This window comes from Pristis pectinata, chromosome 11, assembly GCF_009764475.1.
Source record: "Pristis pectinata isolate sPriPec2 chromosome 11, sPriPec2.1.pri, whole genome shotgun sequence".
NCBI classification, from domain to species: Eukaryota; Metazoa; Chordata; class Chondrichthyes; order Rhinopristiformes; family Pristidae; genus Pristis; species Pristis pectinata.
In genome coordinates this window covers 6,646,804-6,718,892 of record NC_067415.1, presented here as the reverse complement: position 1 = coordinate 6,718,892, position 72,089 = coordinate 6,646,804, and the positions used below count along the sequence as shown (strand labels likewise).

At 45.3% G+C, this 72,089-nt stretch overlaps 1 protein-coding gene across 5 annotated transcripts; it reads right to left on the bottom strand.

Annotated features, from left to right (window-relative positions):
• Positions 1-23,823: 23,823 nt before the first annotated feature.
• pnpla4 (patatin-like phospholipase domain containing 4) lies at positions 23,824-71,809 on the bottom strand. Of its 5 annotated transcripts, none has more exons than XM_052026845.1 (7): positions 71,660-71,809; positions 56,147-56,325; positions 43,325-43,419; positions 42,051-42,186; positions 37,709-37,774; positions 25,571-25,723; positions 23,824-23,900 (listed from the first exon to the last, which is right to left on the bottom strand). In XM_052026845.1, exons 2-7 carry the CDS (start codon positions 56,318-56,320, stop codon positions 23,859-23,861), a joined length of 666 nt encoding a protein of 221 aa, XP_051882805.1. In that variant the 5' UTR covers positions 56,321-56,325; positions 71,660-71,809; the 3' UTR covers positions 23,824-23,858. The 5 variants fall into 5 exon arrangements, with proteins under 5 accessions (XP_051882805.1, XP_051882804.1, XP_051882806.1 ...); XM_052026844.1 differs by lacking the exon at positions 23,824-23,900 and adding an exon at positions 24,053-24,188; XM_052026846.1 differs by lacking the exons at positions 23,824-23,900; positions 43,325-43,419 and adding an exon at positions 24,053-24,188.
• Between the last annotated feature and the right edge of the window lie 280 nt (positions 71,810-72,089).

The following is a 72,089-nucleotide window of genomic DNA, read 5'->3' as shown; positions in this document are numbered from 1 at the left end:
GTCTTCTATACGTTAGCAATGGAAGAGCTCATCTAGATACTTAAACCTTTTTTTCAACCTTTTTTTCCTCTCTCCCCTTACCTTTGACCCATCCCCCAGTGGATCTGATCTCCCCTCCTCCCCCGCACCTGCCTATCACTATCTCTTACCTGCATCTACTTATCACCACCTCGTGCCCACCCCACCTCCCCTCTTTTGTCTACTTATCACTGCTCTGCTTTTCCCTCCTATATATTGGGCTTTCACCTTTTCCTATCTTCAGTCCTGAAGAAGAGTCCTGACCCGAAACGTTGACCACCTGCTTTTCTCCACGGATGCTGCCTGGCCTGCTGAGTTCCTCCAGCGTCATTGTGTTTCACTTCTTAAATATTGTGACAGCCTCTGCCTCCAGTACTCCCTCAAGCAGTGCGTTCCAGATTCCAACCACCCTCTGGGTGAAAAAGTTCTTCCTCAATCCCCTCTTGACTTCTTACCCCTTACCACAAACCTATGCCCTCTGGTTTTAGATCTCTGTGCTAAGGGAGGATGCTTCCTACCATCTACCTGATCTATACCTCTTAATCTCTTTATTTAAGGACAGGTAAGTGCATTGGAAGGAGTTCAGAGAAGACTTACTTGACCTGTACCAGGAATTGGTAGGTTTTCTTCTGAGGAAATGTTGGTCATTTTAGGTTTGTATCTGCTGGAATTAAGTAGAATAAAAAGAAATTTGTTTGAAGCAAATAAAATTCCGACGGGTCATGAAAGTGTAAATGTGGAAAGGATGTTTCTTCTTGTGTGAAAATCTAGAACTAGGGACCATAATTTCAAAATATGAGGTTGCTCCTTTAAGACAGAGAAGTGATCCTTCAGCAAATTGTGAGTCTTTGGAACTCTCTTTCTCAAAGGGTTCTGGAAGCAGAGCCTTTGGATATTTTTAAGGCAGATAGATTCTTGATAAAACACATGAGCTGAAGACAGGAATGGGGAGTCGAGGTTCCAATCAGAACAGCTAGGACAGCAGAGCAGACTTGAAGGTCAAAATGGCTCACTCCTATTCTTCATTTGTATCTTCATAATCCTTTGGCAATTAATGCATTTAACAGTAATGTTTTACATAGAGCATAGAACAGTACAGCACAGGGACAGGCCCTTCAGCCCACAATGTCTGTGAACACGATGCCGAATTAAACTAAATCTCTTCTGCCTGCACGTGATCCATATCCTTCCAATCCCTGCACATTCATGTGTCTATCTAACAGCCCCTTAAACACCACTACAGTATCAGCTTCCAACTCTCCCCGGCAGCCCGTTCCAGGCAGCTACCGTTCTCTGTATAAAAAACCTGCCTCGCACATCTCCTTTAAACATTCCCCCTCTCACTTTAAATGCATGCCCTTTTAAATATGCACACCATGTTTATTTTGTTCATATTTTTAGCCAACGAACTAATTTGGTTGTCTGAAAGATGAGCTGCATAGTATTTTTCATTTTACTGAGACTGCAATTAAAATATGTTCCAGATCATGTTGCACTTTCATGCAAAGCCCAAGGGGAAGTTGATCACCAATGAGGTATCCAGAGGGCCAGAGGAATCTCAGCTCAATTCTTTCAGAGGACATACAAGTTCTCCGGGTACAGATCAGACCAGAGAGGCACCCAGCCAAGAGTACGAGGACATGGCATTTTTCAGAACCATGAAGCAGCAAAAGAGTTAAAATAACAGGAGTACAATGTCTTCAACAATGCCTGAGGGGCTACATTATCTGCAAAGAGTGGTCGTTGCCAATTATTCTGTGAAAGCTTTCAAATTGTTTGTGTGGAGTTGCTTTGAGTGATATGATTGCTTGTTTGGTACAGCCAAGTGCAATGGGGAGGGCTTTTTACTTGGGCTTGCATTTGTAAGGAAGCATAATTAACATGCATGACTGTCTATGAAGCAGCCTGGTATAGCAAGGCTGGAACAGAAGGACATTTGCCCTATTGTGTCCTTGCCAACTCTTTACAAAGAGCATGTAATTAGTCCAACTAACCATCACCCTTCCTCCTGCCAGTAAATATTTTCTTTTCAACCATGCATCCAATTCCCAATTGAAGGTTACTCTTAAACCTGTCTCGAGTATACGTTCTAGCTGTGCATTACAACCTGATGTATAAAGAACATTTCTCCTCATTGCTAGTGCTGGTTCCCTTCCCAATTATCTTAAATCTGTGTTTGCTGGTTGCAGAACCTTCTGCCAATGAAAATAGCCTCTCCTTACTTGTTCTCTCAAAACGGTTCCAATGTTGTTAAATCTCACCATAACTTTCTCTGTTCTAAGGAGAACTACCACAACTTCTCCTGTGTCTCACACATCCTGAGCTCTCTCGTCATGTAGTGATGGCAGTGAAACTTATGAACATTGTGATGTTTCCATGCTGAAAGAAAGGTGGTGTAATTTCTAAACAACAATTTATAAAACATTTTTACTGCAGCATAAATACTCCAAGGCAATTTTCAGGAGGGCCACCAAACAAACAAAAATGCTTAGTTACTTGAGCAAATAAAAAGGATCCAGTCAGAGAAATTTTAGAGAAGTTCCAAGAAGGAGAAAAGGAGAGGTAGACAGATGGAGACCTGCAGGGGAGGAATTCTTGAGCTTAAGGCCTGGGTAGCTGAAGGAACAGCAAGGGCTATTAAATTGGGGGATGAACAAGAGGCCGGTACTGGAGGAGCAAGTGGACAAGTAAAGTCTATTGTCATGTGCACAAGTACGGTGAGGTACAGGGGCAATGAAAAACTTGCTTGCAGCAGCATCACAGGCACATAGGTACAGACAACGCACAGAATATGTGCACAGTCTTTTAGAGGGGCCTAGGAGTACAAGGTGAAAAACACAATGATGCTGGAGGACCTCAGCAGGCCAGGCAGCATCCGTGGAGAAAAGCAAGCCGTCAATGTCGGGGTCAGGACCTTTCTTCAGGGTGCTTTTCCCCACGGATGCTGCCTGGCCTGCTGAGGTCCTCCAGCATCATCGTGTTTTTCATCTAGATTCCAGCATCAGCAGTCCTGTGTTTCTCTAGGAGTACAAGGACATGGTTCCCTGAAAGTGGTATCACTGGCAGACAGGGTAGTGAGGGCAGCTTTTGGCACGCTGGCCTTCATCAGTCAGGGCATTGAGCATAGAAGTTGGGACGTTATGTTGCAGTTGTACAAGACGTTGGGGAGGCTGCATTTTGAAAATTGTGTTCAGTTTTGGTCACCCTACAATAGGAAGGATGCCATTAAGCTGGAAAGAGCGCAAAGGAGATTTACAAGGATGTTGCCGGAACTCAAGGGACTGAGTTATTGAGCAGGTCGGGACTTTTGTCATTGGAGTGTAAGAGAATGAAGGCTGATCTTATAGAGGTGTATAAAATTATGAGGGGCCTAGATAGAGTGAACGTGCAGTCTTTTTCCCAGGGTTGGGGAATCAAGAACTAGAGGACATAGGTTTAAGGTGAGGGGGGAGAGATTTAATAGGAATCTGAGGGGCAACTTTTTCACCCAGAGAGTGGTGTGTATATGGAATGAACTGCCAGAGGAACATCTAAAAGACACTTGGAGGTAGATGGATAGGAAAGGTTTGGAGGGATATGGGCCAAACACAGGCAAATGGACTAGCTTGGGTGGGAATCTTGGATGGTATGGATAAGTTGGGCCAAAGGGCCTGCTTCCGTGCTGTATGACTCTATGACTCTAATATAAATCATGCATAAATTAAACAAGACAGTGAAGAGAGACTTTAGTGCAAAAAACAAGACACAATTAGAGACAAGTCCGCAGTAGTACAAGAGGTGGTCCGTAGTGTTCTGTTGCTGAGGTAGGGTTAGGGGTGTGCAGGTCAGTTCAAGAACCTGATGGCTGTAGGAAAGTAGCTGTTCCTGAACCTGGTGGTGTGGGACTTCAGGCTTCTGTACGTTGTGTTGGAGAAGGTGGCAGAGATAGGGAGGTGTGAGACCGAGGAGCAATGCAGATGGAATAATTCAGCCAGCACAGATTATGTAGAATAAGCAACAATAGAATTGATCATCCAATCCAACAGTGGTGTTCATGCGACACTCTAGACCTCTCTCACCTTCCTCATCCATCAGCCCAACGCTCTAACCCCTCTCCTTTACGTACTTGCTTACTGCAGCACAGAAGGAGGCCATACAGCCCATCAAGATCATACTGGCTTCCAACAAAGCAATCCCATCAGTCCCATTCCCTGTATACCTGAAACTCATGTGTCCATCAATGCCCCTTTGGTTCTTTTGACGAGTTAGCTACACTAAGAGCAAATTTACAGTAGCCATTTATCCTACCCTTGTAGGCTTATCTAGCTTCCCCTCAACTATTCCCTAGTGACAGGCACGGTAGTGTAGCAGTTAGTGTAACGCTATTACAGTGCCGGCGACCCGGGTTCAATTCTGGCCACTGTCTGCAAGGAATTTGTATGTTCTCCCTGTGTCTGCATGGGTTTCCCCCAGGTGCTCTGGTTTCCTACCACATTACAAAGACGTACGGGTTAGGAAGTTGTGGGCATGCTATGTTGGCGCCGGAAGCATGGCGACACTTGCGGGCTGCCCCCTGAGCACTCTACACAAAAGATGCATTTCACTGTGTGTTTCGATGTACATGTGACTAATAAAGAAATCTTAATTAAGAATTTCCTCTGACCTTTCTATTAGATTCCTCACTATTTTATATTGGCCCCCAATTTTGCTCTTCCTCATAAGTAAAAATTCCATCTCTCTCTCTATTATCTCATTGTTTTACTGTTCTATTACGTTAAGTCCTAACCTTTTATTTTCAAGAGAAGAGAGCTCCAGTCTATTCATCCTCCTGTGGTTCACACTTGGGCTTCCAATGTGCAGGTTAGACCTTGCACTGGTGTTCATCTCAGCTACAGCGAAGTGTATGCAGTCGAGATACAAGAGGTGCTGGAATCTGGAGCAATAAACGGGCTGCTGAGGAACTCAGCGGGTCGGGCAGCACCTGTGGAGGGAAATGGACAGTCGATGTTTCAGGTCAAGATCATTCTTCTGGGCTGTAGACAGTCACCAGACATGACGTGCAATGGGGTAACAACTGATCCCAAGTGTAAAGGAGAGATGGAATGAGAAACTATTAAGTATAATCTCCACTGGATAGAGAGAATGATAATGGAAAATACAAGCCGGACTGGCCATTCAGACCTTCAAGGTTGCTCCGCCATTCAATACAACCCTTTCCCTCACTCTCTCCATACCCACTGATGTCTTTTCTTTCTACAACCTGCCTCAACCACTTTCTCTGGCAGCTCGTTCCATATACTCACCACCCTCTGTGTGAAAAAGTTGCCCCTCAGGTCCCTTTTAAATCTTTCCCCTCTCACCCTAAACCTATGCCCCCTAGTTTTGGACTTCCCTACCCTGGGGAAAAGACTGTTACCATCCACTTTATCAATGCCCCTCATGATTTTATAAACCTCTATAAGATCACCCCTCATTCTCCTACGTACCAAGGAATAAAGACCCAGCCTGGCTAACCTCTCCCTGTAACTCAGGCCCTCTAAGTCCTGGCAATATCCTCGTAAATCTTTTCTGCGCTCTGTCCAGTTTGACCACGTCTTTCCTATAACAGAGCGACCAAAACTGTACACCGTACTCCGAGTAACCTGGAAAAGTCAGAATGAAAGCATCAATAGCAAGAAAGCTTTCCATCAAAGAGAGTTGGCCCATCCTGTCAGTAAAGGCCAAAGTGGGAAAATCACTTACTTTTTCTAAAGGAATAGTGGTAAATTGGTTTATTATTGTCACATGTACCAAGGTACAGTGAAAAAACTTTGTTTTGCATGCCATCCATACAGATAATTTCATCACATCAGTACATTGAGGTAGTACAAGGGAAAAGCAATAACAGAATGCAGAATAGAGTGTTACGGTTACAGAGAAAGTGCAGTGCAGGCAGACAATAAGGTGCAAAGTCATAACGAGGTAAATTATGAGGTCAAGAGTCCATTTTATCGGACTAGGGAACTGTTCGATAGCCTTATAACAGCAGGATAGAAGGTGTCCTTGAGCCTGGTGGTACGTGCCTTCAGCCTTTTGTATCTCCTGCCCAATGGGGGGGGGGGGGGGGAGAAGAGAGGATGTCCGGGGTGGGAGGGGTGTTCGATTATGTTGGCTGCTTTACTTAGGCAACGACAAGTGTAGACAGAGTATACACATAGTGGTACAGTGACCCAGGTTCAATCTTGACCTCTACTACTGTTTGGAGTTTATATACTCTCGCTGTAACCACATGGATTACTTCCAGGTGCTCCAGTTTGCTTCCACATCCCAAAGATGTCGGTTAATTGACCACTGTAAATTGTCCCTAATGTGTCACTGAGTGGTACAATCTGGGGAAAGTTGATGGAAATATAGGCAGAATAGTTTACAGTGAAAATAAGTGGGGAATGGGATTGCTCAGTGAACCAGCATGGACCAGATGGGCCAAATGCCCACATTTCATAAAGAAACGTGGAACACCCTGAACACCGTGAACCCAATGTGGACCTATGAGGAAAGGTTAAGCAAGTTAGGGCTTTTCTCTTTGGATCAACGCAGGATGAGAGGCAACTTGATAGAGGTGTATATGATTATGAGGGGCGTAGACAGAGCGGACAGCCAGCACCTTTTCCCGAGGGCGGCAATAGCCAATACCAGAGGACATCCGTTTAAGGTCAGAGGAGGAAAGTTTAGGGGGAGCTGATAGGATTTTCACAAATAGAGTGGTGGGTGCCTGGAACACACTGCCAGGGGTAATGGTAGAGGCTGATACAATGGGGACATTTAAGAGACTCTTGGATGGGCACATGGATGTAAGAAAAATGGAAGGTTCTGGGCTGTGTAGGAGGAAAGGGTTAGATTGATATGGAGTAGGTTTATATAGATCGGCACAACATCGTGGGCCGAAGGGCAGGTACTATGCTGTACTGTTCTGTGTTCTAACCCTCTCTGTAAACATGGGTAGTACACGAAACATGATTTGGTGCTCAAATGGAACGGTTAGAACATCAAAACTTAGTTTAGTAGGCTTAGCACTACAAGCTGTGAGCGTGTGATCCATAAAAGTTAGGTGCAGGGATAGTCCGAACAACCCTGGACTCACATCCAATTAGAGAGGGTTCACCTCCATTCTATATTCCACTTCACAACCATCGATCCGTAATCCTTAACAACCTTTCCCCAATAAGAGCCCATCAGTCTCAATATTGAAAGCTCCAATTGATCCATAAGATATAGGAGCAGAATTAGGCCATTCAGCCCATCGAGTCTGCCCCGCCATTCAATCATGGCTGATTTTTTTACTTCAACCCCATTCTCCCCATAACCCCCTTACCAATCAAGAACCTCTGCTTTAAACACACCCAATGACTTGGCTTCCACAGCCCTCCTGTTGCAACGGATTCCACAGATTCGCCGCCCTCTGGTTGAAGAAATTCCTCCTCATCTCAGTTCTAAAGGGACATCTCTTTATCCTGAGGTTGTGCCTCGGATCCTAGACTCGCCCGCTGATGGAAACATCCTCTCCATGTCCACTCTATCCAGGCCTTTCAGTATCTGTCTCCTTTCCCCAGAGTTCATCTCCTTTCTATGGGGACGGGATTTTCCAAATTTCTCCCACCTTCTGTGTGACAAAGTGTTTCTGAATTTCACTCCACTCCATGAAATTTCTATTTCTACCAGAGGCACAGTTTCTACATCTTACTGCCTTTAACATAATACAAAGGTATGAGTACCAGGGTGGTTTTTGCAAGATGTCAGATTATTGTCGGCTTTTACAATAAGGTGCCTCAACAAAGCTGTTTCTGCAGATGTTACCCTTCAGTGCAGGACTTTATCACTGTCACCCTATAGAAAATTCCTCCATTGTGAAAGGGTGCCGGTGTGTTTATGCATGGACAAAGACCCACAGACCTTATCCATTTTGCACTTGGCAATTGTCAATTGGCTTATTATAGAGATACAGTGAAAAGCTTTTGTCTGCATGCCATCCAGACAGATCAGTCCATTCATAAGTACATAGAGGTAGTAAAAAGGGAAACAGAATGCAGAATATAGTTACAGAGAAAGTGCAGTGCAGGCAGACAATAAGGTGCAAGGGCCATGATAAGGTAGATTGGGAGATCAAAAAGTTCATCTTCTAGCGTATGAGTTCAAGTGTCTGATAACAGTGGGATAGAAGCTGTCCTTGAGTCTGGTGGTACGTGTTCTCAAGCATTTGTATCTTCTGCCTAACGAGAGTGAGAAGAAGAGAGAATGACCGGGGTGAGTGGGGTCTTTGATTACATTGGCTGCTTTCCTGAGGCAGTGGGGAGTGTGGACGGAGTCAATGGAGGGGAGGCTGGTTTGCGTGATGGACTGGGCTGTGTCCACAACTCTCTGCAATTTCTTGCTGCCTCGGGCAGAGCACTGGCCATACCAAGATGTGATGCATCCGGATAGGATGCCTTCTACGGTGCCCCTGTAAGTTGGTGATCCCACCAATCCCCTCTCCCAGTCTCTCTCGGGAACACAGGACATTGGACTTGACCCAACACCCAGTACATCCACCTTTCCCAGCGCCGAGAGAACTGACTCTCCACACCCGGGAGGGGCAATAGGCTCCAAGGGAGCAAGTAGGGCTCAGATGGCTGACCACCAAATCTTCATCCACCCTTCCAGTACACTTCACTGCCTTTAACAACAACGTTTCCTTCAGTGGTAATGTCAGCAGTGGGGAAGTGCGCTGATGATTGCACAATGTTCAGCACCATGCGCGACTCCTCAGATAAGGAAGCAGTCCACATCCAAATGCAGCAAGACCTGGACAACATCTTGGCCTGGGCTGGACACTGTCCACACAAGTGCCAGGCAATGACGATATCTAACAATGGAAAATCCAGCTCTCACTCCTGACATTCAATGGCACTTAATTCCCCACCATCAATATCCTGAGGGTTACCATTGACCAGAAACTGGACTGGAGTAGCCATATACACAACGTGGCTACAAGAACAGGTCAGAGGCTAGGAATCTGCACCAGGTAACTCACCCCTTAACTCCCCAAAGCCTGTCCACCAGCTACAAGGCTCAAGTCAAGGGTGTAATGGAACACTCTCCACTTGTCCGGATGAATGCAGCTTCAACAACACTCAAGGAGTTTAACACCATACAGGACATAGCAGCCCGCTTGATAGGCAGCCCATCCATATCCATTCACTCACTCCACCACCGGCGCATAAAAGTCAAAGTCAAAGTCAAAGTCAAGTTTATTGTCAGATGCACAAGTCCATGTGTGCACAGGTGCAATGAAAAACTTACTTGCAGCAGCATCACAGGCACATAGCATCAGATAAGCAGCGTTCACAAGAAAAAAAACAAATTAAACATGTTATACACAATTTTTGCAAAAAAAGAACACAATTAGAACAAGAGAATAGTCCACAGTAGTGCAAAGTGATCAAAGTGGTCACAGTGTTGCATAGTAACAGCAGTTTGTACCATCTACAGGATGCATTGCAGCAACTCACCAAGACTCCTCAGACAGCACCTTCCAAACCCACCACCTCTACCAGCTAGAAGGACAAGGTCAACAAAAGCACGGGGAACACCACCCCCTGGAAGTTGCCTCCAAGCCACACACCATCCTGACTTGGAAATATATCGCCGTTCCTTCACCGTCACTGGGTCAAAATACCGGAACTCCCTCCCTAACAGCACTGGGGGTACACCCGCACCTCTAGGACTGCAGTGGTTCAAGAAGGCAGCTCCCCACCACCTTCTCACGGGGAACTAGGGATGGGCAATTAAATGCTGGCTCAGCCTGTGAAGCCCACATCTCATGAATGTATAAAAAAATTGTTTAAGTCTCTCATTTAAAAACAGATCAAACAAATGTAAATACTTAAAACATAAGAATTAAAAATGAATACATTTAATTAAAACCCCCGAAAATCTGAATAAATAATTCAAGACATTGAAGTGAAATAACTCAGCATGTGCCAATTACCAGTCGAAACAAACACGTGTGCTTTGCAAACTCCAGCCTCCGAAAGGTGAGGACTCAGGACTGGATCCTTTCCTCAGGACTCCGCCGCTGCACATAACAATGGTGGAACAACAGGTCAGATACGCTCACCGCCCAGAAGCTCAAATACAGGGTAAGAGTATGATGAGGTATCAGCGTTTGATTGGCACCGTCCTCCAAATCAGTGCAGTGCCTTCGTCGGAAAATAGAATGAAGCATATTGAGCTTTGAACTGAATAATCCCTCTCAAGTCTTTCCTGCAATGATCTCGTGAGGCGACTCAACTCAGCCCATCACAGCACAAGCTGTTGGCTGCTAGTGGTGAGTTCTTCATCCAAACTTCCTCTGCTGCTCATTCCCCACACAATTTTATTAACAATTTTTTGTAACTGTGATTTAGGCAGAGAATTATGCTTTCAAACCATTCTGTTTACATCTTGCCAATTAGTTTTGCAGTCAACTTCAATGGACAGACACTTGAATAGGCAAGGCATAGAAGGAAGCGAATCCAATGTGGGCAAATGGGATTCGTGCAGATAGGCATAAAGGTCAGCATGGCTGTGTTGGACCAAAGGGCCTGTTTCTGTTCTGTACAACTCTATGACTCTGCATTTCACTCCTATGGTTGAAGCCATCGTCCTTTATAATTCTATCAGTTCATCTTCCAGCTTCATCATCGCCAGTGAGAGGACACTCTGATACCCAGAGAAAATAGATGCTATCGAGGCTATTGTATCCTTACAACACCTCAAGTAGATCGCAATCTATATTCAAGCCTGGTCCATGAAACCTGGTGAAGTATCACTGGACAGTTGGCACATACTCCAGATTACATCAGTACATAGAACATAGAACAGTACAGCACAAGAACAAGATGTCTATCCCAACCATGATGCCAATTCAAACTAATCCCATCTGCCTGCATATGATCCATATCCCTCCATTCGCTGCCTGTTCATGTGCCTGTCTAAATGCCTCTTAAATGTTGCTATCATACCTGCTTCTGCCATTTCTCTTAGCAGCCTGTTCCAGGCACCGACTAATCTATGTAAAAAATTTGCCTCGTAAATCTCCCTTCATCCCTCAAGGTTGCCACGCAGGTTGATAGGGTTGTTAAGAAGGCATATGGTGCGTTGGCCTTCATTAGTCAGGGTATTGAGTTCAAGAGCCACGAGGTGATGTTGCAGCTCTATAGAACTCTGGTTAGACCACACTTGGAGTATTGTGTTCAGTTCTGGTCGCCTCATTATAGGAGGGACGTGGAAGCTGTCGAGAGGGTGCAGAGGAGATCTACCAGGATGCTGCCTGGATTGGAGAGCATGTCTTATGAGGATAGTTTGAGTGAGCTAGGGCTTTTCTCTTTGGAGAGAAGGAGGATGAGAGGTGACTTGATAGAGGTGCACAAGATGATAAGAGGCATAGATTGAGTGGACAGTCAGAGACATTTTCCCCAGGGCGACAATGGCTAACACAAGAGGGCATAATTCTAAGGTGATTGGAGGAAGATATAAGGGGGATGTCAGGGGTAAGTTTTTAACACAGAGAGTGGTGAGTGCGTGGAACGCACTGCTGGCTGAGGTTGTGGGGGCAGATACATTAGGGACATTTAAGAGACTCTTAGACACATGAATGATAGAGAAATAGGGGGCTCTGTGGGAGGGAAAGGTTAGATAGAGCAGGATAAAATTGTGGGCCGAAGGGCCTGTACTGTGCTGTAATGTTCTATGTTCTGTTCTAAACTTTCTCCCTCTCACCTTAAAGCTATGCTCTCCGGTATTTGGCATTTCCATCCTGGGAAAAAGACCCTATCTATGCCTCACATAAACTTCGATCAGGTTGTCCCTCAGCCTCCGATCCTCCAGAGAAAACAACCCTTACATCTCCTTACAGATAATACTCTCTAATCCAGGAAACAGCCTTGTGAATTTTTTTCTGCACCCTTTCCAAAGCCTCCACATCCCTCCTATAATGGGGAGACCAGAACTGCACACAAGTGCCTGGATCAGAAGACAGCAAGGAGCAGGCAAACAATCACTCGTCTCAAGCCTGGTCTCCAAACAACTTGTTAGCCTTAAACTTTTATGAAGTAGGTAGTAATAAAACAATAGAAAGATTAAACTTTAATCATAATTACTTTTAGCAATTTGACTTTTAAAGCAATTGCAGAGCAGGGCTTATTCAAATATAAAGGGAAGCTGTTAAGATGCATTAAGACAGCAAGAGCCATTATTCAAAGGGCAACTGCACAAGACTGGCCTTGGGGATTGTGGAAAAAATGTTCTTAACATAGCCACAACCTAAAGGTCGCATTTTTTGAAGGACTGTTTATTAGGCAGAGAGCTATATATAAATAGGCTCTCTGTTGGAGATTGTAATATGTCAAGCACCCCATCAAAACATAGGAAAGTCGACTGGCACTCCTTTGTAGAAATGAGGGAGTGTTGCACTGTTAGACTCACTGACGTTTGGATGAAGTGGTAAGCAGAGACTTGACTCTCTCGGAGAAGTGCAGAAGAGCCCATTGCAGCTTCCAAGAAAGAGCAGGAGACTTATCACTGATGTCTCTGCCTTTATTGCATTCAATTCTGGTTGTCCCCTTATAGAAAGGATATGGAGAAGGTTCAGAAAAGGTTTACCAGGATGCTGCCTGGATGAGAGGGCATGTGCTATAAGGAGAGGTTGGACAGACTTGGGCTGTTTTCTCTGGAGCAGCGGAGGCTGAGGGGAGACCTGATAGGAGTTTGTAACATTATGAGAGGCATAGATAGCCGGTATCTTTTATCCAGGGTCGAAATGTCTAATACTAGAGGGTGTGCATTTAAGGTGAGGGGGGAAAGTTCAAAGGAGATGTGCGGGGCAAGCTTTTTACACAGGGAGTGGTGGGTGCCTGGAATGTCCTGCCAGGGGTGATGGTGGAGACGGATACGTTAAAGGTGCTTAAGAGGCTCTTGGATGGGCACATGAATGTGCAGAAAATGGAGGGATATGGACATTATGTAGTCAGAAGGGATTTGGTGTCATTAGTTTAATTAGTTCGGCACAACGTTGTGGGCCGAAGGGCCTGTCGCTGTGTGTACTGTTCCATGTTCTATATTTACAGTCAGCTCCCAAAAACAGATGAACTGGGCCCTGCCACACATACGTGGGATCTTGCTGAACACGTATCGGCTCCTGCCTTTTCTACATGGTAACAGTAAGCACACATCAACAGACTTGCTAAAGTCATCGAAGGTGGTAATTAAATGCAGGCCCCTTTCTGTTTTTTTTTGCCTGTTAACTAGCAAACTGTTAAGGTTTCTTTGGTGCTAACAATAAGCATCAAACTTAGAGAAGATTTATACAAGGCAGGTAAAGAAATGCTCGCAGAGCCGCTGCCTCACAGTGTTAGAGACCCAGGTTCAGTCCTGACCTTGGGTGCTGCCTGTGTGGAGTTTGCACGTTCTCCCTGTGACCCCGTGGGTTTGATCTGTGTGCTCTGGTTTCCTCCCACATTCCAGAAACGTGCAGGTTGGTAGGTTAATTGGCTGCTGTAAAATGCCTGTAGTGTGTAGGTGAGTTGTAGAATCTGGGGGGAGTTAGAACATAGAACAGTAACAGCACAGTACAGGCCCTTCGGCCCACAATGTTGTGCCAACCTATATAAACCTACTCCACGATCAATCTAACCCTTCCCTTCCACACAGCTCATAACCCTCCATTTTTCTTACATCCGTGTGCCTATCCAAGAGTCTTTTAAATGTTCCTATTGTATCAAAGGATTTGATGGGAATGTGGGATTAGTGTCACTGGGTGGTTGATGGCCGGTGCGGAGTTGGTGAGCTGAAGAATCTTCTTCCGTGCTGTACAGGTCGTCCCATGGTTATGAATGCCCGACTTATGGACAACCCTGCATACGATCAAGCTCCCACAATCTTATTAAATTCAAAAGTCTGGCGTGCATACATACATTCATTTCTCTGAATGGCGGAACTAGTTTCCTCTCTCCACTTTTAGTAATCAGTCTTACGTGCTTTTGAGCAACAGACAAAAAGCTGGAGGAACTCAGCGGGTCAGGCAGCATCCATGGAGGGAAATGGACAGTCAATGTTTTGGGGTCAAGACCCTTCAACCGGAGACATCGACCGTCCATTTCCCTCCCACAGATGCTGCCTGACCCGCTGAGTTCTTCCAGCCTTTTGCGCATTGATCCAGAGTTCAGCATCTACAGTCTCTTGTGTCTCCTTATGTATTTTTGATGCCATTCATTACAGCACTATGGAGGTGTTATTACCATATCGAGTGATTTTTGCGTCTTTTCCGACTACCAGACAAAATTGACTTATGGACGTCCATAAGTTCGTTACCTAAGGATGACCTGTACCTCTCTTTGACCCTCCATGAAATGCTTTTCCCTATAGCTGATGGTACAAGCTCTCAAAGACACAGATTTAAGGTTTTGGGCAAGAGGTACAGGGGAGAGAGTTGTTCACATTGAGTGGTAATGACCTGGAACTGGCTGCCTGGAAGGGTGGTGAAAGCTGAGACAATCAACGATTTGAGAAGTAAATTGGATTGGCACAAAAGGGAAATTAAACTACAGGGTTATAAGGATAGAGCAGTGGAACAGGACTGAGGGGACTGTTCTCCAGGGAACTAGCACAGACTTAGTGGGCCAATTGTCCTCCTGGTGACTGCTGTATTGACTCTCATTAGAGAGGTATTCCTTTACCAAGAGGATGACGGTGCTGGATCAGGTTTGTGGGAAATGGGCTTGAGTCTGGGTTACACTGGGTAATGGTTCAGTGTGGTCTATTGGTGGATGGTGCCATCAGTATCTATCACGGTCATTAGTTGGTCCCCACCATCCGGGCCATGCCATCTTCTCGCAGCTACCGTCGGGCGGGAGGTACAGAAGCCTGAAGTCCCACACCACCAGGTTCAGGAACAGCTACTTCCCTTCAACCATTCGGTTCTTGAACCAATCCACACAACCCTAATTACTGTACTACCTCACTTTGATCACTTTGCACTGCAATGGACTTATTCCACCTGGGTAGTCTACATTGATTCTCCAATTTCAGGTAACCTGCTGCCCCTCTGTCCCTTTTCTCTCTCCTCCTGATCTCCCCAGTTCCTCCCACACCCACCCCAGCCCCCATCACCCTGTTTCTTTCCCCTCCTCCACCCACTCTATCTGCCCCCTCACCCACACACCCCTCCCATTGGGTCCCCTCCCCTCCACTGTTCCCATCTGCCCTCCCCACCTCCCTTAATGGTTCCATGCTCCACCTTCCTCTCCTATCAGATCCCACCATCTGCAGCCCTGTGTCACCTCCCCCTCTCACCTCCCCGCCTCTGTCACTATTCCTGCTCCCCCCTCCTCCCTCTGCCCATCGCCCCTCCTCACCTGGACCCACCTATCACCTGCCAGCTTTTGCCCCTCCCTTTCCCCTCACCTCTTTATACTGGTTATCTCCCCTCTGATCTTTCAGTCCAGCCAAAGGGTCTCAACCCCAAATGTCAGCTGTCCATTTCCTTCCACAGATGCTGCCTGACCCGCTGAGTTCCTCCAGCATTTCGGTTATTGCTTCAGATTCCAGCATCTGCAGTCTCTGGCGTCGCTGAAGGGATAATATATTTACAATCCTCATATTTTCTTACAACATAGGAGGCCATTCAGCCCATCGTCTGAGCCGATTCTTAAAGCAATCCCATTAATCCCTCTCTCTCCCACATGCCCATCAACTACACATTGATCCTCCCGCCAGCACCTACACCAGGGTCAATTCACAGAGGAAACCAGAGCACCCAGAGGTAACCACGCAGTCACAGTGGTCAAATCACGTAGATGCCACGGCCAAGAAAGCTCACCATAGAAATGGGGAGCTATGTGGGAGGGAAGGGTTAGACAGATCTTAGAGCAGGATAAGATATCGGTACAACATTGTGGACCGAAGGGCCTGTACTGTGCTGTAGTGTTCTATGCATGGTAGCGTAGCGGTTAGCGTAACGCTTTACAGCGCCAGTGACCTGGGTTCAATTCCTGCTGCTGTCTGTAAGGAGTTTGTACGTTCTCCCCGTGTCTGCATGGGTTTCCTCCAGGTGCTCCGGTTTCCTCCCACATTCCAAAGACATATGGGTTAGGAAGTTGTGGGCATGCTATGTTGGCACCGGAAGCGTGGCGACACTTGCGGGCTGCCTCCAAAGACACTCTACGCAAAAGATGTAATTCACTGTGTGGTTCGATGTACATGTGACTAATAAAGATATATTATCTTATGTTCATTGAATGGTTATAACAAATTTGACCATTCAGCCATCATGCATGTCTGGCTCTTTACCACAGCAATCACTATTTCCACATCCTTGCTCCTTCACCCCAGTCTTGAATTTCTTTTCCTCACCGTATATTTATCTAATTCCTTCTTGAGGCTTCAAGGGAACCTGCCTCCACCTCATCTGCATTACAGATTTCAGCTGCAATCATTTAACTGTATTTACATTTTATTATCTTTCATAAAATTCAATGTGTAATAAAAAGCATTTCTTGGATACTTCAGATGTGTCAGCTCGCATTGCTCACTATCGTCAGAAAGTCCCAAGTTCACATCCAACTCCAGGAGTAGTACAGGGAGTGGTGCCATCTTTTTGGTGATATCTTTCTGCCCATTTAATGGAAGCAAAAGATCCCATGGTACCACCAGAAGCTTTCTTGGTGCCCTGGTCAATATTTCTATCTCTACTGGAACAGGTCAATCCAATCCTCCGGGTGCTCCGGTTTCCTCCCACATCCCAAAATTGTGCGGGTTGGCAGGTTAATTGGCCACTGTAAATTGCCCCTGGTGTGCAGGTGAGTGGGAGACTCTGGGGGGAGTTGTAAAGAAAGTGGGAGGATTTTTAAGAAAACAGTATTAAGGTAGAATAAGTATAAATGGGTGCTTCAATGGTCAGTGTTGTCAGTGGGTGAAAGAGCCCGTTTTTGTGCTATATCTCTCTATGGCTCAAACCTCAGGTTTAAGGCACTTGTTGACACCATGTAAGCATCTTTCTTTGATCTAATACCTTTTTGAACTTCTCTTGTCAGCCACAGTTGGACCACTTTTCCTGTTGACCTTAAGGTGATATATATTGTAATATCATAAACCTTGAGACAGTAGCCATTGCTTGTTGATTATCTTGCCTTTTAGTGTCGTTTCCCAATCCACTATTGCCAATTTAGACCTCATCTTTGTAGTTTATCTAGAGTTAAGAACAAGTGTATCAAAAACACCATGAAAATAAACATACAGCAAATATTACACTGATTCAAACGCTTTCAGAATAAATTTGAAGGTAACATTTCCTAAAGTATTTTGCTTGATTTGATTTGTTATCTATGCAGAATACACAATAGAAAAATTCAATTTATTCAATCATAATGAAATATCCCAACATTTGAAACAATAGATATTATTTCATTTTGAAATGACTTCAATTACATGCTCATTCTGAGACACAATGTCTTCATCAATGTTTCGGGCTGTGGTCAATAAAGGCACGAGCAGATTCAAAGAGAGCTTGCTGTATGGAATTAAGTGGATTGTGCGAGGACAACAGCTGGTGGTGGTGGTGGAGGTGGGGAGTGCTGGTGGTTTGGTCAAAGAGATAAGTCTGAGGAGGGGCGATTCCAGAGCCTCGGCTCTTAGCAACTGAGGGCACAGAGAATGGAGCAGTTAATTTCAGAGGAAACAAAGGGCTGCAGATGCTGGAATGAATCTAGACGAAAAAGACGATGTTGCTGGAGGAACTCAGCAGGCCAGGCAGCATCCGTGGAGAAAAGCAGGTGGTCAACGTTTCAGGTCAGGACCCTTCTTCAGGACTGAAGATAGGAAAAGGGGGAAGCCCAATATATAGGAGGGAAAAGCAGAGCAGTGATAGGTGGACAAAAGAGGGGAGGCGGGGTGGACACAGGGTGGTGATAGGTAGATGCAGGTAAGAGATCGTGATAGGCAGGTGTGGGGGAGGAGGGGAGAGCAGATCCACTGGGGGATGGGGCAAAGGTAAGGAGGAAAAAAGGGGGGTAGAAAAATGAGATATAGGCTTGGAAAAGGGAAGAAAAGAAGGGGGTGTGGGGGGGGCGGGGAGTTGTGGGGATTACTTCCAGTGGGAGAATTCAATGTTCAGGCCACTTCTCCCACACGAAGTAATCCCCACAACCCCTCACTCCCACACCCCACCCCACCCCCAGCATGCCTCTTCTTTTCTGCAGTCTCCATGTCTCCAAAGTGCAAGGTAAGTTGAGAGATCAAGAATACATCTTTTAGCGTATAAGAGGTTCGTTCCAGAGTCTGGTAACACCAGGATAGAAACTGTCCTTGAGCCTGGTAGTACGTGTTCTCAAGCTTTTGTATCTCGCCCCCCCCCCTGCCCGATGGGATGGGAGGGAGAAGTGAGAATGATTGGGGTGGGAAGGTTCCTTGATTATGTTGGCTGCTTTCCTGAGGCAGCGGGAAGTGTAGACAGAGTCAGTGGAGGGGAGGCTGGTTTGCATGATGGACTGGGCTGCGTCCACAACGCTCTGCAATTTCTTGCGGTCTTGGGCAGAGCAGTTGCTGTACCAAGCCGTGATGTATCCGGATAGGATGCTTTCTATGGTGCAGTGATAAAGTTGGTGAAGGCCAGCGAGGGCATTGGGAGCTTCTAATGACGTTTAAACTTATGGAGAACAAAATGCGGAAGCCACGCAGGTTGAACTTCCATAATCAAGTCTAATTATAATCTGTTCTGACCAAAAAGTCCAGCCACAAGAGACTGCAGATACTGGAATCTGGAACAACAAACAATCTGCTGGAAGAACTCAGCAGGTCGAGCAGCATCTGGCGTGGGGGTGGGCGGAGTGGAGTTGTCGACGTATCGGGTTGGAACCCTGAGGACTGAGAGTGGAGAGGGGAGATGGCCAGTAGAAAGAGCAGAGGGAGAGTGGTGGGACAGGGGTCGGGGGGTGATTGGTGGACCGAGGAGGGGTGAAGGATGATGGGCAGATGAAGCCAGGTAGGGGAGGGGGGGTGGAGTTCGGAGACAGAGGCAGGTGGATGGTCTGAATGTTGAATTTTCAAATTCCAGGTAACCCTAACCTCCTGTGTTCACTCACCCCCTCCTTCCTTCCGATCCACTCCAGTCCTCCCACTTTTACCCCCTTTCCAATACCCCACCTCCCTCCAGCCCCCCCAAGGTTCATTTTCATCCACTCCTGGCTCCATCCACCTACTACCCACACATTTTACCCACCGGATCCCCCTTCCCCACCTGGCTCCATCCAAGGGCATGAGAACACACAAAATAGAAGCAGAAATAGGCCATTCAGCCCCTCAGTCAGATGCGCTCCACCAGTCATTAAGACCATGGATGAACTTTTACCTCGGCACCACTTTCCTGCACAAACCCTGTATCCCTTCACCCCTCGACCCCAAAAAATAAATTGATCGTGTCTTGTCATTACTCAGTGACTGAGCCTTGAGAGCCCTCTTTGGTAGTGAAATTCAAAGATTCACCACCCTTTAACCATAGAACCACAGACCTGTACGGCACAATACACGCCCTTCGGCCCACAATGTTGTGCCGACCTTTAAACCTCACCTAAGACTACCTATCCCCTTCCTCCCACGTATCCCTCTATTTTAAATTCCTCCATATGCTTATCCAGTAATCTCTTGAATTTGACCAATGTACCTGCCTCCACCGCCGCCCCAGACAGCACATTCCATGCCCCAACCACTCTCTGGATGAAAAACCTCCCTCTGATATCTCCCTTGAACTTCCCAACCATTACTTTAAAGCTATGCCCTCTTGTACTGAGCATTGGTGCCCTGGGAAAGAGGCACTGGCTGTCCACTCTATCTATTCCTCTTAATATTTTGTACACCTCTATCATGTCTCATCTCATCCTCCTTCTCTCCAATGAGTAAAGCCCTAGCTCCCTTAGTCTTTCCTCATAATGCATACTCTATGGGTGAAGAAATTTCTTCTCATCTTTGCATTTCACGGCTGACCCTTTATTTTGAGGCTATTGCACCTGGTTCAATACACCTGACTGAGAAACTTGAACTCAGCATCTACACTTGCAAGCCCTTAAGGATTTTGCGAATTTCAAAGAGACCATCTCTCATTCTCTGGAGAGGAGTCAAGTCGAGTTTATTGTCACGTGCCCAAGTACGGTGAGGTACAGGTACAGTGAAAATCTGGAGCAACAATCTGCTCGAGGAACTCAGCAGGTCGAGCAGCATCTGTGGGAAGAAAGGACCAGTTGATGTTTCGGGTCGAAACCCTGCATCAGAACAGTGAAAATGTTGCTTGCAGCAGCATCACAGGCATGTAGGTACAGACAACACACAGAACATAAATTTTACATAAATTACACAAGATAGTGAAGAGGGAGAAAAAAAATGTGCAAAAACAAGACATTAGTGCAAAAAACAAGACACAATCAGAGACAAATCAAAGGCAGTGCAAGAGGTGGTCCGTAGTGTTCCGTTGCTGAGGTAGGGTTGGGGTTGTGCAGGTCGGAACGAGAACCTGTTGGTTGTAGGAGAGTAGCTGTTCCTGAAGCTGGTGGTGTGGGACTTCAGGATTCCTGTACCCCCTGCCTGACGGTAGAAAGACATCGTGGGCTGACCCAGATGGTGGGGACCCTTGGTGGCAGATGCCAGCTTCCTGAGGCAGTGCCTCCTGTAGATGCTGTCAGTAGTAGGGGGGCCATTCTGCTTCGTCTCTCCACGTGAGACAAACTGGCTATCAGTCCCCTAGACCTTTGCTGCACTCACTGTATTGCAAGGAGACTAGACCTGTGCACAATGTTCCAGATATGGTCTCACCAAGATCATAAACAGAACAGCAGAGGAACAGTCCACGATGTATGTGCTGACCACAATGCCATATTAAACTAAAGCTACCTGCCTGCATGTGATCCATTTCTTTCCATTCCCTGCATGTTCATGTGTCTGTCTAAATGCCTCTTAAATGCCACATATTTGGACAAAGATAGCTATTTTCTTGCTCTATAATCTGCTTGAAATAAAGGCCAAATTCTTTAAATGTCAGTTTACATGTTTACTGTTAGGCTTAATCATGTGGTTTCCCCATGTACCACAACCAACTCATGCCTTATGGCTTTATTTAGATTTAAGACCTGGTTTCAGGTTGAACTCTATGTCCTTCAATCTTTTTATAAAATTCTATCATATTTGGAACACTCTTTGCTAAAGCCCCTTAACCACCAGATTATTAATGAACGCTTTCTCATTGCACAATACTAGATCTAAAGTTACACGTTCCCTCACTGCTTCCTCAAGATATTGATCCAGATAACCATCTCTTATGCTCACTGTGAATTTAACCTCTGCACTATTGCTGCTCATTTAGTTTGCTCGGTCTTTATAGAACTTGGAGTTCCCCAATCAATGTATTACCCTTATTTCCTGTGTCCTACATTACCATTACTGTTTGTGGGGTCTACAAACAACTGACAAGGTGCAGAAAAGGGGCAAAAAAAGGGCAGAAGGACCCAGGTAGTGGGAGGGCAAGGCCTGCAGAATCATAGATGACCCCTCTCATCCCTCCCACGATCTATTTGTCCCACTGCCGTCTGGCAAGCGGTACCGGAGCATCCGGGCCAGAACTACTAGACTGTACAACAGTTTTCTCCCCCAGGCTGTCAGAATACCCTGGAGGCAGTCTCAGACAAATACCGCGTCAAAAGTCCTGGTTTGCACAACAGCGTATAAGAACTTTGGCTGCTGCTGAACATGTTATACACTTAGTGCAATACACTGAGTTTTGTATTTTCTTTGTCCAATTCGGCTTTGCACTAACCCTGCACTAATTTTGTATTCTGTATATACCATTTTTGGCACTATTTGTGCTTGTACAATTTTTCTGTCTGTGTTTATTGTATGTTCTCTGTCCTATGTATGTCCTCTGTTGTGTGAGTCTGGGGGAAAATGACATTTCGTTCCTCCATGAGTTTTACAGCATACGGGTGAATGACAATAAAGTAACTTGAACTTGAAGGTGGAGACAGAAGCGTGAATTTCTCCACAGATGCTGCCTGGATGCTGAGTTCCTCTGGCACCTCTTCGCTTTTTTTCATCTAGATTTCAGCATCTGCAGCCTTTTGTTTCTCCTCGTACAGAAAACCCATCATCTCAGGAACCAGACTGATTTGTTGTACTCGCTCTATGGCAAGTATATCCTTTTTAAGACCAAAACTGTACACAATAAACCAGGTGTGGTCTAACCAAGGCCTAATATAGGACATCTTTGCTCCTGTTCTCAAATCCCCTCATAATAAAGGCTGACATACCATTTGTCTTCCTCATTGCTTGCCACACCTGTATGTTACTTGTGTAGAAAGACACCTGGGTTCCTTTGAACATCAATACTTCCCAGGAGACACAAGAGACTGCCGATACTGGAATCTGGAGCAAAAAAGATGCTGGAGGAACTCCTTGGGTCAGGAAGCATCTGTGGAGGGAAATGGACAGTCAGCGTTTCAGGTCAAGACCCTTCATCTGGACTTCATTATTTCACAAACTGTTACCATTTAAAAAACACTCTGCTTTTCTGTTCTGTGCCATCAGAGAGGATATCCTCACAATTTTATGCAAAAAAAAAAGCCGTCCAATCAGGTCGCTTGCTGCTGTGCCTGAACCCAATCTCTAGCACTACCCTCCAATGAATCACCCTACAGACGGGTGTGGAGAGACGACCTGTGAAGGGTGGTGTTTGGTGTGGGCCAGAGTGAGTGGTTGAGCCACTCAGAGTCACAGAGGAATACAGCATGGAAACAGGCCCTTCGGCCCAACTCGTCCATGCCTAACCGACAGGCAAGAAGAGGGGTCCCTTTCAGAACTGGGTCACACCATGTTGAAGGAAACCACTGCAGAATCGAGGAGCAGTAATTTAATTGCTGCAAAACAAAAAGAAGTGTTACTGAGAAAAAGACACATGGGTACCTACCACTCAGTAGTGAAATGTGGAGTTCAGAGTTGTACCCAAGCCAGCACGGTGAATAAGCCATTGCTGGGAACTGGCAGATCCCGCCCCTTATGTAGACAGACTGCCCGGATCCTACAGTCTCTCTCATCACCTCTTATTTGCCGTGATGGAAGCTGCTGCCTCTCTCACGCTTCGGTTGTTTGCAGTTGTCCCCAGCCCAATGACCATTTTACCAATGATGAAAGGAACCTGAGGGGCAACTTCTTCACACAGAGGGTGGTGCATATATGGAACGAGCTGCCAGACAAAGTGGTTGAGGCAGGTACAATAACAACATGTAAATGACGTTTGGGCAGGTACATGGATAGGAAGGGTTAGAGGAATATGGGCCAAATGCAGGCAAAGGGACGAGCTTAGATGGGCGTCTTGGTTAGCATGGATCAGATGGGCCTCTTTCCATGCTGTATCAGTCTATGACTCTAAATCTTTAGTGAAGATAGAAGTTTGCTCAAAAGACCCTTGCTTATATTAACAGGCCACGGTAGTGTAGCGGTTAGCGTAACGCTTTACAGCGCCAGTGACCCGGGTTCAATTCCGGCTATTGTCTCTAAGGAGTTTGTACATTCTCCCTGTGACTGTGTGGGTTTCCTCCGGGTGCTCCAGTTTCCTCCCACATTCCAAAGACGTACGGGTTAGGAAGTTGTGGGCATGCTATGTTGGCGCTGGAAGCGTGGCGACACTTGTGGGCTGCCCCCAGAACACTCTACGCAAAAAGATGCATTTTACTGTGTGTTTCGAAGTACATGTGACTAATAAAGATATCTTATCTTATAAAAAATAGGTAGTACCTCAACAAACCCTCAAAATCCCACTTAGTAAAATCAAGAGCTCAAAATGAGTTGGTGGAGGAACTCAGTGGGTCAGGCAGCATCTGTGGAGGGAAGTAGACAGTCAATCTTTCAGGTTGAGAACCTTCGTGTCTCCATAATAAAATCAACAGGTTGATCTTTAGTCTTAAATCTGTTTTTCTCAATTTGTGTCAAAGCGTACGCACACCAACAAAAAGAGGCCAGTAAGATTAAATAAGTTATTGGAAGTAGTTTTTATTCCGTAGAAAAGTCACAGCATCATCAAACCCTTTGTGATAGAGAGACTCCATCTTCTCTCGGCTGGGTGGGAACAATGCATGATTGACCCTGACGAAATTTGCGACCGACAACTGCAGATGAGATGGGGTGGGTGGGTGGGAGGGAGGAGCAGTGGCAGGAAAGAAAAGGGCAGAGGAGTTATTAAGAGAATACATATTGTTAGAATGCACTGTTTGGTTTAGTTCAGTTTCTATCAATACTTCTTCCTATCCTTGTACAAATCAAATTATTTACACGGAGCAAAGATTGGTGAACACCCACAAAAAGGGCAGTTTAAACATTAGGAGGGAAGGACAAACTTATTTCTCACAAATTATCCCATGCCTACATTACAAATAGATCCAGAAGTTTTATCTCAGCAGGCAGCTTACCATATTGGGTCCGCCTTGATTCCTAGATGGTCCAGTGTCAACAGCAGGATCCAATGGATGAGAAAGGCAAAACCAACAGATCCCACATTGTAACTGTTGCCATGAGCTGTTTGGAACTTGGGTCCTGGGCTCACGAGCTGTCTTTACCTCTACATGCATTAGAGGGAACAGCAGGGGAGCAGATCCTTCGGCCCACCAAGTCCATACTAACCATCAAGCACCTATTTTTACACTACTCCTACCCTAAAGACTTTTCATTCTCCCCACATTCTCATCAACTCCCCACCCCGGATTCCATGCTCACTTATATACGAGGGGCAATTTACAGTGAGGGATTATGCTACCAATCTGCATGACTTTGGGATAGTGTATTTATTTATTTAAATTAATTTTTCATAGATAACACAGGGGAACACGAAACCACAAGTTCTCTTTGACACCAACATGAAGCATGGAGGGTGAAAAGTGCAATTGGCCCATTCCGAGCCAGAGAGTTTCTGAAAAAAATAACTCAATTCAATTTTAAAATCAGGTGTGATTGGTATGTGTTGGGCACCAAATGTTGGTCTCCAAATCAGGTCTTGTCATAGTTGTTTACCTGCTACAAATATTGGCACAATAAGGTCCAATTTACATCCCTAATCTCCAAAACAAATTTCAATCAGTGAAGAGAATTGTATTTAAACTGCCCTGGTTCCTGTGCCCACAATGAGTGGGATGGTTAGTTAAGGAAATGTTGAAGCTGAAAGCTGGGGTGGTTTCAGCTTTCTGTGGTAGTCTGGCAAATAAATTGGGTTATTAATTCCAGTCCTGATTCTGGGGTAAAGCAAACATCATCCGCAGCACAGTCTCACAGCTCTTCAGTCAGATGTTAAATCAGAGGCCAGCTCAGAATCTAGACTACTGTAACTGCTTCATCTATGCAATTGTGCTGGTGGAAATGACCTTATTAAAAAATAACCACATTGTGTAGATACATGCATTTGAACTGCAGCAAATACTTAAGTCAGCATTTTTGAGATAAGGAAACTTTTCTTCCCCTGAAGTATCTGCGCAGCAAATACACTTTGAAAAGTACTCACAATGAAATCTTGCTTTGCAATTGTAATGTATAAATTTTTTTGGTCTTCATCTTGAGGGCAGATGTCCAATTTCCCACTGAATGGTGACACAGTTAAAGTCCTTCCACTGGGTAAGATCGGAAGCCTGTTTGTCAATCCCCCGTCAATCCAAGACTAAAATAAACATTTAAGGAGGAGTCAAGATTAATCAAAAAAGCAAAAAGCTGCAAATGCCAGAGACACAAAATGTCAGGCAGCATTTGTGGAGAAATGGACAATGACCTTTCATCAGGATGAGACTATTTAGATGGTTAAACAAAAGCAGAGCTAAAATGACATATACATACAGAACATAAACAGTATAGCATTGAACAGGCCATTCGGCCCATGATGTTGTGCCAAGCTTGATGCCAATTTATACTAAATGACCTCTTCATTTGTATCATCCATATCCATTCATATAAACTATTACAGTATCTCTGTTTAGAATATCCAGTCAAGCCAATGGAGACAGCTCATTTTATTTACAATACTAGCAACTAAAGCCAGAGAGTTTAATATATAGATGACTGACTAGTATTTCACAACTTTAAAAGTAGTTTACACCCAATGAACCTCTATTTTAAATACACTGCAAGAGGTTATTTGGCCCACTGAGTCCCTGTCAGCTTTCAGTATCAAGATGATCACTTGAATCTCTTCAGCATAGAGGGCTATGGATCAAGTGCTGGCCGAGAGGGTTAATATGGAAGGGTGCCCACTGGTCGGCATGGACAAGTTGGGCTGAATGGCCTGTTTCATGCTCTACGATTCAATGATTAAGAGAAATTCCATTCCCCTCTAATTTCATAGAACATAGAACAGTACAGGCCCTTCGGCCCACAATGCTGTGCTGACCAATGTAAACCTACTCCACGATCAATCTAACCCTTCCCTCCTACATAAGAGTCTTTTAAATGTCCCTATTGTATCCATCTCCACCATCACTCCCGGCAGTGCGTTCCAGGCACCCACCACTCTCTGTGTAAAAAACCTACCTCTGACATCTCCCCTAAACTTTCCTCCACTCACCTTAAACAGATGTCCTCTGGTATTGGCCACTGCCACCCTGGGGAAAAGGTGCTGGCTGTCCACTCTATCTATGCCTCTCATAATCTTATACACCTCCATCAAGTCCCCTCTCATCCTCCATTGCTCCAAAGAGAAAAGCCCCAGCTTGCTCAACCTTTCTCACAAGACATGTTCTCTAATCCAGGCAGCATCCTGGTAAATCTCCTCTGCACCCTCTCTAAAGCTTCCACATCCTTCCTATAATGAGGTGACAGAACTGAACACAATACTCCAAGTGTGGTTTAACCGGAGTTTTATAGAGCTGCAACTTTACCTCGCGGCTCTTGAACTCAATCCCCCGGCTAATGAAGGCCAGCACACCATAGGCCTTCTTAACCACACTATCAACTTGCACGGCACTTTCCCTGTAATTTGTTCTACCTCTCATGCCCATTAACATTCTCCACTTCCTCCCACCCATTCTCCTACTACCCATCTACATGTGGGGCAATTTACATCTGCCGATTAACCTAACAACCAGAACGTCTCTGGGATGTGGGAGGAAACCGGAGCACCCGGGAAACCCACGCAATCACAGGGAGAGGGTACAAACTCCACACGAACAACGCCAGGGGGAGGATCAAACTTGGGTCGCTGGGGCAGCAGAGACAGCTGCTCTTTCTGCAGTGCCACTGCAATGCCCAAATACCTTTGAACTACATTACAGGAGCCTGAGGGCACATACCTCCAGACTTAAGGACAGCTTCTACCCCACTGTGATAAGACTATTGAACGGTTCCCTTATACAATGAGATGAACTATGACCTCACGATCTACCTTGTTGTGACCTTGCACCTTATTGCACTGCACTTTCTCTGTAGCTGTGACACTTTACTCTGTACTGTTACTGTTTTTACCTGTACTACATCAATGCACTCTGTACTAACCCAGTGTAACTGCACCGTGTAATGAATTGATCTGTACGATCGGCATGCAAGACAAGTTTTTCACTGTACCTCGGTACAAGTGACAATAATAAACCAATACCAATACATTACTTGGAAATGAGTTCATTGGATGCAGTAAAGGAGCAAACCCAGCAAATAACTCGTACACTGATAAAATAATCACATTATGTTTTTTGTGATGGTGGTTGAGAGCTAAATAATTAGCCATGACACCACCAATTTAGTTCCAGCTACTGACACAGGTATATCTCCTTCAACCATCCACATTGTGGTCACAGGACATTAACTTCTGTGGTCGTTTTGAAATTAGTTATGGAATTGTACAGCAAAGAGACAGGCCCTTTGGCCTCCAACTTCTACGCCGATCATCATGACTATCTATACTAGTCCCACTTGCCTGCATCAATTCCATATGCCTCTCTGCCCTGCTCATTCAAGTACCTGTCCAGATGCTCCTTAATCCCAGATGGCTCTGCATCTCTGCTGAGTCCTGGTGAAGGGTCTTGACCTGAAACGTTGACTGTCCATTTCCCTCCAACAGATGCTGCCCAACCCGCTGAGTTCCTCCAGCACCTCGTGTGTTGCTCCAGATTTCCAGCATCTGCAGTCTCTCGTGTCTCCATTGTGCTGCTCCACTGTGAAGTATCTTCAAGGTATGCCTACCCTGAAGAGGTTTTCCTCCTCTCTTCGAGGAGAGTTCTGTGAGACCCTCTCTAACTGCTCCCGTGATCTCTGCTGAGTCCTGATGAAGGGTTTTGACCCGAAACATCAACTGTCCATTTCCCTCCATCAATGCTGCCTGACCCGCTGAGTCCCTCCAGCGTTTTGTGTGTTGCTCCAGATGCCTCTTAAGTGCCGTTACTGTTCCTACCTCCACCATCTCCTCTGGCAGCTTATTCCAGATACCAACTACTCTTTGCGTAAAAAAATTATCCCTCGGATCCCCTTTAAACTTCCTCCCTCTCACCTTAAGCCTATGTCCTCTTGTTTAGACAACCCCATCATGGGAAACAGACTTTCTTTTTATTTATCTTTCTCATAATTTAAATGTCTCTATAATGCCATCTATCAGCCTCCTTTCCGCCAGAGAAATCAGACCCAGCCTATCCCATGTCTCATAACTCAAGCCCTCCAATCCAGGCATTATCACAGAACATGGAACAGTACAGCACACCAAAAGGCCCTTCAGCCCACCATGGCTGTGCCAAACACAATGCCAACTTAAACTAATCCCTTCTGCCTGCAGGTGACCCAGATCCCTCCATTCCCTGCATGTTCATCTAAAAGCCTCTTAAATGCCATTATCGTATCTGCTTCCACCACCACCCCTGGCAGCCCATTCCTGGCACCCACCACTCCCTGCATAAAAAAACCATCCTTGTGATTCTTTCCTGCACCCTCAGTATTGTGCTACGAGGGAAATTGTGCTATGGGAGAGCGGGTGGGGCCTCTGTTTATTGTTTCACCTGATAGTGCTGCACCTCATTGGCACTGTGCTGAAGTGTTGGCCTGGATTCTGTGCTCTAGTCTCTGGAGTCAGACTGGGCACTTACAAGCTTACGGCTTTGAGGTATTGGAATTGGTTCATTATTGTCACTTGTACCAAGGTACAGTGAAAAACTTGTCTTGCATACCGATCGTACAGGTCAATTCATTACACAGTGCAGTTACATTGAGTCAGTACAGAGTGCATTGAGGTAGTACAGGTAAAAACAGTAACAGTAACAGAGTAAAGTGTCACAGCTACGGAGGAAGTGCAGTGCAATAAGGTGCAAGGTCACCACACAGTAGATTGTGAGGTCAAGAGTCCATCTCATCGTATGAGGTGCAAGTGATACCAAGTGAGCCACCTGTTAGGTGGCAATTAGAATGACAGGCCTGGCAAGAGGCATGGAAAGCGGGTGGAACAATGCATTGGGGCATTGCCCTTTTACCTTTGGAGACCACCTCAAGCTTGGGGGATGAACTCCTTCATCAACACAGGATACAGGTGAGAGGAGGTGAGTTCAAAGGGGATGTGCGGGGGAAAGTTTTTTTTAAACACAGAGAGTGGTGGGTGCCTGGAATGAGCTGCCAGGGATGGGGGTGGAGGCAATTACCATGTTCATGTGTCTATCTAAAAGCCTCTTAAATGCCACGATCATATCTTCTTCCACCACCACCCCTGGCAGTCCGTTCCAAGCACCCACCACTCCCTGCGTAAAAAAAAACATATTTGTGAGTCTTTTCTGCACCCTCAGCATGAACATACATCATGGGCCGAAGGGCCTGTACTGTGCTGTAATGTTCTAAGTGTTTAAAAGGCTCTTAGATAGGCACATGAATGTGCAGAAAATGGAGGGATATGGACCTTGTGCAGGCAGAAGGGAATAGTTTAGTTAGGCATTTAATTACCAGTTTAATTAGGTCAGCACAACATCGTGGGCCGAAGTGCCTGTTCCTGTGCTGTACAGTTCTATGTTCTATGTTCTGCAAGTGCTGGAAGCCAGACGAAAGATTGTCAACTTGGAAAGATAACTTTTTTTGCTTGCCATAGCAACTACCTGACTTGCCGTGCAATTCCGGGATTTTCCACACTTACTGTTGATGAACATCTCTTCCTTGCTAGCAGCAAGACACAAATGGGCACGTTGCCACACACCAGCCTCCCCTCACCCAGTGAGTCTCGGGTATTAGCAACCTGAGAGGGAGAGCTTCCAGATTTTGTTCTCTTGATTTACCCACCAGAGGATTTTTTTTCCAATTCCTTCTGTAAACATGTTAAACATGTTTCAATCTTCTGTACAGAAAGGAAAGGAATAACAGAACAGTATGTGCACAGTGTCCATGACAATCTAACCTGAGTCTTGATATCATTCTCGTGAATCTGACAGGCACTCTTCCTAAGCCAAATGCAGTATCTAGTTTGTGATGCACAGTGCCAAACTCAATGTTTTCTTCCCTAATTTTCAAAATATGGAGTTCTACCAGTGTACCACTACAAAGCAGAGTTCCATCATGGTTTCAATGCAAAGTTCCATCAGTTACCTCTGCAAGAGAGGTTCAACACTGAGATACAAGAGACTGCAGGAATCTGCAGCAACACACAAATCGCTGGAGAAACACAGCGGGTTAGGCAACATCTATGGAGAGAAATGGACAGTTGACTTTTCAGGTCGAGACCCTTCATGTGGACTGAAAGATAGAGGGGAGATAGCCAATATAAAGAGCTGGAAGGAAGGGGTAGAGCAAGAGCTGGCAGGCGATAGGTGGATCCAGGTGAGGGGGTTATCAGTCCTGATGAAGGGTCTCAACCCGAAACATCGGCTGTTTACTTCCTTCCATAGGTGCTGCCTGACCTGCTGAGTTCCTCCAGCATTGTGTGTATGTTGACAGGCAGATGAGGGAGGGGGGAGAGTGGGACTGATGTCAGGAGCTGGGAGGTGATAGGCGGAAGTGACAAAAGGGATGAAGATGATGGAATCTGACAGGAGAGGACAGTGGAACATGGAATAAAGGGACGGAGGCGGGGAGGGGAACCAGTGGGAGGAGTGTGTGGGTGACGGGCAGATGGTGAGGATGTGGGAGCGGTAAGTCCAACATTGTCTCAACTAGAGCTCTAGCTATGCAACTATACAGCATAGTGTTCCGAGATAAGGTAACTCCCTTATCTCACAGGATAAGGTAACTCACGAGATAAGGTATCTCCCCAGTCTGTCGTCAAAATGGTGCACTGCAATACTTTGTGCCCCTCTGTGAGGGGAGATGAGGGAATGGTATAATGGACAGGATTGTGCTGAAAACGAGCTGGGAGTTGTTTGGAGGACCGGCGATTAGGTAGACTGCATACATCAGTGAATTCTGGATATGTGCACCTGGGCACTGCAGTACAGATGCATGAAATGCACTGCTTGTAGATCACATTGGAAGCCCTGAAAGGCAGTACAGACATGCATGTCCTTCTCTTCTTTTCAAGAGACAGGAACTGCTGCTTGAGGCAATCTGAACAGAAGTCAGTGCCATAAGAAAATATTATTGGAGAATAGAATAGATAAATGTTAACACCTCACTATTTACATACAGTATTGCATAATGCTTCATGTAGGATATTTTGACTACCACGCTTTCTGGGTTTTAGTCATATTACCTTACTGTTATCTACTTTTACAATCTTCCACCACATACACATTTTGAAAAATAGCTTACTTTCCGATAAAGAACCATTAAATCTGATATGTGCAAACAAGCATTGAGCTTCTGATGTAGACAACAACCGTTATTTTGGTTTCAGATCTAAAGATGGTAATTAATCTAAAACCCAGCATGTTGCAAAACAGCAAGGTTCATCACTGGAGGAGAGTTATCAGCTTGGTGTTTTAAGCCTCCCTGCAGTGGTATTGGTATTGGTTTATTATTGTCATTTGTACCGAGGCACAGTGAAAAACTGGTCTTGCATACCGATCGTACAGGTCAATTCATTACACAGTGCAGTTATGTCTGACTACACATTGTTTTTGGAAAGTTTCCATCAACGGTTCACCATGCCTCTAATCTTTCTCAGTCACCAATGCCACAAAGCTTCAGTTTCCTAACACTGGTAGATTAAGTCTCTATCTCATGCCATTGAAGTTAAATCATTCTTCAGTGGATGGCACATTCACCTCAAGGATTCAAAGCCATCTGAAGAGACTCCAACATAAAAATCTAGGCAGACCACCACCCCCCCCCCCCCCCCCCCCCCCCCCCCCCACCAGTACAAATATTCAACAACAGTTTTGGATAACATAGTTCCAGGTTGCCCAGTTCTGATGGAAGGATGTCAACCTGTAACATCGACAGACTCTAAGGACTTTATTCCTTAGAGCATAGGAGACTGAGAGGTGATCTTACAGAGGTATTTAACATCATGAGGGGCACAGATAGGGTGAGTGCACTCAATCTTTTTCTCTGGGGTTGGGGAATCAAGAACTAAAGGGCGTGGGTTTAAGGTGAGAGGGTGGAGATTTAATAGGAACTTGATGGGCAACTTTTTGTGCACAAAGTATGGTCTATGTGGTATGAGCTGTCAGAGGAAGTGGCTGAGGCAGGTACAATAACAACTTTTAAAAGACAGTTGGACAGATACATGGATTGGAAAGGTTTAGAGGGATATGGGCCAAACGCTGGCAAATGGGACTAGCTTAGATGGGGCATCTTGGTCAGCTTGGACCAGTTGGGCCAAAGGGCCTGTTTCCGTGCTGTATAACTCCATGCTGCTCAACCTGCTGAGTTCCTCCAGCAGATTGTTTGTTGAACCTGTAACATTATCTCTATTTTACTCTCTCCATAGATAAGATATCTTTATTAGTCACATGTACATCGAAACACACAGTGAAATGCATCTTTTGTGTAGTGTTCTGGGGGCAGCCCGCAAGTGTCGCCACGCTTCCGGCGCCAACATAGCACGCCCACAGCTTCCTAACCCGTACGCCTTTGGAATGTAGGAGGAAACCAGAGCACCCGGAGGAAACCCACGCAGACACGAAGAGAACGTACAAACTCCTTACAGACAGCGGCCGGAATTGAACCCGGATGCTGACTGACCTGCTGGATGCATTTCACTGTGTGTTTCGATGTACATGTGACTAATAAAGAAATCTTATCTTATATTTCCAGCATTCTCTTCTATTTCAGATTTCCAGCAACTTTTGTGTTCTACATCGCACATCCCAGTGTTTTCTTTTTCCTCTCTTTTTGTTCTCATTCACCTTACCTCTTCCAGACAGGTAACTCTGATGAACACACCTTCACTACCCTCTCTCAGCCAGCACCACCACCACCACTTGCGCCGTTCAGTTTCTCCTGATGTTGCCTTCATACCCTCCACTCCTGTGCTTTTTGCATCGTGTCCTGAGCTCTGACAAAAGATCTCCAACCTGAAACATTGATGTCGCTCCCTTTCCACAAGTGAACCTCAACATTTACTGAGGAAAGGACGCGAGAGTGGGGAATTGTACTTTGATTGGAGCAGTTAACTTCTTCTGTTGTGACTCTGCCGAGAAGGGGCACAGTTACACCTATTTGTACAGGTAGTGGATCTCAACCTGCAAGCTCTGTAGAGTTGTGACTCCTTTTGCATCCTTGAATGGTGTTGCCCCACTATTGATGGGTGTGCCTTCAACCATCTAGACCCAGACTCTGGAATGTCTTCACCAGTTTCCTCCCTCCTCCTTTTTAAGATTCTGGTTAAAACTGAACTTATTCAGCTGCTGTCCTAACATTTCATACAGGGCCCAATATCAAATTTTCTCTGCCATCTCTCCTCTGAAACACCTTGGGCTATTTGATTATGTTAATGGCACAATTTAAATGCAGGTTGTTGTTGCTTTACAGAAAGCCTGGAATAGTTTACTCAATTTCTAATTTTTCACATGGCATTCAGCCCATCAAATCCATGCCAGCTCTGAAAGCAAACTCACCAATCCTATTAGAGTCATACAGCATGGAAACAGGCCCTTCAGCCCAACTGGTCCATGCCCACCAAGACGTCCATCTAAGCTAGTCCCATTTGTCCATGTTTTGCCCATGTCACTCTAAACCTTTCCTATCCATGTACCTGTCCAAGTGCCTTTTAAAAGTTTTTATTGTACCTGCCTCAACCACTTCCTCTGGCAGCTCGTTCCATATACGGACAACCCTCTGGGAGAAAAAGTTGCCCCTCAGGATTCCTATTAAATCTCTCCCCTCTCACCTTAAACCTATGCCCTCTAGTTCTTGATTCCCCAACACTGGGAAAAAGACTGTGCGCATTCACCCTATCTATGCCCCTCATGATTTTATACCCATCCATAAGAACAGCCCTCTACGCTCCAATGAAAGAAGTCCCAACCTGCTCAACCTCTCTCCATAATTCAGTCCCTCGAGTCCCAGCACCATCCTCGTAAATCTCCTCTGCACTCTTTCCATCTTAATGGCATCTTTCCTATGGTAGTGTGACCAAAACTGAACACAATATTCCAAATGTGGCCTCACCAACATCTTGTACAACTGCAATGTAAAGTTTTAGCTGCTCAACCTCTCTCCATAACTCAGTCCCTTGAATCCTGGCATCCTCGTAAATCTTGTCTGCGCTTTTTATGGCTTAATGGCATCGTTCCTATAGCAGGGCAACCAAAACTGAACATAATACTCCAAGTGTGGCCTCACCAACGTCTTGTACAATTCCCTCACTTATTTCCCTGTAACCTGTTCCCTCTTTCCTTCAGTATTAACAAGTGTTGCATGATATTGAATGCAAAGGTGGCCTTCTCCACCATGACACGTTCAATGTGTTGCACATACATACCTACCACCCCAGCTGATGCCGGAGAACCCTATTGTGTCTCCATCTGCTCAATCCCCGTCAGAGACAAAAAACACCTGGTGCTGGCAGAGCACTCTTGATGCAGGTCCCATCATAAAAAGCACATTTATAGAACAGAATAATGAATAATGCTCCTTATTTGCATTGTGACCTGCACAATATACTATGACATATTATCCTTTTCACTTGGAAAAAGTTATAACTTTCCAATTGTATTTTTGGTTTGAAGCACTCCCTTCACAGTGCACAGTGCACAAAGCACAGTGTTCCCTTGAGAAGGAGAGTAGCACTGTTCATAGCAGTGGTCTACTAGTTGAGTCTAGCAATGAAATACTGAACTGGGGAGGCAACAAATCCACTCAGTCAGTATGAGTTACAAGCTAGAGGAAATGAGTTGGATTGGTAAGTATGGACAGAGTCCTTCCTTAGCTAGTGCTGGATCTGGGAGTAAATCAGTGGCAGAACTGTTGAGAAACTCCAGTAGGTCCCTGCCCCACTGTTGTTCTCAATCCAAAGTACAGCCTTCATCGGCTGAGGTAATGAGTACAAGAGTTGGGAAATCATGTCAGTTATACAATACGATGGTTATACTGCACTTTGAGTATTGTGTGCAGTTCAGGTCGCCCAGCTTTAGGAAGAATGTGATTAAGAAAGAGACAGTGCAGAAAAGATTCAGTAGCATGATGCCTGGACTGGTGGGTTTGAGCTATGAGGAGGGCAAGCACGGCAGTGTAGCAGTTAGCGTAACGCTATTACAGCGCCAGAGACCCAGGTTCAATTCTGGCCGCTGCCTGTAAGGAGTTTGTACGTTCTCCCCGTGTCTGCATGGGTTTCCTCCGGGTGCTCCGGTTTCCTCCCACATTCCAAAAGACGTATGGGTTAGCAAGTTGTGGGCGTGCTATGTTGGCGCCAGAAGCGTGGCGACACTTGTGGGTTGCCCCCAGAACGCTCTACGTGAAAGATGCATTTCACTGTGTGTTTTGATGTACAGGTGACTAATAAAGATATCTTAAGGAGAGACAGGATAAGCTGGAACTGTTTTCCCTGGAGTGAAGCTGAGGGGTGACCTTATATATAAAATCATAAGGGAGATAGATCGGGTAGATGGTCACAGTTGTTTTCCCAGTGTAGGAGAGTCTAAAAATAGAGAGTATAGGTTTAAGGTGAGAGGGGAAAGAATGAATGGGGATGTCAGGGGCAAGTTTTTCCACACAAGAGGGTGGTGGGTATATGGTACAAGCTGCCAGAGGAAGTGGTACAGGTGGGTACAATTACACTGCTTAAAAGACATTTGGACAGATGGAAAAGGTTGAGGCAGGCACAATAACAACATTTAAAAGACACTTGGACAGGTACATGGATAGGAAAGTTTTAGTGGGATATGGGCCTGATGCAGACAAACAGGGCTAACTTAGATTGGAATCTTGGTCGGCATGGACGAGTTGGTCTGAAGGGCTTGTTTCTGTTTCTATAATGCAGCGAGTAAAAGAACACAAGAAAATAGGAGCAGGAGTAGGCTACCACACTCGGCATGGACGAGTTGGTCTGAAGGGCTTGTTTCTGTTTCTATAATGCAGCGAGTAAAAGAACACAAGAAAATAGGAGCAGGAGTAGGCTACCACACTCTTCAAGCCAGTCCCACCGTTCAATATGATCTTTGATCACCTGCCCCAAGCATCAACTCCTATTCTGTGCCAGTTCCCCATCAATTCCCTGATCTTCCAAATATTTACCTCCTTCCTTCCCCACTTTCCTTAACTGGCCAGCATTCAGGAGGTAAATGCCAGCAAAGCCGGCCACAGTGATTTCTGCCTGTATTCCATTCCATCCACCAAAAGGAAACCACACATTTTAAGCTCTGGCAACCTCTCACCATGACTCCTGCTTCGACTGTTCTTCAGAACTGTTGCACTCCTGCCCTCAAGTGTCCATCTCCGGAGCTGCTGTCAGATTTGAAGGTTACATGTAACTTGCTTATTTACAGCTTCTGGTATAAGGAGCTCAGCATTTCAAATCATTAACAATTCCAACCTTCGTATCTCACATTTCTAGCATTAAGTTTTTTTTTTCCTCCTTTCTTTTCTGTGGGTAATTTCACATATTTAATCACCTTCTACTTACACCCCCTCCACTTTCATCACTCACTGTTGCTTTTACCACTTTCTTTCACAAATCTCCATCACCCATTTTGTATTTCACCTCTCCTTCACTGATTCACGGACCTTACTCCATGTTGTCTCCACTGTGCTCCTCCTTTCCTCTGCGTCCTAAAACTTCCATTTCCAATTTTTCCCAGTTCTGCTGCACCCCAGACATTCTCTCTTCTCCCCCGTCCCATCTGGCAGAAGATACAAAAGCCTGAAAGCACGTAACACCAGGCTCAAGGACAGCTTCTATCCCGCTGTTATAAGGTTATTGAACCATCCCTAGTATGATAAGATGGACTCCTGACCTCACAATCTACCTCAGAATCAGAATTATTATCACTGACATATGTCGTGAAATTTGTTGTTTTGCATAACCTCGATGTGACCTTGCACCTTGTTGCCTGCCTGCTCTTTCTCTCTAACTGTAACACCTTATTCTGCGTTCTGTGATTGCTTTCCCCATGTACTACCTCAATGTACTGATGTGATGAAATGATCAGTATGGATGGCACGCAAAATAATTTTGTCACTGTACTTCAGTACATGTGACAATAATAAACCAATTTACCAAAAGGTCACTGACCTGCAACATTAATTCTTGTTTCTTTCCCCACAGATGCTTCTTGACTTACTGGTTATTTCCAGCATTTATTTAATTTCATTTCATACTCACTTCTCCCTTGTACTCCACGGCCTTGAACCCAGCATAGAGTGGCACAAAGCTGCTGGCAAGTAGAACCTGGTAAGAAATAGTGAGCGTCAATGCTAAGTCTGCAAAGATTCAGGTCTTTTGCTTACTTTTGATGGCCTAATGGTATTAATATATGGTAATGCACCATTCTAAGAAGCTTAATCCACCCAGGTTTGTCTTGAAAGATTTGTGGGATCTTGCTGGGGGCAAATTGCCATTTTCTATATGATAATAATGACCACACAAAAAGCTTACATAGAACATAGAACAGTACAGAGCAAGGTCAACCTTCCTCTTACTTTTGTTCCCCTGCACTTTCCCCCACTCCAGATTTGTTTTTGCAGTTCACTTAGTGTTTCTGCCCGTTCTTATCAGCCCTTAGAACATAGAACAGTACAGCACAATACAGGCCCTTCAGCCAATAATGCTGTGACCACCCTTAAACCTCGCCTAAGACTATCTAACCCCTTCCTCCCACATATCCCTCTATCTTAAATTCCTCCATATGCTTATCTAGTAATCTCTTGAATTTGACCAATGTACCTGCCTCCACCACCACCCCAGGCAGCGCATTCCATGCCCCAACCACTCTCTGGGTAAAAAACCTTCCTCTGATACCTCCCTTGAACTTCCCACCCATTACCTTAAAGCCACGCCATCTTGCACTGAGCATTGGTGCCCTGGGAAAGAGGCGCTGGCTGCCCACTCTATCTATTCCTCTCAATATTTTGTACACCTCTATCATGCCTTTTAAAAATCATGTACATTTTTCAAATACAAAAGTAAGTGGGCCAGAGGTACCATGGACCTGCTGCCTCACAATAGCACAGCTAGTAGAGCCACTGCCTACAGCCCCAGAGACCCAAGTTCAATCCTGACCTTGGGTGCTGCCTGTGTGGAGTTTGCACACTCTCTCTGTGACCACGTGGGTTTCCTCCAGGTGCTCCAGTTTCCTCCCACACACCAAAGACATGAGGGTTGGTAGGTTAGTTGCCTGTTGTAAATTGCCCCTGGTGTGTACTGGATGTCAGTGGCAAAATCTGAGGTGAAATTGAGGAGAATGTGGGAAGAATAAAGAATGCGATTAATGTGGGATTAGTGTAAATGAGTGGTTGATGGTTGGTACGGATTTGATGGATCGAAGGGCCTGTTTCCATGTTGGAGCTCCCGATGCTTCTAAGTTGGTTGCAAAGTGGCCTGGGACATAACAGAATCAAGACAGCAACTGTGTAAGTGCACAAATTTGTTTTAGTGTCTTCATGGTGTCTTCCCTGCCAGCTATGGCTTTTCCCTCTCTCTCACCCCTTTATTTACCCCACTCACCAATATTTATAGATGCATCATTGAAAACATCCTATCCAGATGCACGACAACTTGGTATGGTGACTGCTCTGCCCAAGACCGCAAGAAATTGCAGAGAGTTGTGGACACAGCTCAGTCCATCACGAAAACCAGCCTCCCCTCCATTGACTGTCTACACTTCATGCTGCCTCGGGAAAGCAGCCAAAGTAATCAAGGACCCCTCCCACCCCAGTCATTCTCTCTTCTCCCTCCTCCCATCAGGCAGAAGATACAAAAGCTTGAAAACACGCACCAACAGGCTCAAGGACAGCTTCCACCCCGCTATCATGGGACTCTTGAATGGACCTCTTGTACATTAATAATGAACTCTTGACCTCACAATCTACCTCGTCATGGCCCTTACACCTTATTGTCTGCCTGCACTGCATCTTCTCTGTAACTGTAACACTATATTCTGCCTTCTGTTATTGCTATTCCCTTGTATTACCTCAATGTACCTATGCTCTGTATGGACAGCATACAATACTAAGTTTTTCACTGTATCTTGGTACCTGTGACAATAATAAACCAATTCCAATTCCCCCAACCCATCCCAGTCATTGGTCTTACGGGTTCAAACACTTCCCCCTTTACCACACCAAGCAACCGCAGACAACAGAGGACACACATTGCAGAACTGCTGTTCTAAATACAACGCCTCGCCTGCATCTCAAGACCCTGGGGTCTAGTCCTAAGAGGATATAATGCCCCTCTGTATTGAAGGAAAAGGATTGTGCTGGGCCATCATGATAAAATTGTTTGACATTCTTGTAACCACAACCCAGCATGAAATGACCAGCCTCAGTGCAACAGGGAGGATTGAAAAAAAATCGGTAGTTAACATAGGGGAATATTTTTATGGTTTAATAATTACAAATAATTCTTGAAATTATTTATAAACTCTTGAATAACTATGTTTTTCAAAGCTTGGTTAGTCCAAGGGGGGGATAAAGGCAATTCTTCATACATTAGACAAGATCTAATCTGCAATGTCCCAGGTGGATCTAAATTAAAACTGTTTGGAGAACAAAATATGACATTTATAAGAATTTGTTAATACTAAGGGAAGGTCAATGGCAATAATTCACAGTGGTGAGCAATAAAGCAGGAGATATAATGGGCAATAAGCAATGTTATGACCAGAATCAGCTTTATGATAAAAATTTCCTCTGTTCTGAGCATCAATATCATGACCCCCATATACATTTCTCTTCTTTCTCATTAACAACTCTGCCCACAACCTCTCTGAGGGTTTCTGAATATCCTGGACACCCCTGTGACCCTGTCAAGTAATCTCCACCTACAAGCACAGAACAATCAATTTCACCGGAACCATAATTGCCAAGGGCTAAAAGAGTTTTAATCAATGCAAACATTTATCCACCTATCCAGTTCAGGCAATTAGAATATGTTTCATTTACCCTCATGAGCGATACTCAGCTGCAGCTTGTAATGGGACCGCTGTGGAGCAGGACAGCAGCTTGTAATGAGACCATTGTGGACCAGGGCCACAGCCTGTAATGGCATGGCTATGGAGCAGGGCTGCAGCTTGTAACAAGACCACTGAGAAGCAGGGCTGCAGCTTGTAATAACACCACTGTGGATTTGCAACTTGGCTTGTAAAGAGATCACTGTAGATTAAGGCCACAACTTGTAATGAAGCCACTGTGGATTTGTGACTCAGCTTGTAACGAGACCACTGTACAATTTCTAATGAGACAACTGTGCATTTGGGACACAGTTTGTAATGAGAACACTGTAGATCAGGGCAGTTTGTAATGAGATCACCATGAATTTGTGACTCAGCTTGTAATGAGACCACTGTGGATCAGGGCAGCTTGTAATGAGACCACTGTGGATCAGAGCAGTTTGTAATGAGACCACTTTAGATCATAGCTGTTTGTAATGAGACCACTGTGGATCAGGACAGTTTGTAATGAGGTTACTGTGGATTTGCGACTCAGCTTGTAATGAGAACTGTGGATCAGGGCAATTTGTAATGAGACCACCGTGGATTTGTGACTCAGTTTGTAATGAGCCTAATCCATAGGGACCATTCCAGAATCTGCAGAATTCTGAAAGATGATAAACCAGAGCTCTCACTATCGTCACCTATTTCACTGATGTGGACAGTTTGGTCTTTGGGATCTGTCGGCTTTTGTTCTCACCTACTATTCTAGTGCTTTCCTTTTAACAAAAGCTTATTTCTATGATTTCTTTATTCGCACGAGACCCTCTGATTATTCTGATGGATTTTTATGTCTTCTTCCTTGAAGACAGATAAAATAATTATTTAATTCCTCTGCTACTTCCTTACGCCCCATTGTAAATCCTCCCATCACTATCTGTGAGTCCCACCTCTGCCCTCACTAGTCACTCTGTTTTTGTAGACTTAGAGAAGCTCTTACAGTACATTTTAATGTTTATCATCACTTTACCCTCATATTCCATTTTCCCATTGTCAATTTTTTTTTGGTCCTCCTTTTCTAAGTTCTAAAATGACACCCAATCCTTACACACTGTTATTTCTGGTCATTTTATAATCCTCTTCCTTGTATTTAATTCCATCTTTGATTTCTCCTGTCAGCTGCAGATGGAGTGCTTTACCTCTGAGCTTCTTGTGTCTCAAAGGAATACATTTTTTTCTGCAAATTATGCATTATTGCTTTAAATACTAGCCGCTGAACAGTATGATGTATTGATATTGGTTTATTATTGTCACTTGTACTGTGGTATAAAGAAAAATGTTGGACAGGGAGTGTGCAGGCAGAAGGGATTAGTTTAATTTGGCATGGTGCTCGGTACAGACATTGTGGGCCGAAGGGCCTGTTCCTGTGCTGTACTGTTCTATGTTCTGTGTTTTACATCCACTTGCTGGAGCAGATGCATCAAGACCTGGGATGAGATTTTGAAAGGCCCAACTTAAATGCGAATATCTATTTTCTTTATCATTGATCAAATATCCATTCACGCACTGAGTTACCGTCATGAGATCATCCCTGGTAGGAAACGAGGAGATCATACAATTTTTCAGCGTCTTGGCATTTGTGACTGAGACATGGAGCCGGCCGTGAGCCTTCTTGTGTGCATCAGCTGTAAGTATCGAGTTCATGCCCTCCCTTGGAAGGAAAAATAGCAAATTACAATATCCGACTTTCACATTCTTGGTCTAACTGAACTCCACCATTTTATAAACAATACTTATTCACAAGATTTCATCAGCCAACGAGTTGCAGGTTGGGCAGGGCATATGGCTCATGGGAGACAATCCGTCATACAATAAACATTGCCAATTTACTCAGAAATCAGTCTACTTAGAGTGGTGGGGACAGAAACTACAGCAAATTCTCCTAATGACAACAGGACAATTTTGTTTGAAAATGCAGTTTGTGGAGGATAGTTCAATGTCAGTTAATGCGCATGAAAAACAGGATGATGCTGGAGGAACTCAGCAGGCCAAGCAACATCCGTGGAGAAAAGCAGGCAGTCAACGTTTCGGGACCAGTCCTGAAGAAGGGTCCTGACCCGAAACGTTGACCGCCTGCTTTTCTCCACGGATGCTGCCTGGCCTGCTGAGTTCCACTAGCATCATCGTGTTTTTCATCTAGATTCCAGCATCTGCAGTCCTTTGTTTCTCTAAATTAATGTGCATAAAGTCAATCTCAGTCACTTAAAATGGGCAGGCACGGTAGCATAGCAGTTAGCGTAACGCTTTACAGCGCCAGTGACCCGGGTTCAATTCCGGCCACTGTCTGTAAGGAGTTTGTACGTTCTCCCCGTGCCTGCGTGGGTTTCCTCCGGGTGCTCCGATCTCCTCCCACATTCCAAATACATACGGGTTAGGAAGTTGTGGGCATGCTACGTTGGCGCCGGAAGCGTGGCGACACTTGCAGGCTGCCCCCAGAATATTCCACGCAAAAAAGATGCATTTCACTGTGTGTTTCGATGTACATGTGACTAATAAAGAAATATTAAATCTTACTGTAGTTGCAAAGCTTGATTGACAGGGGAGATATCCAATCATCTTCATTCTGACTATAAATGGCCTTTTATAAAACTACATGACTCACACACAGGTTTTGCATATTCAAACCAATTTAAATTTGCATCTGCCTTAACCATCCTCACTTTCTGAGTTAACCACGTATTCCTGCCATTACAGTTCAACCCCGTGAGTGCATCATACAAGGAGGCATGGGAACAGGACATTCAGCCCAATAACTCCAATGGATTGAATGGCACTCTCCTGTTCCTTACCTAAGTAGCTTCATGAAGTCATAGCCAGGGGTTATTGCTCCAAACATCTGACTCCTGACATCAGTGGCAAACTCGTAGGTAAATTCTTTACATTGCTGTGAGTGGGAAAAGAAAGAACAATAAAAACAGCTTCATTCCAGTCATTGAGGGAGTTATTGTACCTGCCTCAACCACTTCCTCTGGCAGCTCGTTCCATATATGCACCAACCTCTGGGTGAAGAAGTTGCCTCTTGGGTGCCTTTTAAATCTCCCTCTCACCTTAAACCTATATGGATAGATACAGCACGGAAATAGGACCTTCAGACCATTGAGTCTGTGCCACCCGTCAACTAATCCGACATTTAACCCATTTTTTTTTACTCTCCCACATTCCCGCCAACTCCCTCCAGATTCTGCTCTTACCAACAGACTAGGGGCAATTAGTGGCCAATTAACTACCAACCTGAACATCTTTGGGATGTGGGAGGAAACTGGAGCACCCAGAGGGAGAACCCATGAGGTTACAAGGTGAACATGCAAACTCCACACAGTCAGCGCCCAAGGTTAGGATTGAACCTGGGTCTCCAGCACTGAGAGGCAGTGGGTCTACTAGCTGTGCCACTGTCCCCCCCATTATGTTCATTTTCGAGCCTTGTGTCTATGCCTTCCTAGATGACCTAATTCTTATCTCTGAAATGTCAGTCAACTCCGCCTCTGCCTCAGCTCTCCTGCTGCTGAAATCCTCACCTAGGCCTCTGTTATCTCCACTACTCCATAGCTGAGACTGCCTACTTAGCCCGAGCCTGATGCTATATATGTCAGGTCAGGGCAGGCATGGTAGTGTAGAAGGGCAGGCACGGTAGTGTAGCGGTTAGTGTAATGTTATTACAGCACCAGCGACCCGGGTTCAATTCCGACGCTGTCTGTAAGGAGTTTGTACATTCTCCCCGTGTCTGCGTGGGTTTCCTCCGGGTGCTCCGGTTTCCTCCCACATTCCAAAGACGTACGGGTTAGGAAGTTGTGGGCATGCTATGTTGGCGCCAGAAGCATGGCAACACTTGCGGGCTGCTTCCCAGAACACTCTAGGCAAAAAGATGCATTTCACTGTGTGTTTCGATGTACATGTGACTAATAAAGAAATCTTATCTTATCTCAAGTGCATGTTCTGAAAAAGCAGTCACCTTTGGGTTGGGTTGGGTTGTGCCATGCCTGCTTGGCTCAGCCCTTTCTCCAGGCTGGAATGATTTGCTTAGGACTATCCTGTGCCCATTGCTCTTGATCAAATTTGTTGCTTCATCCTCAAAAGGATTATCATGATGTTTGAGATCATTATAGTGATGGTCAGGTCTGATCATAAAATATAAATACTTGGGCATCATCTTCCACAGTTGGATTGGGTTTTAACTTTATACCCAAGCTGATGACTATTCCAAAGCACTCCTGGTCAGCCTCCCCAATTCATTCCTCTGTGGGAGAGGTGATCAACGTCTGCTGGTCACCTCCTAACTCACACCAAGGCCTCTTCACCCATTACAGCTACTAACTTACACCAACACCCAGCCTGACAAAGTTTAAAATTCTCAGGCCTATTTTCACAGCCTAGCCTCTCCGTCTTTCCATCATTCTCTCTGACCTGAAAAACTCCCAAGAGATTTGTGCTCCTCTCGTTCTGGGCTCTCAATCACCCCGCTTTTAAAATCTTGAAGACAGGCTGAAGCCCTAACCTACAGAATCCTCACTATCAACCTCTCTGTCCTTCTCTCTCCTCCTCTCTCTCTTCCTTCAAAGCATCGCTAAAAAAATAGCATAGACCAAGCTTTTGGTCACCTACCCTAATACCACTTTACATGGAAAGGTGTCCGTCGTCTTACAATGCTCCCGTGAAACTCTAAGGGGTATGGGGACGCGTGAACTATGTTCAAGTTCAAGTTTAGGGCAGCACGGTAGTGTAGTGGTTAGCAAGACGCTATTACAGCACCAGCGATCGGGGTTCGATTCCCGTCGCTGTCTGTAAGGAGTTTGTATGTTCTCCTTGTGCCTGTGTGGGTTTCCTCCGGGTGCTCCGGTTTCCTCCCACATTACAAAGACGTAAGGGTACGTTAATTTGGGTTTGAAATGGGCGGCGCGGACTTGTTGGGCCAGAAGGCCTGTTACCACACTGCAAATAAAAATTTCAAAAAAAATTTATTGTAATAGGCATGCATAAACAGGGTATAAATGCCATGAAAATGAGCATTTTGCAGGAAAGTTCATTACATGTATGACAAACACAAGTTAAAATAAACTTAAATAAACATAATGACATTAGTGCAAGTTGAGAGGGAGAAAAAGAAATACAGTCCGAGGCAGTGTTAGCGTCTTTCAGGTCGCTTCAAGAACCTGAGGGCGGTGGGGAAGAAGCTGTTGTTGAACCTTGAGGTGTGGGTCTTCGGGGTCCTGTACCTCCTACCTGATGGCAGCAAGGGGAAGAGGTATGGCGATATGAGTTGTTGCTGACACAACATGGAACGCACCTGTGTCAGCTCTTGGAGAGAGATATCCAAATAGTTCCTTTGCACCTTTTACGATTCTGAACACGTTAAATATCTCCTTCACCTTCTTTGCTCCAAGTTGGATAAGTTGCTCTACATAAGTGATATTGTTAATCCCAGTTCTAGCAAAGAGCGAGCCAAGAATCACTGTCATGCTAGGGATAAGATATTGGAAATATGCCAGCAAAGTGCCTTTGGTGCTAAATCCCTGCATCTGTAACCACCTCCAGGAGAAGAAACAAGATTACACGGTGCATGTGCATGATACAGTGGCCTCTCGACACCATGAATCATTCAACATGCACTTATGTTGAGTAAGGCATCAGATACTTGGAGTGACACAAATAAAAGAAAGGCATGAATTCAGTACTTAGAGCTGATGTACATGACGGTTGTGGCAGAGCCTCAAAACAAGGTAATAGCTGATGGGGCTAAGATGCAGACCATCGCTCATTCATTCCATAAGTTGACCCCTTCGTTATAAGAAATAGGAGCAGGGGTCTAGACCCTGATCACTCCCTAAGTCCCATGGTAATAAGAAATAGGAGGCCATTCAGCCCCTCAAAGATCATGGCTGATCATTCACCATGACACCACTTTCCCGTAGTCACCCTATATCCTTTGATTCCCTTAATAATTCACACTTGTCCTCTGTGAGTATAGGACTCCAATGATGCTTCCATGGCCCGTCCACAAGACAGAGTTGGTCTGTGAGCGGTAACGAGGTTACAGACTGTGAATCACAAGACCCCAAACCCCATCCTACTCTTAAGCCTTCTGACAGCTCCTGCTGTCTGAAGCCTTTTCCACCTTTTCCCAAAGTCTCAGATGATCAGAGACCTTTAGAAACAGTCAAAAACATTTGAATTATTAAAGAAATTAAAGTATATGAATAAAATTTAAAATAATTGATGGTAAGCATAGACATGATGGGCCGAAGGGTCTGTATCTGTGACATATGACTATGAATTATGTAGAGTGACTAAAAATATTAATATTGATTGAAATAATTTATAAGAAAAGCCATTTATCTTAACTCACCTTTTCATTGAAGGTCATGGCCCCATCATGTTGTGAAGCTGGGGCTGGATGCGAAGTGCATCCAGCCCCTTGGCGTAGTCATTATGGAATTCCCCTGGACTCCGGGCAAGTACAGCAGGGAGCAGGAAGTCAAATGTGAGTGTATCTGACCTCCAGCACATTCCATCCTTCCGTGTTCCAATGGATGGACACAGAATTCAGAATGCGTTGTTACACGTACTCCAATAGCCAGTGATTCTTTATGGAACCACTGACTTTACAGAGACAGCAGACTGACAACAGTCAACAATCCCTAATATGTAAACAAAAAATGCTGGAAACACTCAGCAGGTTAGGCAGCATCTGTGGGGAGAAAAACAGAGTTAATGTTTCAGATCCAGGAAGCAGGAAAGCGAAAAAAATGTTAGTTTAACGTGGCAGCTAGTGGTGGGGGAAGAATGGATAAGGACAAAGGGAATATCTCTGATAGTGAGGAGCCAGGTTTGGCAATTGGTTTATTATTGTCACATGTACGGAGATGTAGTGGAAAGCTTTTGTTTGTCTGCCAGCCAGATTATTCCATGCATAAGTGCATCAAGGTAGTAAAAAGAAAAACAGAATGCAGCATATAGTGTTACAGAAAAGTGTCGTGCAGGTAGGCAAAGTGGTTTGCTCTGGTGATAAGTTGTTAATGAAGCCATATAGTTGATAGATTGACGAGGGGGATTAGCAAAATAAAGAAAAGAACGTGTAAAAGCTGTGAAATGCAGAGCTGCTGAAATGTGAAGTAAGACAGGCCATGCAAATGGAGAGGGAAGGACTGACTTAATGTTACAGATGGATTGAACTACAGGAGAACCAGCCAGTTTTGTTACGGAGAAAGTGAGTTACCTGCAGTTGTTGAATTCGATATCGAGTCCCAAAGAATGCAATGTGCGCAGATGCGGAATGAGACACTGTTCCTCAAGCTCACTCTGGGCTTCATAGGAACAGCGAGGGAAACCAGAGACAGTAGTCAGAATGGATGTGGAATGCAGGATTAAAGTGACAGGTAACTGGAAGCTCAGGTCCATGCCTGCGGACTGAAGGGAGGTGCTGCACCATTCTACACTTGCTTTCTCCAATGCAAAAGACAGCCAACAATCCCCATAGCGTCTAGTATTACTCAGACTTGGAAGAATAGAATTAAGGGCTGATAAGAACAGGCAGAAACACTAAGTGAACTGCAAAAACAAATCTGGAGTGGGGGAAAGTGCAGGGGAACAAAAGTAAGAGGAAGGTTGACCTTGCTTTGAACAGGGCACAGGCTCAGGAAGTGTGCTTGGCAAACAAGGGGGTCACCACTGCAGACAAGACAAAACCACAGCAAAAGATAAAGCCTTCAGAAGCCCTGGTTTAGAAGGTGCTTTGCCTCAAGTCACCAGCATTTGCACAGTAAGTTACACACAGATAAACAGTCCAAGGCAAGCGGCAACAATGTAATTAGGACTTCATTGAAAGAGGGGACATTAATGCAGCTGATTAAAAACTTGGACAAAGAGATGGGCTGCAAGGAGTATTTTATAAAGGAACAGGTAACGGAAAGGCTTAAAAAGGCTGTCAGCATACAAAACCTGAAGGCAGAGTTGGTGACCCAGCAGGGCACGGAAACTGTGCAGACACAGCAGGCCACAAGTGAAGGCTTAAGATAATGAGCAACGAGGGCACGTAGGGATTTGAAAACAAGAATGAGAGTTTTAAATTTTGAGCTGTTGCGTAACTGGAAGGTATTGTAGTTCAGTGAGCACTGACAATTCGCTTCAATTTGAATACCGCCACAACAGGCCAACAGCAGATGCAATTTCTCTAGCTCTTCACTCTGCTCTGAACCATCTGGACAACAGGAACACATACATCAGGCTGCTGTTCATCGACTACAGCTCAGCGTTCAACACAATCATCCCATCCAAACTCATCATCAAGCTTCAAGACCTGTATCTCCCCCTGCAACTGGATACTCAACTTCCTCAACTGCAGACCTCAATCAGTGAGGATTGATAACAACATCTCCTCACTGGCCATCAGTATAGGTGCACCTCAAGGCTGAGTGCTTAGGCCCCTGCTCTACTCTATACACACGTGACTGTGCAGCTAAGCACATCTTTAATGCCAGATAAAAATTCGCTGATGACACCATTGTTGTTGGACAAATCACAGGCAGTGATGAGTCAGCGTACAGGAGCAAGGGAGGACACCTGTGAGACAACTGTTGAGTGGGCCGCAACAACAACCTCTCGCTCAACGTCAGTAAAACCAAAGAGCTGATTGTTGACTTCAGGAAGGGGAAGGAGGGCGAACACGCGCCAGTATACATTGGGGGATCGGCAGTGGAGAGAGACAGGAGCTTTAAATTCCTGGGCATTAACATATCAGATGACCTGTCCTGGGCCCAGCACACAGATGCAATCACAAGGAAGGTGTACCAGCATCTTTACTTTCTTAGGAGGTTAAGGAGATTTGGCTTGTCACCGAAAACTCTAACAAATTTCTACAGATGTACTGTCAAAAGTATCCTGACTGGTTGCATCATGGTCTGGTACGGCAATTCAAATGCACAGGAATGCAAGAAGCTGCAGAGAGTAGTGGACTCAGCCCAATACATCATGGACACATCCCTCCCCACCATTGGTAGTATCTACAGAATAAGATATCTTTATTAGTCACATGTACATCGAAACACACAGTGAAATGCATCTTTTGCGTAGAGTGTTCTGGGGTCAGACAACATAGCATGCCCACAACTTCCAAACACGTATGTCTTTGGAATGTGGGAGGAAACCTGAGCACCCGGAGGAAACCCACGCAGACACAGGGAGAACGTACAAACTCCTTACAGACAGCTGCCGGAATTGAACCTGCGTGGCTGGCGCTGCAATAGCATTACGCTAACCGCTACACTACCGTGACTGCCAGTGCTGCCTCAAGAAGGAAACATCCATCATCAAAGATCCCCACCATCTGGGCCATGCCATCTTCTCACAGCTACCAATGGGCAGGAGGTACAGAAGCCTGAAGTCCCACACCACCAGGTTCAAGAACAGCTACTTCCCTTCAACCATTTGGTTCTTGAACCAACCTGCACAACCCTAATCACTACAGTGTAGCTACACTATGACCACTTTGATCACTTTGCACTACAATGGACTTTGTGTTTTTCTTTGTTCTAATTGTGTTCTTTCTTGTAAAAGTTGTGTATAATTTATGTTTAGTTTATGCTTTTCTTGTAAATGCTGCTTATCTGATGCTATGTGCCTGTGATATTGCTGCAAGTAAGCTTATCATTGCACCTGTGCACACATGGACTTATGCAGATGACAATAAACTCAACTTTGACTTTGAATAGAAGAATGGCATTTGGACTTTTAGGAAACAAGTAATGAGTTTTGATTGACAAATCACCTGAGGTAGAGATGGTGGAAGACGAATAAATGCACATCGACGAGGCTTTCAGCATCAGATTGGATTCTTTTCCTAGGAGTGAACATCACCAGCAGCCTGTCTTGGTCAAATCACGTAGATGCCACAGCCAAGAAAGCCAACAGCGCCTCTACTTCCTCAGGAGGCTAAAGAAATTCAGTTTGTCCCCTTTGACACTCACCAACTTTTATCGATGTACCATAAAAAGCATCCTATCTGGATGCATCATGGCTTGGTACAGCAACTGCTCTGCCCAGGACCGCAAGAAACTGCAGAGAATTGTGGACACAGCTCAGCACATCACAGACACCAGCCTCCCCACCTTGGACTCTGTCTTTACCTCTCACTGCCTTGGTGAAGCAGCCAGCATAATCAAAGACCCCACCCACCCGGGTCATTCTCTCTTCTCCCCTCTTCCATCAGATAGAAGATACAGGAGCTTGAGGGCACGTACCACCAGACTTAAGGACAGCTTCTACCCCACTGTGATAAGACTATTGAATGGTTCCCTTATATGATGAGATGGACTCTGACCGCACGATCTACCTTGTTGTGACCTTGCACCTTATTGCACTGCACTTTCTCTGTAGCTGTGACACTTTGTACTGTCATTGTTTTTACCTGTAGTACCTCAATGCACTCTGTACTAACTCAATGTAACTGACCTGTACGATCGGTATGCAAGACAAGTATTTCACTGTACCTCAGTACAAGTGACAATAATAAACCAATACCAATACAGGCTATCCCCAGGGTACGAATGCCCAACTTACAGAGACTTCCAAATACAAACAAGCTCTCATGATATTATTAAATTCAAAAGTCCGACATACATACATATGTTCGTTCCTACGAACAGCAGAACTAGTTTCCTCTCTCTGTTCACGTTTAGTGATTGTTCCTTGTTATCAGTCTTATGTGTTTCTGATGCATTCATTACAATATTGTGATGACCAAATCAAGTGATTTTTGTGTTTTTTCCAACTTACGGACAAAATCAAATTATGGACATCTGCAAAAAGGGAATTGGCGACAGCCTATATATCCTTCCAGCATGTAAGACAACTATTTGGCCCATTGTCCATGCTGGCTCTCAGAGAAACTCCATTAGTTCCATTCCTCTAATCATTTCCTTGAAACCCATTCTTTCTCACATGTCCATCAACTCCCCTACCCCTTTCTGATTCGCCTCCCACCCACCTACAGACTAGGGGCAATTTACAACGGCCAATTAACCTGCCGACCAGCACAGCATTGGGATGTGGGAGAACAGCCAGGGGAAACCCATGCAGTCACAGGGATGTTGTGCAAGCTCCACACAGAGAGCATCTGATGTCAGGATCTGGGTCCCCGGAACTGATGAACTCAATCTCTCAATCTCCACTGCTCTTTCTTTGTAACTGAAAGCCTTTATCCACCTCCACTGCACTTTCTTTGTAACTGTAATGGTAACGCTGTATTAGAACATAGACCATAGAACAGTACAGCACAATACAGGCCCTTTGACTCACAATGTTGTGCCGACCTTTAAACCTCACCTAAAACTATCTCACCCCTTCCTCCCACATATCCCTCTATTTTAAGTTCCTCCATATGCTTACCTAGTAATCTCTTGAATTTAACGAACATACCTGCCTCCACCACCACCCCAGGCAGCGTATTGCATGCCCCAACCACCCTCTGGGTAAAAAACCTTCCTCTGATATCTCCCTTGAACTTCTCACCCATTACTTTAAAGCCATGCCCTCTTGTATTGAGCATTGGTGCCCTGGGAAAGAGGCGCTGGCTGTCCACTCTATCTATTCCTCTCAATTCTGCATTCTGTTATGGCTTTTCCCTTTGTACTACCTCAATGTACTTCTATTTGGAGTGATCTGTATGAATGGCATACAAAGCAAAGTCTTTCACTGTACTTTGGCACATGTGACAATCATAAACTAATTACAATTGAACTGTGAGGCAGCCACACTAACTGGTGCACCAATGTTCCATCCATTACATAGCATTTACAGTTCAAAGTGGTTCAGGAAGATCAAACAGTGAATTAAAGTGACTTTAGTGAATATATAGAGTGGTACAGCAAGAAATCTAGTCCCATTTGCCCACATTTGGCGCATATCTCTCTAAACCTTTCCTATCCATGGATCTGTCCAACTACCTTTAAAATATTGGAAATGTACCTGCCTCGACCACTTCCTCTGGCAGCTTATTCCATATACTCTGGCTGAAAAAGTTGCCATTCAGGTTCCTATTAAAGCTCTCCCCTCTCACATTCAATCGATGCCCTCTAGTTCTTGATTCCCCAACCCTGGGAAAAAGACCGTGCGCATTCACCCTATCTATGCCCCTCACGATTTTATACATTCTATAAGATGACCACTCATTCTCCTATGCTCCAATAAAACAAGTCCCAACCTGCTCAACCTCTCTCCATAACTCAGTCCCTCGAGTCCCAGCAACATCCTCGTAAATCTCCTCTGCACTCTTTCCAGCTTCATGGCAGTACCTACTTAAATCTAGAATTTGTACTGGAAACAGTATTTTTTCAAGCAGATGGTTATTAGTATATATAAATGTTCACCACAAGTCACCACTGAAGCCAGACACAGCATGCAAGAGGGAATCAGATTAACAACTAAAGAAGGAAAATGTTAAAGAGCAAATGAGTGAGATTAAATAGCAACAAATGTGTCGCTAACACAGTGAGTGTCATTCCAAAATTCTGATTCACACGTATATAAGCTTGAGACTTTTCATACTTGTTTATAGGACGCAAGTGTTGCGGGAAAAATCAGCATTTATTGCCTATCATTAACTGCACTTGAACTGAACCCAAAGCCAGGCCACTTCAGGTCCCAGTTGACCTAGAGTCAAGTACTGGTCCTGAAGGACATCAGAGGGTTTTTACAACAAATGAGTGATGTCATGATCACCTTTACCTATACTAGTTTCAAATTCCAGGTTTATTCAATCAATAAAATGGAAACTGAAGATTTAGGATCTGAATTTGTGCCATAATATCTTGGAGGCATACGGCATGGAAAATGGCCCACAGGTCCATTCCAAGTACCAAACACCTACACCCAATGATTGGTATTTGTTTATTATTGTCACTTGTACCGAGGTACAGTGAAAAACTCGTTTTGCATAACGTTTGTACAGATCAATTCATTACACAGTGCATTAAGGTAGTACAGGGAATGCAGAGTAAAGTGTCACAGCTTCAGGGAAGTACAGTGCAGGTAGACAATAAGGTGCAAGGTCATAACAAGATAGATTGTGAGGTCAAGAATCCATCTCCTTGCATAAGGGAACCGTTCAATAGTCATCACAGTGGGATAGAAGCTGTCCTTGAGCCCTCAGGCTCCTGTACCTTTTGTCTGATGGGGGAGGAGAGAAGACAGAATGTCCCGGGTGGGTGGGGTCTTTGATTACGCTGGCTGCTTCACCAAGGCAGCAAGAGGTATAGACAGAGTCCATGGAAGGGAGGCTGGTTCCCGTGCTGTGTCCACAACTCTCTGCAGTTTCTTGGGGTCACAGGCAGAGCAGTTGCTGTACCAAGCCATGATGCATCCAGATAGGAAGCTTTCTATGGTGCATCCATAAAAGTTGGTGAGTGTCAAAGGGGACATTCCAAATGTCTTTAAGCTCCTGAGGAAGTAGAGGCGCTGGTGAGCTTTCTTGGCCATGGCGCCTACGTGGTTGGACCAGGACAGGCTATTGGTGACTTGAAGCTCTCAATCCTCTCGAACCTCAGCACCATTGATGTAGACAGGTGCATGTACACCGCCCCCTTTCCTGAAGTCAATGACCAGCTCTTTTGTTTTGCTGACATTGAGGGAAAGGTTGTTGTCATGACACTATGTCACTAAACTCTCTATCTCCTTCCTGTACTCTTACTCATCGTTATTTGAGATACGGCCTACTACGGTGGTAGCATCTGCAAACTTGTAGATGGAGTTAGAGCAGAATCTTGCCATGCAGTCATGAGTATATAGGGAGTAGAGGGCTGAGGATGCAGCCTTGTGGGGCACCAGTGTTGAGAATAATTGTGCTGGAGGTGTTGCTGCCTATCCTCACTGATTGCGGTCTGTTGGTCAGAAAGTCAAGGATCCAGTTACAGAGGGAGGTGTTGAGTCCCAGGTCTCGGAGCTTGGTGATGAGTTTGCTTGGAATTATAGTATTGGAGGCAGAGCTGCAGTCAATAAACAACAGTCTAACGTAGTGTAATCCAACACTAATCCCATTTTATTCTCCCTATGTTCCCAAACACCGTGGGCCACTGGGTCTGTTCCTGTGCTGTACTGTTTGATAGCAACAAACAATCTGCTGGAGGAACTCAGCTGGTCGAGCAGCATCTGTGGGGGGAAAGGAATTGTCGATGCTTCGGATCAAAACCCTGCATCAGGACCGAGAGCGGAGAGGGGAGGTGGCCGGTAGAAAGAGGAGAAGGGAAGTGGTGAGACAGGAGTTGGAGGTGATTGGTGGATTGAGGAAGGGTGTAAGATTACAGGCAGATGGTGCACGGTAGGGGAGGGGAGCAGGGGTGGAGTTGGGAGACATTGGCAGGTGAATGATAGATGGAGGCAGACAAAGAGAGAGAAATATAGAGAAGCAGATGGAGCAAGATGTGAAGACTGGAGACAACTGCTGGAGGGAGATAAGCAGGAACACAAAGGGCCATCAGTGCCATACTGATAAGTAAGGAGGTGAGAATGGGAACCATCAGGGGAGAGGTGTATGGCAGATGTAACCGGACCAGATAGGGGAGTGGGGTGGGGTGGGGTGGGGGAATGTTATGAGTGAGAAGACAGATTCGGAGGATCTCAAAAGTAAATGACTCTGAGCACAGTCTGGCAGGAAAGGATTTTACTTACAAAGACAAACAAGGGAAAATGGTAACGGGAATAACACACACACGCACAAAGTTTATAGCGAGCGTGGGAAAATCACAACAGGGGTAAAATACACACACACACACACACACACACACACACACACACACACACACAAAACGAACTGGGTACATACAATCAAGGAAAAGACAATACAATACCCGCCATCCCTTGACTTAGTACAGGCAAGGCTCTATGCTACTAGGGACACTAACTAAGATGCTCCCAGCCCTTAATAGTGCACACCTCACCAACGATTTCTCCAGCGCTGTTTCACAGTGCTCGGCCTGGAGTAAAGCAGGGTGATCCCTCGGAGCAAACAAAGAGAGAGAGCCGAGCACATGTGGCGCTCTTTATAGTGCTGGAGGGCTGGGGGGTCCAGTCCAGGTAATTTACAAAGGCCAATGGTCAGGTGGGCACTTGATGGGTAGGGCGGGGCCAAACCCTGATTGGCAGTACTGTCATCCAATCAGGTAAGGGCAGTGCTGTCACATGACAGCGACGACCCTCCACAATACAGGGAACCTGTGGGTGAACTGTGTGTGTGTAGTGGGTGGATGGAACCAGGAGGGGCAGGGGGATAAAGATAGGGTGAAGGGGGGCTGGGGAGGGGAATGGCACAAAAATGGGAGGAACGGAGGAGGATCAGAAGGAGGGGGGAGGATAAACAACCCACCAGAGGGGAAGGTTCCCTAAAACAGTTAAACTCAACATTCATGCCATTGGGTTGTAGAGTACCCGGGCGGTATATGACGAGTTGTTCCTCCTGTTTGTGATGTAGGAAGTGGGATGAAGTGGTTGTAGGAAGTCCACCTGAAGGGTCTGGATCCAAAATGTCGCCTGTCCATTTCCCTCCACAGATGCCACCTGACCCGCTGAGTTCCTCTAGCTTACTCTTTGGTGGTCTGAGGTCCAGTGCCAATTGCATCTTTCTCACTCACCTCCAGTGTCTGAGGTTGTGTGAGCAGAACAGCAGCGACCATCGCTCCACCAGAGGCTCCGGCGTAGTTCTGCATCTTACTGAGTAGGTTGCTGCCATGTCTGTGCAGAGCAACTGCCGCCCCCAGCTGGTAAATCGCCATAAATCCACAGGCACTGAAAGTCAGGTGGATCATAGTCACTGCAAAAACGGAAAGAGTGGACGGGATTAAATCGTGAATCACTCTGTCCCATAGTGACCTACGGTGTCCCATTTACCAAACAGATCAGGTAATCAATTTGCACAACCATTCTGCACAGCTTCGTTCAGTCCTGACGTGGACAAAAGCTTCACCAACATTGCCCGACCAGAGCTGGTAACTCTATCCTGACCACACACATTCAGTACAGCCTGTGGCATCACAGGTGGACAAGGGTGGTGAGGGAGGCATTTGGCACACTAGCCTTCATCGGTCGAGGCTTTAAGTATAGGAGTTGAGATGTTGCATTGCAGTTGTGCAGGACGTTGGTGAGGCAACACTTGGAGTATCGTGTGAAGTTTTGGTTGCCCTGTGGGAGGAAAGGCTTCATTAAGCTGTAGGGAGGATTTTCGAGAGTGTGGCCAAGACCCAAGGGCATGAGTTATAGGGAGGGGTTGGGCAGATTTTATTCCTTGGAGTAAAAGAGACTGAGGGGTGACCATGTAGAGGTGTATGGGGTTCATGGGGGGCACAGACAGGGTGAATGCACAGTCTTTTTCTTCCCCCCCCAGAGAAAAGGAATCAAAAATGGGAGGGCATAGGTTTGGGGTGAGAGGGAGGGGAAATTTGGAGGGGACCTGAGGGACACACAGGGTGGTGCATATATGGAACGAGCTGCCAGCAGAAGTGGTTGAGGTAGGTACAATAACATTTAAAAGATATTTGACTAAGTACACGGATAGGAAAGCTTTAGAGGGATATCAAATGCAGGCAAGTGGCTTAGATGGGCGTCTTGGTTGGCATGGACAAGTTGGGCAGAAGGGCCTGTTTCCATGCTGTGTAACTAAACAACTCTATCAGGAGAGCCCAAAGAGGTGAGGAAAGTGCTCACAGAGGTGTGTGTTTAAAATATTACACTTCCAAGAGTTAGTGCCAGCTGTCAATAATGGCAGCCACAGTTTCTACGACCTTGTAGTGGCCCGTGTCGTCTTACAGAGCTGGAAGTGTCTACACGACCAATCATGCCGTTAATCCCGTCCCACTGAAAAGATGTTTTCAAGTATCCGTCTAATTCCCTTTTGAAAATTACTCTCTGGTCCAACCACCCCTTCAGGCAGATCAAAAGAACTCAATGCAAAAAAGAAAATACCCAATTTTCTTCCAGTTTTTTTGCCAATTCCAGTTCTTTCCCTCAATGTCAACAAAACAGCTGGTTATTGACTTCAGGAAAGGGGGAGGTGTACATACACCTGTCTACATCAATGGCGCTGAGGTCGAGAGGGTTGAGAGCTTCAAGTTCCTGGGTGTGAACATCACCAACAGCCTGTCCTGGTCCAATCACGTAGATGCCACAGCCAAGAAAGCTCACCAGCGCCTCTACTTCTTCAGGAGGCTAAAGAAATTTGGTCTGTCCCCTTTGACTCTCACCAACTTTTACAGATGCACCACAGAAAGCATCCTATCTGGATGTATCACGGCTTGGTACGGCAACTACTCTGCCCAGGACCACAAGAAGCTGCAGAGAGTTGTGGACACAGCTCAGCACATTACGGACACCAGCCTCCCCTCCTTGGACTCTGTCTTTACCTCTCGTTGTCTTGGTGTAGCAGCCAGCATAATCAAAGACCCCACTCACCCGGGACATTCTCTCTTGTCTCCTCTTCCATCGGGTAGAAGATACAGGTGCTTGAGGGCACGTACCACCAGACTTAAAGACAGCTTCTACCCCACTGTGATAAGACTATTGAACGGTTCCCTTATACAATGAGATGGACTATGACCTCACGATCTACCTTGTTGTGACCTTGCACCTTATTGCACTGCACTTTCTCTGTAGCTGTGACACTTTACTCTGTACTGTTACTGTACTTTACCTGTACTACATCAATGTACTCTGTACTAACTCAATGTAACTGCACTGTGTAATGAATTGACCTATACGATCGGTTTGTAAGACAAGCTTTTCACTGTACCTCGGTACAAGTGACAATAATAAACCAACACCAATACCAATTATCCTGAGAGTACGACCTCCTGCTAGTGGAAATCTCAATTCATGACTTTGAATGGTATAGTTTAAATCTCTCTCAATCCCCTCAGCTCGAGAATTAGCAGTACTAGCTTTTCTACACATAACTGGAGTTCCTTATCCCTGAGCTAAGCAGTAAGTGATCCCTGAAGCAACTAAGAGATCATGTCAACCTGAAGCACAACGCTGGGAGATGGATACTTCAACTAGCATCTCAGTCCCATTGGTTTCATCTTTAACAAGAAAGCATGGTACAAGCACGGTTAGACCACACTTGGAGTACTGTGTCCAGTTCTGGTCGCCTCATCATAGGAAGGATGTGGAAGCGTTGGAAAGGGTGCAGAGGAGATTTACCAGGATGCTGCCTGGTTTAAAGAGTATGCATTATGAGGAGAGACTAAGGGAGCTAGGGCTTTACTCTTTGGAGAGAAGGAGGATGAGAGGAGACATGATAGAGGTGTACAAAATATTAAGAGGAATAGAGAGAGTGGACAGCCAGTGCCTCTATCCCAGGGCACTAATGCTCAATACAAGAGGGCATGGCTATAAAGTAATGGGTGGGAAGTTCAAAGGAGATATCAGAGGGAGATTTTTTACCCAGGGAGTGGTTGAGGTGTGGAATGTGCTGCCTGGGGTGGTGGTGGAGGCAGGTACATTGGTCAAGTTCAAGAGATTGCTAGATAAGCATATAGAGGAATTTAAAATAGAGGGATATGTGGGAGGAAGGGGTTGGATAGTCTTAGGCGAGGTTTAGAGGTCGGCACAACCTTGTGGGCCGAAGGGCCTGTATTGTGTTGTACTGTTCTTTGGTCCTACTTTTCTATAAGAACGAATGGGATACAGAATGAAAGTATGAGGTGAAAGGACAGATAACAGCATGAACTTTAGTGGAAGTGTAAAAACAATGGAAGAGGAGATGTTTCTGCAAGCAAAAGAACAGGTGAATGGGTCACAGACATTTTCCCCCGGGATAGGGGAGTCTAACACTAGAGGGCATTGATTTAAGGAGAGAGGGGAAAAATTTAAAAGGGACCCAAGGGGCAAATTTTTCCACACAGAGGGTGGTGGGTGTATGGAACGAGCTGCCAGAGGAAGTGGTAGTGGGTACAATTTCGACATTTAGAAGACAATTAGACAGGTACATGGACAGGAAAGGTTTAGAGGGATATGGGCTAAACGCAGGCAAATGGGACCAGCTCAGGTACACAGCTTGCTCAGCGTGGACAAGTTGGGCCAAAGGGCCTCTTCTGGTCTGTATGACTCTATAACACAAGAAATTGAAGGTGCAAGTCATTTGGCCCCTAGTGCCTTGACCTCAGTGCCACTTTCCCGCATTATACCCCTTGATAGTAAAAATATAATGATCTCTGATTTGAGAGTGCCGGAAGAATATATCACAAATAGCATTTAATCATGATAAGCATAGTGTAATGCAGCGGACAGGACAAACTCCTAGTACTCTCACATATTACCTAAATCAGGAATGATATCCCAGTGTTTTTCATAACTCCTCAAGGGTTTCTGGCCAAAGCATCTTATAAACAATGAGACACTTTTAAAGTGGTCACTTTTAAATGTGGGCAGCTTGGCAAATGATTTGTAAACAGCAAGGTCCAACAGACATAGAACAGTACAGTACAGGAACGGGCCCACAATGTCTGTGCCGACCACAGTGCCCATCTAAACTAATCCCACCTGGATGCACATGGTGTACGTCCCCATTCCTTGCCTATTTACGCGTCTGTCTAAATGCTTCTTAAGCGTAGCTATTGTATCTGCTTCCACCATTTCCCCTGGCAGCACGTTCCAGGCACACTTCATGTTAAAACTCCAACATTGAGGCAAACTGTTTTAATGATTGAGGAGTAAATGTCGTCAGGGGATGTCAGCAGTTCCACTCCACAGCACAGAAACAGGCCATTTCGTCCAACCAATCCGTGCTGGCTTTTACGCTCTACTTGAGCTTCTTTTGGTATTGGTATTGGTTTATTATTGTCACTTGCAGTTTGCCCCTTCCCCCTCTGTTGTTTGACCAACCTCCCCTTGAATACATCCACAGTATTAACCTCAACCACTCAATGCATCAGAGTTCCACATTCTCACCTCACTCTGGGTAAAGATATTTCTCCTAAATTCTCTGTTGTCCCAGGACATGTTATTCTATTTCCAGTATAGTCATGGGAACAAAGACTGTAGGCAAAGCCAGGCTTTTAGATTATATTAACAGCCTACTATTTTGTCCATTAGTAAGGCTTTGACTAGGCCACAGTCAGAACGCTGCATACCATTTTAGCCCCAACTGGTTGGTGGCCGATGTTTTGTAAAAGGATCAGGGAAGCCACAAGAATAATTCCTAATTTTAAGAATCTTGGACATTCCGATGTGCTGAGAACCTGGGTGTATTCACTTCAGGGACAAATGGGGAGATTCCTTCTTTCATTCACGGTTTACAATGATGACAAGGATAGCATTTGTTGTCCATCCCAATATTCCCTAGTGAAGGTTACACCAAGTCGACATATGGACCATTGAATCATTTGCTGGGCTATTTCAGAAGACAGCTAAGAAATTGGTAACACAAGAGACTGCAGATGCTGGAAATCTGGAGCAACACACAAAAAGCTGGAGGAGCTCAGCGGGTCAGGCAGCACCAGTCCTGATGAAGGGTCTCGACCAGAAACTTTGACTGTTCATTTTCCTGACCCACTGAGTTCCTCCAGCGCCTTTTGTGCATTGTTAAGAAATTGGTAAATTGGTTTATTATGGTCACACATACTGAGGTACAGCGAAAAACTTTGTTTTGCATGCCATCTATACAGATCATTTCATCACATCAGTGCATTGAGGTTATACAAGGGAAAAGCAATAACAGAATAGTGTTACAGTTGTAGAGAAAGTGCAGTGCAGGCAGACAATGAGGTGTAAGGCCACGGTGAGGTAGATTGTGAGCTCAAGAGTCCATCTTAACGTACAAGAGGTCCATTTCAATAGTCTGATAACAGCAAGATAGAAGCTGTCCTTGAGCCTGGTGGTACATGCTTTCAGGCTTCTGTATCTTCTGCCCAATGCGAGGGAGAAAGAAAAGAGAACTTCCAGGATGGGAGGAGTCTTTGATTATGTTGGCTGCTTCCTGAGGCAGCGAGAAGTGTGGACAGAGTCCATGGAGGGGAGGATGGTTTCTGTGATGTGCTGAACTGCGTCCGCAGCTCTCTGCAGTTTCTTGCGGTCACGGGCGGAACAGTTGCCATACCGAGCCATTGCTCTGGGTCATTCATAAGCCAAGCAGGGGAGAACGATTACCTTCCTTAACAGGTTAACTAGATAACCCTGTAGTTTCATCATCTTTATTACTGGTATTAATTCTTTATTGTCACTTCAGATTTACTTCATTATCTGAACTTAAATTCCTGATTCTTTGGATCATTACTCCAGGCCTTTCGATAACTGGCCCAGTAAATTAATTTAGACATAAGCAAAATAGTTCAAAAACTAGATGGAGTTGCTACTAATTATCTTTACTTAAAATTAACAGACCAGGAAAGACTAGGAGCACATCTTGGCTGAATCTCACTCCAGAACCTCAAGCTCAAAAATCTAGCCTAGCACTCCATTACAGTGCTGAGAGTGCGGCATTTTCAAATGCAATCTTCTAATGATACATTAAGTCATTAAAAGAGAAAGAAGTTAATAATGCATACACAATTCTGGGCTTTATTAATAGAGGCAGGGAAGTCGTGCCGAAGCGAGAAAACAAGCTGCTGGAGGAAGTCAGGCAGCATCTGTTGACGTTTCGGGTTGAGACCCTTCATCTGGACTGTGAGTCACACTGAACCTTTATAAAACGCTGGTCCAGCCTCGTCTCCAATTCTGGTCGCCATGTTATAGGAAGGAAGCGAGGGTGTTTGAGAGGCTCCAGAGCAGATTAATGAGAATGGTTCCTGGAATGAGGGACAGGGACAGATTACAGAGACCGGGATGGCTGAGGGGAGATCTGACAGAGGTATATAAAATGATGAAGGGAGTGGACAGGGGAAGATGATGAGAGGTATTGATCAGGTGGATAGTCAGAGGCTTTTTCCCAGGGCTGAAATGGTGGCCACATGAGGACACAGGTTTAAGGTGCTGGGGACTAGGTACAGAGGAGATGTTAGGGGTAAGTTTTTTTACTCAGAGAGTGGTGAGTGCGTGGAATGGGCTGCCGGCAATGGTGGTGGAGGAGCATACGATAGGGTCTTTTAAGAGACTTTTAAGAGCTGAGAAAAATAGAGGGCTATGGGTAAGCCTAGTAATTTCTAAGGTAGGGACATGTTTGGCACAGTTTTGTGGGCCGAAGGGCCTGAATTGTGCTGTAGGTTTTCTTTCTTTTTCAATCTTTTTATTAGTTTTCAGATTAATACAGATTGATATATAGCATCAATATTTATACATGTAATACAAAGAGATCAGAATAACAATCACAGCATATATAATCATAAAGAACAATAAAACATAAAAAAAATCTGTAGATCCAACGATCTCCTAGTAAATGAATATAACATAAAAGAAAGGAAAGAAAAAGATTTATTATATAAATTTTAAAATAAACCCAAATCAATAAAAAAAATTATAAACAATATAAACTAAACAAAAAAAAACTTTTCAAAAGAAAAACAAACAACAAAAAAAGGGGGAAAAAAACTGGGCTAAAATTTCTCAGTAGAAACAGGGCAATATTATGTCGTCAAGTCCATTCCTCCAAGTTGGAAAGTTATTGAAAGGGGATCTACAGCATGTGAAAATATTGAATAAATGGACTCCAAATATCTTCAAATTTAAGCGAAGGATCAACAGTACCACTCCTAATTTTTTCCAAGTTTAAACATGATATAGTTTGAGAAAACCATTGAAAAGTAGTCGGGGGTATTGGATCCTTCCATTTAAGCAAAATGGATCGTTTGGCCATTGATGTAAAAAACGCGATCATACGGTTAGCGGAAGGAGATAAATGGCCAGACTCTATCCTTGGTAATCCAAAAATTGCAGTGATGGGGTGAGGTTGTAAATCAATCTTCAATACGTTTGAAATAATGTTAAAAATGTCTTTCCAATATTTTTCCAGAAGAGGACAGGACCAAAACATATGTGTCAAAGAAGCCACATTCGATTTACATCTATCACATATAGGATTTATATGGTTATAGAAACGAGCTAACTTATCTTTGGACATATGAGTCCTGTGGACTACCTTAAACTGTATCAACAAGTGTCTGGCACACATTGAAGATGTATTGACTAAATGAAGAATTTTCTTCCAGGTCTCTATAGGTAAAGATGTCTGGAGTTCACCTTCCCATTCATTCTTAATTTTGTCTAATGATTCTAGATGTATTTTCATAATTAAATCATAAATTATCGCTATCAAGCCCTTCTGATAAGGATTAAGACCTAAAATTTTTTCCGTAGTTTCAATTTTGTAAGGTGTCGGAAAGGAGGGTATAGTAGTTTTTTAAAAATTTCTAATCTGCAAATATCAAAAAAAGTGTGATCTAGGCAAATTGTATTTATTAAGACAATTGTTCAAAAGATGAAAAACAGTTATCACTAAATAGATCCCGAAAACATACTATTCCCTTCCTTTTCCAAATGGAAAAGGCTGAGTCAGCTCTAGATGGATGGAAGAAAAAATTAGATTGAATGGGACTTGACAAATTAAATTTATTCAATCCAAAAAATTTACGAAATTGAAACCATATTCGTATTGTATGTTTAACAATTGGGTTAGTCATAGGTTTACTTAACTTGGTAAGTGCAAAAGGGAGAGAAGCACCTAAAATAGACACTAATGAAAAGACAGGAACTGATTGTTACTCAAGAAGGTTTTCTATGTTCTAAGGTTGTTGCCTTTTTGTGGAGGGTCCCAAGGACTAGAGGTTACAGGTATAAACGGAAGGGGAAGATAATGAAGAGCAAGATGACAAAAATCATTTTTACGTAGCATGTGGTTGGAATCTTGAGTGCACCGCCTGTGGATGTGGTGGAGGCAGGTCACATCGAGGGCTTCAAGAGGGAACTGGATAAATAAATGGTGAGGAGAGATTTGCAAGGTTATGGGGAAGGGGCTGGAAGAATGGAACTAGACAGTTGTCGTGGTAGAGAGCTAACATAGATACGATGGGCAGAAGTCCATCTGCCCAAGACCACAAGAAGTTGCAGAGTTGTGAACGCAGTCCAATCCATCACACAAACCAGCCTCCTCTCCTCTAACTCTCGTCTACATTTCCTGCTGCCTTGGGAAAGCAGCCAACATAATCAAGGACCTCTCCCACCCCAGTCATTCTCTCTTCTCCCCTCTCCCGTTGGGCAGAAGATACAAAAGCTTGATAGCACATTCCACCAGGCTCAAGGACAGCTTCTATTCCTCTGTTATAAGACTATTGAATGGAGGTCTCATATGCTAAAGATGAATTCTTGATCTCCCAATCTAGTGGCCCTTTATTTGTCTATCTACACTGCACTTTCTCTGTAACTATAACAATATACTGATGTACTGATGTTGGAAAGGGTTCAGAGAAGATTTACAAGGATGATACCCAGAATGAAAGAGCTTACATACTATGAGCGATTGTCAGCTCTTGGACTGTACTCACTGGAGTACAGAAGAATGAGAAGGGACCTCATAGAAACATTTCGAATGTTGAAAGGACTGCACAGAGTAGATGTGACTAAGTTGTTTCTCTTGGTGGGTGAGTCCAAGACTAGAGGGCACAGTCTTAGAATTAGAGGGAACCCATTTAGAACAGAAATGAGGAGATATTTCTTTAGCCAGAAGGTCATGGATTTATGGAATTCGTTGCCACAGCTGTGGAGGCCCGATCATTGGGGGTGTTTAAGGAGGAGATAGATAGGTATCTAATTAGTCAGGGTATCAAGGGATATGGGGAAAAGGCTGGGATTTGGGGCTAGATGGGAGAATAGTTTAGCTCATGGTGAGGTAGCGGAGCAGACTCAATGGGCCGAATGGCCTACTTCTGCTCCTTTGTCTTGTGATATTCTGCCTCCTGTTTTCCTTTTTACTACCTCAGTGTACTTATGTATGGAATGATCTGTCTGGTTGGCACACAAACAAAAGCTTTTCATTGTATCTCAGTATACGTGACAATAGTAAACCAATACCAAGAATGAGCTCCTTCTATGCTATAGCTTTCTATGAGTGTATAAACCTCATCTGCTCTGAGGTGGCTAATAAAGATCCCGTGGCATTTTGTCAGAAGCAGGAAGTCGTCTCAGTCTGAGGTTTGATCAGACTTAAAAAAAATTAAAACCCGAACGCAGCCAATCTAAATCCATCTCCAGCACAAGCACTTATAATCCTTACTATAGGTAATCCAGAGAAGTACAGAAAAGTGGAGGAAGAAGTCTTGGCATAGTGCACATATGTTGCTATTGATCAAGAACACAGGACACATGCAGAGATACTAAGCACATTATCCTGACCTGGATACAGTATTGAGCCGGCATAGAGAGACCCAACCTGAACATACTATTGCAATGTACACTCTCCCAAAACCCCAAAGCTGGCACATACAGCGAAGCTGACAAAGGCTCTCAGACCTGAACCTGAAACGATAACTGTTTCTCTTTCCACAGACACTGCCTGACCTGCTGAGTGTTTCCAGCATTTATTTCAGTGAGGCTCTATTCTTGGTTCCTGGATCAATATTCATCATAGAACATAGAGCAGATCAGCACAAGAACAGGCCCTTCGGACCACGATGTCTGTGCTGAGCATGATACCAAATCAAACTAATCCCTTCTGCCCGCACATGATCCATATCCCTCCATTCCCTGCATGTTCATGAGTCTATCTAAAAGCCTCTTGAACGCCACTATCGTATCTGCTTCCACTGCCAGCCCTGGCAGCCTGTTTCAGGCACCTACTGCTTTCAGTATAAGAAAAAACTTCCCTTTAAACTTTCCCCCTCTCACCTTAAAGCTATGCTCTCTATTATTCTAATATTATCCCCCAAACAACCTCCCAAACATGCAGCCTCTACTGCCAAGAGGATAGCAGGTGCAAGGGACACCATGTGTGCAGCTTGTCCTCCATCACGACTTGGACCATAAGACATAGGAGTAGAATTAGGCCATTCAGCCCATCAAATCTGCTCCGGCATTCAATCATGGCTGATATTTTTTTCCAAACCCCGTTCTCCTACCTTCTGCCCGTAACCCTTAACCCCATCACCAATCAAGAACCTATCGATCTCTGCCTTAAATACACCCAATGACTTGGCCTCCACAGCCCTCTGTGGCAATGAATTCCACAGATTTACCACCCTCTGGCTGAAGAAATTCCTCCTCATCTCAGTTTTAAAGGGACGTCCCTTTATTCTGAGGCTGTGCCCTCGGATCCTAGGCTCTCCTACTCATGGAAATACCCTTTCCACATCCAGTAGTTCAACATTTGGTAGATTTCAATGAGATCCCCCCTCATCCTTCTGAACTCCATCGAGGACAGGCCTAGAGACAGCACACTCTCCTCATACATTAAGCCCTTCATTCCTGGGATCAGTCTTGTAAACCTCCTCTGGACCCTCTCCAGGGCCAGCACATCCTTCCTTAGATACAGGGCCCAAAATTGCTCACAATATTCTAAATGCAGTCTGACCAACACCTTATAAAGCCTCAGCAGTACATCCTTGCTTTTATATTCTAGTCCTCTCAAAATAAATTGGAAATATATCACCGATCCGGTCCTTCATCGTAGCTGGGTTCAAATCCTGGAACTGCTCCACAATAGCATTGTGGGAATATCTTCACCAGAAGGACTGCAGTGGCCCAAGAAGGAAAATAGAGATGGGCTTTACCAGTGGTATCCACAAAAATGGGTTAAAAAAAACATGAGAGCACGTAAACATTATATGCACATAAACTACCTACTATATTTTCTACTTTACCACAGTGACTGGTGACTATATTTCAAAAAGTACTGAAAAGACTGTAACATGCCTTGGGGCATCCTTGCTTCCTTCTTTCAGTGACAATATTATTCATTCAACTGACCTGAGTATGCACTAACCCTATGTTCACTTGACAGCACTTAGCCTCTGCAGCCTTGACAGTACAGAGATAATCCATTAACATACAAAGACGCTGCATTTTGCACAATGGAGTACCTTCATTCTCACAATATGCTTTATAATACAACTTATATTCAAGTTCCAGGACATTTAATAGGCATGTGATCAAAATAAAAATTCTCAACCAAGGAAGACCAAGACATTAAACAGATCACTTAGGGCATTGAGTATAGGAGTTGGAACATTATGTTGCAGTTGCATAAGTCACTTGTGAGGCCGTACTTTTTTGTGTGTTCTAATTGTGTTCTTTCTTGTAAAAATTGTATTTATGTTTTCCTTATGAATGCTGCCTAGATGATGCTCTGTGCCTGTGATGCTGCTGCAAGTAAGATTTTCATTGCATCTGTGCCTACATGTACTTGTGCATATGACAATAAACTCGACTTTGAGTACGGTGTACAGTTTTGATCACCCTGTTATAGGAAAGACGTGGTTAAACTGGAAAGAGTGCAGAGAAGATTTACGACAATGTTGCAGCACTAGAGGGCCTGAGTTATAGGGAGAGGTTGGCCAGGCTGGGTCTTTATTCCTTGGTACGTAGGAGAATGGGGGGGCAACCTTATAGAAGTGTTTAAAATTATGAGAGACATAGATAAGGGGGACGGTAACAGTCTTTTCCCCAGGGTAGGGGAGTCCAAAACCAGTGAGAGGGGCAACTTTTTCCACACAGAGGGCGGTGAGTATATGAAATGAGCTGCCAGAGGAAGTGGTTGAGGCAGATACGATAGTATCATTTAAGAAGCACTTGAAATAGGTACATGGATGGGCAGGGTTGGAGGGATATGGGCCGGACACAGGAATTTGGGACTAGCTGGGTGGGCACTGTGGTTGGCACCGTGGTTGGCATGGACTGCTTGGGCTGAAGGATCTGTATCTGTGCTGCAGTGCTCTATGACTTAAAAGTTCAGTCAAAGTCCAAAGGATTAAACAGCTTCCTTACAGAAAAGAGAGAGAGGCAGAGAGGATTAGGCAGGGAATTCCAGACCTTGGGGTTTAGGTTGGCAATGGTGCAACAACTAAATTTGCAAATTCACAGTTTACCAGACTAATAACTAGGATGCAGAGATTAGAAATTCGGTATGTCCCCTTTGACACTCACCAACTTCTTTCGATGCACCATAGAAAGCATCCTATCAGGATGTATCTCTGCTCGGTACGGCAACTGCTCTGCCCAGGACCGCAAGAAGCTGCAGAGAGTTGTGGACACAGCCCAGCGCATCTCGGACACCAGCCTCCCCTCCTTGGACTCTGTCTTTACCTCTCGTTGTCTTGGTGTAGCAGCCAGCATAATCAAAGACCCCACTCACCCGGGACATTCTCTCTTCTCTCCTCTTCCATCAGGTAGAAGATACAGGAGCCTGAGGGCACGTACCACCAGGCTTAAGGACAGCTCCTACCCCACTGTGATAAGACTATTGAACGGTTCCCTCTTCAATATTTTCACGATATAGATCCCCTTTCAATAACTTTTCAATTTAGAGGAACGGAGTTGACGACATAATATTGCTCTGTTTCTATTGAGAAATGTTAGTCCAGTTTTTTAAAAATTTTTCTGTCTAGTTTGGTTTGATATATTGTCTATAATTTTTCTTATTGATTTGGGTTTTTATCGTTTTCTTTTATATACATAATAAATCTTTTTCTTTCCTTTCTTTTATATTATATTCATTTACTAAGAGATCATAGAACATAGAACAATTACAGCACAATTCAGGCCCTTCGGCCCACAAAGCTGTGCTGAACATGTCCCTACCCTAGAAATTACTAGGCTTACACATAGCCCTCTATTTTACTCAGCTCCATATACCTATCTAACAGTCTCTTGAAAGACCCTGTCATATCCGCCTCCACCACCATTTCCGGCAGCCCATTCCACACACTCACCACTCTCTGAGTAAAAAACTTACCCCTGACATCTCCTCTATATCTACTCCCCAGCACCTTAAACCTATGTCCTCTCGTGGCCACCAATTCAGCCCTGGGGAAAAGCCTCTGACTATCTATCCTATCAATACCTCTCATCATCTTATACACCTCTATCAGGTCCCCCCTCATCCTCCGTCTCCCCAAGGAGAAAAGGCCGAGTTCCCTCAGCCTGCCTTCATAAGGCATGCTCCGCATTCCAGGCAGCATTCTTGTAAATCTCCTCTGCACCCTCTCTATGGCTTCCACATCTGTAGCTCGTGGAATCTACAGATTTTTTTTATGTTTTGTTGTTCTTTATGATTATCTATGCCATGATTGTTCTCCTGATCTCTTTGTATTACATGTACAAACATTGATGTTATATATTAATCTGTATTAATTTGGAAACTAATAAAAAGATTGAAAAAGAAAAGAAAGAACGGTTCCCTCATATGATGAGATAGACTCTGAACTCATGACCTACCTTGTTGTGACCTTGCACCTTCATTGCACTGCACTTTCTCTGTAGCTGTGACACTTTACTCTGTACTGTTATTGATTTTACCTGCACTACGTCAATGCACTCTGTACTAACTCAATGTAACTGCACTGTGTAATGAATTGATCTGTACAATCGATATGCAAGACAAGTTTTTCACTGTACCTTGGTACAAGTGACAATAATAAACCAACACCAATAGAAGGAAAGGTTGAACAAGCTGGCTCTATATCCACTAGAAGATGGGACGAGACAGCAAACCAGGCCAGCATGGACTCGACAGGCCGAAGGGCCTGCTTCTGTGCTGTAGTGCTCTATGACTCTAGATACAGGGCCCAAAGTACAGGGATGGACAATAAATATCAGCCATGCACATACATAGGTGAACAATGCAGCTAAAGAGAAACTTCGTTACATCATTAATGTAACGTAGGGGACATCAGAAACCTGGGCTGGGGGACTGACGGGGCGCAGAGCAAGCAGGCAGCCTTGTGGTGGGGTAAATGCCCGGGAGGGCAGCATCGTGATGGGGTAAATACCCAGGAGAGCAGCCCTGTTGTGAGGTAAATGCCCTGTGATGGGGTAAATGCCCTGTGGTAGGGTAAGTGCCCAGGAGGGCAGCCCTGTGGTGGGGTAAATGCCCGGGGGCAGCACTGTTGTGGGGTAAATGCCCTGTGGTGGGGTAAATGCCCGGGGGGCAGCCCTGTGGTGGGGTAAATGCCCTGTTGTGGGGTAAATGCCCTGTGCTGGGGTAAATGCCCGGGGGGCAGCCCTGTGCTGGGGTAAATGCCCTGTGCTGGGGTAAATGCCCGGGGGGCAGCCCTGTTGTGGGGTAAATGCCCGGGGGCAGCCCTGTGGTGGGGTAAATGCCCTGTGCTGGGGTAAATGCCCTGTGCTGGGGTAAATGCCCGGGGGGCAGCCCTGTTGTGGGGTAAATGCCCGGGGGCAGCCCTGTTGTGGGGTAAATGCCCGGGGGCAGCCCTGTGGTGGGGTAAATGCCCTGTGCTGGGGTAAATGCCCGGGGGGCAGCCCTGTGGTGGGGTAAATGCCCTGTGCTGGGGTAAATGCCCGGGGGGCAGCCCTGTGGTGGGGTAAATGCCCTGTGCTGGGGTAAATGCCCGGGGGGCAGCCCTGTTGTGGGGTAAATGCCCGGGGGCAGCCCTGTGGTGGGGTAAATGCCCTGTGCTGGGGTAAATGCCCGGGGGGCAGCCCTGTTGTGGGGTAAATGCCCGGGGGCAGCCCTGTGGTGGGGTAAATGCCCTGTGCTGGGGTAAATGCCCGGGGGGCAGCCCTGTGGTGGGGTAAATGCCCTGTGCTGGGGTAAATGCCCGGGGGGCAGCCCTGTGGTGGGGTAAATGCCCTGTGCTGGGGGGCAGCCCTGTGCTGGGGTAAATGCCCGGGGGGCAGCCCTGTGGTGGGGTAAATGCCCTGTGCTGGGGTAAATGCCCGGGGGGCAGCCCTGTGGTGGGGTAAATGCCCTGTGCTGGGGGGCAGCCCTGTGCTGGGGTAAATGCCCGGGGGCAGCCCTGTTGTGGGGTAAATGCCCTGTGCTGGGGTAAATGCCCGGGGGGCAACCCTGTGGTGGGGTAAATGCCCTGTGCTGGGGTAAATGCCCGGGGGCAGCCCTGTGGTGGGGTAAATGCCCTGTGCTGGGGTAAATGCCCGGGGGGCAGCCTGGGCACAGGTTGGGCTTCGGCCCGGGGAGAGGGAGGTCCCGTGCTAGCCCAGGAGGCCCGCCCGGGCCCGGGGACCTCCTCAGCCCGACCCGCACCCATCACACTCACCCAGCAGATCACTGACGCCCCGAAGCCACCTGATTTCCCCGGTTATTTCCACCCACTCTGTCCGCAGGCTTCGCCCGGCGGCCGGTTGCTAAGGGCCGCCCATAGCAACGGGAGGGGCCGAGCGGCCACGTCCGGACTACGGAGCGCCGCGCCGACCAATAGTAAACGCAATCTTCCCCCGGTCCTCGAAACAAAGCGGCCGCTTCTGCGCATTCAAACAGGAAAGAAAAGCCGTACTTGCATTTCTGTAGCGCCTGTTATGATTTAGGGACGTCCCAAAGAGTTTAGGACCCAATGAAACCTTTGCGTCCAACAGTAGTGTAGCGGTTAGCGTAACGCTTTACAGCACCAGGGACCCGGGTTCAATTCCCACCGCTGTCTGTAAGGAGTTTGTACATTCTCCCCGTGTCTGCGTGGGTTTCCTCCGGGT

Bases quoted from the DNA above. Each gene is read 5' to 3' on its own strand.
- pnpla4 (XM_052026844.1), bottom strand. From the start codon at position 56,320: ATGATCCACCTGACTTTCAGTGCCTGTGGATTTATGGCGATTTACCAG. The intron at 37,775-42,050 runs GTAACTCAGTGC...ATTTCTTACCAG, and splicing joins CCAGGGATGATCTCATGACG to GTTCTACTTGCCAGCAGCTT. The intron at 25,724-37,708 runs GTGAGTATGAAA...TGTTTATTTTAG, and splicing joins CCGTGGAGTACAAGGGAGAA to TCTTGGATTGACGGGGGATT.